At 36.1% G+C, this 72089-nt stretch overlaps 4 protein-coding genes across 15 annotated transcripts; all 4 read left to right on the top strand.

Moving 5' to 3' along the window:
* The first annotated feature begins 26424 nt into the window (after positions 1 to 26424).
* LOC140830570 (copper-transporting ATPase HMA4-like) lies at positions 26425 to 34194 on the top strand. 7 transcript variants are annotated; one of them, XM_073193979.1, is made up of 10 exons: positions 27843 to 27910; positions 28000 to 28063; positions 28185 to 28449; positions 28816 to 29561; positions 29677 to 30148; positions 30288 to 30455; positions 31325 to 31579; positions 32219 to 32341; positions 32656 to 33141; positions 33624 to 34193. In XM_073193979.1, the coding sequence occupies exons 3-10, from the start codon at positions 28195 to 28197 to the stop codon at positions 34014 to 34016; spliced, it is 2898 nt and encodes a 965-aa protein (XP_073050080.1). In that variant the 5' UTR covers positions 27843 to 27910; positions 28000 to 28063; positions 28185 to 28194; the 3' UTR covers positions 34017 to 34193. The 7 variants fall into 7 exon arrangements, with proteins under 7 accessions (XP_073050072.1, XP_073050054.1, XP_073050104.1 ...); XM_073193962.1 differs by having other exon boundaries at positions 28163 to 28449; XM_073193971.1 differs by lacking the exons at positions 27843 to 27910; positions 28000 to 28063 and adding an exon at positions 26425 to 26657.
* Positions 27856 to 58468, top strand: LOC140830608 (ADP,ATP carrier protein, mitochondrial-like). Of its 3 annotated transcripts, none has more exons than XM_073194022.1 (4): positions 27856 to 27910; positions 56581 to 57104; positions 57204 to 57575; positions 57936 to 58468. In XM_073194022.1, the coding sequence occupies exons 2-4, from the start codon at positions 56601 to 56603 to the stop codon at positions 58230 to 58232; spliced, it is 1173 nt and encodes a 390-aa protein (XP_073050123.1). In that variant the 5' UTR covers positions 27856 to 27910; positions 56581 to 56600; the 3' UTR covers positions 58233 to 58468. The 3 variants fall into 3 exon arrangements, with proteins under 3 accessions (XP_073050123.1, XP_073050116.1, XP_073050130.1); XM_073194015.1 differs by lacking the exon at positions 27856 to 27910 and adding an exon at positions 55154 to 55298; XM_073194029.1 differs by lacking the exon at positions 27856 to 27910 and adding an exon at positions 55619 to 55641.
* Positions 34582 to 38223, top strand: LOC140812369 (uncharacterized). 4 transcript variants are annotated; one of them, XM_073170622.1, is made up of 5 exons: positions 34659 to 34714; positions 34818 to 35883; positions 36027 to 36252; positions 36370 to 37420; positions 37493 to 38223. In XM_073170622.1, exons 4-5 carry the CDS (start codon positions 37061 to 37063, stop codon positions 38057 to 38059), a joined length of 927 nt encoding a protein of 308 aa, XP_073026723.1. In that variant the 5' UTR covers positions 34659 to 34714; positions 34818 to 35883; positions 36027 to 36252; positions 36370 to 37060; the 3' UTR covers positions 38060 to 38223. The 4 variants fall into 4 exon arrangements, with proteins under 4 accessions (XP_073026719.1, XP_073026730.1, XP_073026723.1 ...); XM_073170618.1 differs by having other exon boundaries at positions 34582 to 35883; XM_073170636.1 differs by lacking the exon at positions 36027 to 36252 and having other exon boundaries at positions 34818 to 34925; positions 37034 to 37420.
* LOC140807917 (uncharacterized) lies at positions 36018 to 36806 on the top strand. The gene is made up of 2 exons (XM_073164876.1): positions 36018 to 36252; positions 36370 to 36806. Exons 1-2 carry the CDS (start codon positions 36018 to 36020, stop codon positions 36804 to 36806), a joined length of 672 nt encoding a protein of 223 aa, XP_073020977.1.
* Positions 58469 to 72089: the final 13621 nt, after the last annotated feature.

The following is a 72089-nucleotide window of genomic DNA, read 5'->3' as shown; positions in this document are numbered from 1 at the left end:
GCATTCATAACATAAGCTCATCCCACGGTAGGCGCTTTCCTATTCGGGCAATCAGCAACCTTGTGCCCATTCTCCTTGCAATAGAAACACTTGAATGTCCCCCATTAACATTTGTCAAGATGTAAGCGATTGCACTTCTTGCATGGTTTCCTCTCAGCAGGCTATGGTGCTCCAGGATTTTGTGGCCTTTTCTGTCCTTGCTTCTTGACTTGACCTTGGGGCTTTTGAGGCCCTTGAGATCTAGGAGGACCCATAAATGGTTTCTTGTTTGGCTGATTGTTATTTTTGTGTTGTTTCCTCTTACGCTGTATCTCAAACTCTATATCCTTTAAAAAGTGCTCAGACTGGAATGCATAAGTAGTAGCAGTGGAAAAATCTAAAGGGCGCATCATCATAACATTATTTCGTATGGTGGGTCTTAGACCATACATGAAGTGTCTAACCTTATCTGCAGGATCCCTCCAAATAAGGGGTACAAAGTGACAACCCCTATTAAATTTCTTCACAAACTCAGCAACAGTCAAGTCTCCCTGACAGAGGCTCATAAACTCCCTCTTCAGTCGCCCTCTTACATCAGCAGTAAAATATTTTTCATAGAATATCTCCTTGAAACGAGCCCAAGTAAGACTATGCTCAGCTCCTTCCCACCATAAAGAAGCATCATCCCTAAACATGTAGGTGGTACACCTCACATGGTCAGCAACCCCATGTTCAGATAACAGAAGTGTATCTCGAGTGCGCGAATCCAAGCCTCAGCAACAAAAAGATCGGTGGTGCCAGTAAATTCCTTCGGCCCTAGTATCCGAAACTGATAATATATGTCATGATGTGTCCTAGGTGCTTGCTGTAACTGCTGTAACTGTTGCTGCTGTAGTTGTTGCTCGAAGAAACGGGCCATCCACTCTAACGCACGAGTAGCAGCATCCCCTGGAGGCGGGGGTGCATTAACATTACCTTGATGGTTCACACTGTTCTCTTCTTGATTCTCATAACAGAGGCACGTCTAGGAGGCATTTTATCTGAACGTTTTCCAAATTCTAACGTAACCAACGTGCATTTTTAAATCTAAATTGTCTAATCATGTGACATATCCTTATTCATTTAGCAATTTAAGCATGCAAAGCATAAATCCTCAAAAAGCTAGTTATCATAGTTATCAGGTGACGTAAAAATATTATTCATATCGTCATACATGTAATATCATCTTTATCCATATAAAGCATGTAAAACTTACAAATTGAGGCCTGATGACTGATCTTTCTGTCGTTGATGGTGGCGCAACCCTTTACAGAACATTTGCTCTGATACCAACTGAAACGCCCCAGATTCGACGACAATCCTTACTATATCAAGACGAGTCTTTCCAACGTGCTTATGTCCTCACTCACACGCACCTTAGGAAACTTCCCAAGGGGACACCCATCCCAGAATTTCCCAAGTCAAACACGCTTAACTATGGAGTTCTAATGTGATGAGCTACCGAAAAGAAGATACACCTTCTTGATATGAGTAGTACCTATAAAATTTTTTGAGTCCTCTTCAACTGCACAATATCATACCTGAATAGTTTTAGAATCCCTCTCCTTCCGGTGCAAGATCGTTTTATCCATGTTCCCTCAGCCTAGAAGCCTGCTAGGAGCCGCTCATTGTCCGTGCAACCTCATGCCACCGATAATCACCCCCCCCCCCGCCCTCTTCGGCCACGGGTCTCACATGCCCACCAACTTCCGCTTGGTTCGTCCCCGAACCACAATGTACTTGGAGAGGTCAGCTCTGATACCAACTGAAATGTCTGTTATTCTTTTTGCTTAAAAAGTACGAATTTTTTTAACCTAACCATGAACTCGGCCGAACCCTCACATACACATAAAAATATTTTTATAAAATATTTTGCACCATTTTAAAATTATAAATCAACCAACTAGTATTTGAAAAAAAGGAAATATCTCAAGATATAAAATCGTCAAATGTTTATCAACCTAAAAAGCAATAAACTTGAAAAGTATCATCCTCTCAAAAACCACTCTAAAACATAAATAAATAGTCTTAAAAATCTTTTAACATAAATCGTAACCATAAATCATAAGTGCGGAAAGTAGAAGCGCTGGTCTTCGGGTTATGTCTACCGATATTCCAGCAAGGTCAACCATCAAGACCTCCATTAACATTAACATCATAATCACCTGCATCTATCACACTTAGTGGGTCTAAAAACTCAACACACCTTAATCTTGATAAAAGTAATATATATAAAATCACATGCAACATTGAAAGATACTTTTTACGTAAAAATAACATTTTCATGACATTCATAACATAAACTTCAACATTTTTCTTTTCCTCATTTCATAACATATATCATTTCATCATGATCATAAGCATTTTCCTTTTTATTGAATTTAGATCGTTAATTGTGACTTTTCTTATCCTCATAAAGTCGATGGATCCATCTACATGTAACAACAGTACTGGGCGGCGGGAACATCAGCGACACTCTCTCGTCAACTGAGCTTTGGCCTATCCTCATTGAATGGAAATACGGTCGTCGGGCTCCCTCTGGGCTTTTTCCTCACGATATCCCCATTATTATCCTCATATACTCAGTAGTTCCAATTACCTCACTTCCTTCAACGTTTTACATTTTCATCACTTTATAAAACTCATGCAGTCAATATCATTTTTCCTTTTAAAAACAAGCATGCAACATGTCCTTTTAACTTTTTCGTTTCATCATAAATTCCATAAACCTTTAGCATAAACATTTTAGCATATAAAAATCCTTAAACATTTTAATTAATCATAATAGCATATAAAACATCATTCATAGCACACCCCATGACGTTTAATAATTTTCGGGTGTAAAATTACGGTTTTACCCTAGACGTAAAATTTCACGTTTTTTTACATTTTCTTAATTTCATTGACTCTAACATGTCCCAAATAATTATTTAGGGATAAATTAATTTTCTCATAATTTTATTTAGCTTAATTACTAGACTTTTAATTAATCTTTAATTATTCATTTTTAATGTGTTTTAATCCTGAATAAAAATAAAATTCCTAAATTTAAAACTTAGACTTTTAATAATTATTTGGCCCTCGTGAACGATGACTCGTCCCCCGTGAGCCATGTATCAATTATTTTTCACAAAGAAAACCCTAAACCCCTTGAACCTTTCACCCTCTATCCATCTTGCTAAATCATCGAGCCAAGCTCGAGCCGGCCTGAGCCAACACCCAGCCAACCCTTACCTAGACCCTATTGGACCCTAAGAACCAAAGGAACGTGTCCCTAAGTTACAAACCAAAGCTCCCCACCCCGCACAAGCATGGCCGAGAACTTCTCAGGTTAGAGGACTCCCAGTTTGTGCGCCTAGGACTTAACCAACGAGCCCAGCCCCTGAACCAGCCTCTCAAGCCTCCTCCTAGGACCCTAGCCCATTGACCTAGCCCAACCAAAACCCTCTGGCGGTGCCCTTTAGTCCCTTGTGCGGCTGCTGTCATGAAGCGCACATGTGCTGCCCGCTTGGGTTAGAATCCTAGCTTGCTAGGACTCCTTCCCAACCTTGGCGGTCGAGTCCTAGGATGGCTAGGACCCCTTACCTGACCCCTCACGTGACTCTAGACTCCCCTGGTCCCAGCCTTGCCCAGAAATTCCTCCAAAAGAACTCAACCCGAGCCCTTCATTTATGCAGCCACGGATGGTTCCAGCTTGGTTCAGTTCTCGTTGCATCATTTGTGTGCATTTTCTATGGCCCTAACACTTGTATAAAACTCCCTTATCATGTCCTAATCATGGCAGCCTCTAGAACAACAATAAAAACATGAATTTGAATCATAGAATGATGAGTTTACCTCATGTGCATGCCATAATCCGAAAATATTAATAAGAACACCATGCTTTCCATACAAACGTGATTAAAAACAATACTACAATATGATAGACGAGAAAATGAGATGTATGGCGTGCCTTTGCATTTTAAACACACGATTTTTCGTTGACGACAAATAACGACGAAGAGGGCCAAGGCCTAGGCTTGAATATCCTTAGCAACTTTCGAATTTTTCTCCTCACAATTCAGATGTGTGTGCCGTGTGTTTGGGGTGGAATTCTGAAAAGTGGGCGTGAAGCGTGTAACAATGAGGGTTTGGGGGGGGATTTAATATATTATATACTAATTAAATCACTAACAAGGCTTAGGCCTATTAAGCATACAAATTAGACCCGTTAGTGCTTAATTAAAATATTAAAAATATTTTGTTTAATAAAATTTGTGAATTTATTAGTAGGGTTGCCAAAACGTTTATATTTTTGTTGAAAACCCAACACCAATAAAATATACGTCCCGACGTATAAAATCACCTTAAAACCCCCCTTATTTTCAAAAATATGAAAAATCATCAACCTTATTTAAATAATTAAAAACAATTATTTAATAAAAATATTTTATATTTTTCAGCCATTGGTCTCCGTTCCTCGATTATAACTCGAATAATCCTTAAAATACAGTTTTATGCATACTGACAATAAAATCATATTTAACATATAATCATGCATGTCACATAATCAATTAAGCAATTAAAATAACTTAATTAACCATTTTTCATATTTCTATATTTGCATGCAGTTGAATTACGTCGTCTTAATTTTTGGACCTTACAGTTTGGACTTAAACACTTATAACTAAAACTCTTAGTTTTTCTTACACTCATCAGTTTATAACTGAATAGCTCAAATGGTAGCCTGATTACTATGAATAAATCGGTGAAGTGTGAGCTTGAGATTGGGATTTGCAAACTTGACATGAGCTCCAAAATGAATCGTAATTGACTTGATAACTGATTGTTTTTTGAGTATTCGTGCAACTGATATTCGCGTGAAATCATCTATTGTTGTTATTTATGTTTCCACAACTGAATCCTTAGCTATCTTAGCTATATATAGTATTCTATTCCAAAGATAAAAATGAATGCATTTATTAATGATTTACGTTGAGTCGTCTTTTAGTCCATGTATAAATCCTTCTGACAATAGTACGAGGTATCAGAATGTTATGTGTTGAATGATCTGCTCAGATACGGAATGTCAATTTGTCTACTGAAATTCAAAACAGCAACTGATGATGTGGCCAACTGATCAGGAGTCAAACTGGTTCACTAATCAATTAAACTGGTCTAGTTTTTGTAATTAGTTCTAACTGATGCCCTTTCATTTTGAACACTTTGTTAGCTTCACTTTAAGTTTATCTATATCAGTTCTGTGAATATCATGTTTGGTTCTGATATTTAATTTTGATATCCAATCATTTTATCAATATTTGAATCATCCGTTTTGAGACTTATTTATATTTTTGAGAACTTTAGTTTATTTACTTTAGTTCTACTTAGTCTAATTCAGTCCGATAAGTCTTCTTTAGTTGTAAGACGAGTTATGTGCTATCAGTCGGTCACTGTTCAGTTATGGTCTTCAGTTTGGTTACTGATTGGTTTGTCAAACTCCGAAATTTATAATTTCCCAAAATTTTCCCCTTTTTTGGTGTTTGAAAAAACGTCAAATTTCTGAACTAATTATTTGACACTTAAATTTTTCTAAACTGGTATGTCGATAAAATATATCTTCTGAAATGTATAGATTCGTACATTAATAGGAAATAAATTTTTCATAAATATTGAAAGAGGTATGTACAGATTCGTACACACCTTTCAAAACATAGAAAAGTTACAAGATACTCAGACTGCTAACTGATATCAGAAACTTTTTCACTTTTTGGCTTTCTTGCCAGCTGGTCATTTATCAGTTTGTTATCTGGTTCACTTCTATTTTTGTTGATTTCAGTTTTCTTCTGCTCTTCCCATTTTTTCAACACCCGCCATTTTGGAAAATAGGAAGAATGTTGAAGTAACTTGTGAGACCCCGGGCCGAAGAGGGCGGGGAGTGATCGCTGGTGCCATGAGGTTGCACGGACAATGAGCGGCTCCGACAAACTTCCAGGCAAAGAGAACATGAATGAACCGATCTCACACCAGAATGAAAGGGATTTCAAAACTGTTAAGGTATGAGACTGTACAGTTGAGGAGGGCTTAAAAGATTTGATATGTACTACTTATATCAAGAATGCTTGTCTTATTTTCGAGAGCTCATAACACAAGAACTTCATAGTTAATCTTGCTTGACTTGAGGCAATTTTGTTATCAGAGCTACTGTCAAGGAGCTAATGATATCACGCTTGCGAGAAGGGCCTCAGTCCATGAGCATGGCGTGATGATTATTGGGCTTATTGAAAAGATAGTGTGCTTGGACCTTGTTATCCCCAATGAATTATCCACATACATTCTATTGTTGTCACTGGTATCGTAGTTTCATGGGTTTTTGGTGAACTTCAAGATGAACAATTTGGAGGCTAGCCTTGAAGAACTGGTCAACATGCTGACTAGTTATGAAGCCACGCCTCTTTGTCTGGGACAAAGAAATGGCCAAAAGAGAAGGGTAAGAAGCGTTCTCGTCCTTTCAAGAAAAACATACCTGGTAAGAAGCATGCTGCAAAAGCTTCTAAAGGGATCTAAAATCCTGAGAAGGTAGAAAACGTTTGCTTCCACTACAAGAATCCTGGACACTGGAAGTGCAATTGCAAGTAGTATCTTGCCCAGAAAGGTTCTGGCAATTATATGTTTTGTATTGAAATATATGTCTCAGTTAATTCAAGTTCTTGGGTATTAGACACCAGAGGTGGATCTCATATATGAAATAATTTGTAGATGATGACAAGAAGTAGAAGGTTGCGGGAAGGTCATACCTTCTTGAGGATGATAATGGAGCAAGGGTTGCTGCACTGGCTATTGGAGACGCTTATTTAATATTAAACAATAATTTTAAGTTATTTTTAAGAGATGTTTTTTTTGTTCCAAACTTGGTTAAAAATATTATTTTCGTTTCTATGCTTGATAAAGATTGATTTTCTTGTTTATTTAGCAAAAGTACTTGCAATATTTATAAGAATGAATTTTGATTGGAATGGGTGAAACACAAAACAATCTCTATAACTTAAAAATAAAAGATATTCCAAACAACCATGTCCAAGTAAACACGATAACAAAAATGACAAACAAAATAAAATGGGATATTCTAAATCAAGCACACTTGTGCAAGCTAGACTATGACATATTCCCAGAGAATGATGCATAAGCTAGTGAGAGAGGGAATATTTGACTCATCAGACATTAATTCTCTATAGACATGTGAGTCATGTCTGAAGAGAAAAATAACCAAAGCCCCTTTCGTAAAGAAAATGGAATGTGCACATGATCTGTTGGATTTGATCCATGCATATGTGTGGCCCTACTAAGCGTTAGTACCAAATATGACCAATCATAATTCATTATCTTTACTGATGACCATTCAAGGTATGGCTATGTATATTTAATAAAATACAAGTCTGAAGCCTTTGAAAGGTTCAAAGAATTCAGAGCAGAAGTAAAGAAACAATTAGAAAAGATGATTAAAACACTTCAATCAAATCGAGGTAGGAAAATACTTAAGTATTGAGTTTCAAGACTACCTTAAAGAGAATGTGATTCTCTCACAGTGGGCTCCTCCTGCCACACCCTAGCTGAATATTTTGTTAGAATGTCTTAATCAGAAATTGATGGACATAGTTCGACCTATGACGGGATTCACTGAATTATCGCCACCCCTTTGAGGATTTGTGCTTGAAACAACGACAAAGTTGTTGAATCAAGTCCATACAAAGGCAGTGGATAAAAATCCATATAAGACACGGATGGGTAAGCCACCCAAATATGCTTACTTAAGAATAAGTGGATGTTCTACTTGCGTTAAGCAGGGAGTGAGATACAAATTGGATAGTAGAGTCAATTTGTACTACTTTGTAGGATATCCAAAAAATTCCGTTGGATATTATTTCTATGATTCCAATGAGACAAAGCTATTTGTTTCGAGGAATGTCACATTCTTAGAGAAAGAGTTTCTATTGGAAAGAAAATGCAGAATGATAGAACTCGATGAGATTCAGGAATCACCCACTACCGCACCTCAATAGCCAGTCGTAGAAACACAAGCTCCTAGGAGATCTGAAAGGGTCTCAAGGCCGCCTAATAGGATAAGCCAGCTTCTTGAAGAGGGCCAAGGTGAGCCCATTCCTAGATGTAATCCAAGAAATTTTAAGGAAGCACTATCTGATACCGATTCATCTAAATGGCTTGAAGCCATACAGTCCGAGAACGACTCCGTGTATTCAAACCAAATATGGTCCTTAGTAGATTTATCTGAAGGAATTGTTCCCATATGATGCAAATAGATTTACAAAATGAAACTTGGAGCGGATGGGAAGGTAGTGACCTTCAAAGCAAGATTGGTAGCGAAAGAGTATACTCAAAGGCAATGTGCTAACTATTGCGATGTTCAAGTCCATTAGGATGCTGCTAGACATAGCAGCATGATATGACTATGAAATATGACAGATAGATATGAAGACAGCGTTACTTAATGGCAACATTGAGGAAGAGATTTACATGTCTCAATCTAAAGGATTCACATCGGTAGGAAATAAGAATAAAATATGTAAACTTCAGAGATCCATCTATGGACTCAAATAGATATCAAGGAGCTGGAACCTCATATTTGAAAACACTGTCAAATAGTTTGATTTTGTCAAGAATCCTGAAGAATATTATGTATGCAAAAAAATAAGTGGGAGTGCATTGACATTCTTGGCATTTTACATTGATGACATACTACTCATTGGGAATGATGTAGCGATATTGCAATAAACTAAAGTATGGTAAATTTTCCTTGAAGAATATGGAAGATGCATCATATGTATTAGGAATACAGATCTATAGGATAGATTGAAGAGGATGTTAGGGCTCATCCAATCCACATATATCGATATCATACTGAGGATATCTATACGGAGGAGTCCAAGAGAGGATATCTCACAATGTCTCATGGTGTAACTCTATCCAAATCTTTGTGCCCTAAGACTGATGGAGAGATAAAAAATCATGAGCCGCATTTCATATGCGTCTGCTATATGCAATATTATGTATGATATGATATCTACTCAACTTGATATTGCATATGCACTAAGTTTTGCAAGCAGATATCAGTCGTATCCCGATCCATTGCATTGGAAAGCCATAAAGACATTCTTAAATACTTAAGAAGAACTAAGAATTTGTTCTTGGTTTACGGGAATTGAGAATTAAAATTGGGAGACTGTACTAATTCTAACTTCCAATCAAATGTGGATGATTCGAAATCAACCTTTGGATTGGTATTCAAGCTCAATGATGGTGTTGTCTCTTGGAAGAGTTTTAAAAAAGACACCACTATGGATTCAACCACTAAGACCAAATACATAGTTGTATCGACTGCAGCAAATGAGGGAGTTTGGATGATGAATTTTGTTCAAGAGTTGGTGTCATTCCTCAAACAGTTGATCTAGTCCCAATCTACGATGACAATACTGGTGTCTTTGTGCAAACAAAGAAACCGAGGTCTCATCAACGATCCAAACATATACTGAGAAAGTTCTACAAAACCCAGGAGAACATGGGAAGAAGAGACATATCGGTATAGAGAGTTGCCTCTGCGGAAACGTTGTTGATCCACTAACAAATACCCCTGCCAAGACCATTGTTTGAGAAGCACTGTGAAGCAATCAGTCTAAGATCTATGTGTAGTTGGCTATAAGGCAAGTGAGAGATTGTTAGAGTAGATGCCCAGTGAGCCAACTTGTGACTTGGACTTTATTAAATCTAATATAAAAAAATATATCTTTATTTTAATAATATTTTACGGTTTTATTCAATAATGACATTATTCTTTATCTGTATACCCATGAAAGCTGCATAGATAAAATTCTTGAATATATGATAGGTACCATGAGATCTGTCTCGTAACATAAAATCATAAAACTTACTAGGAAGTGTACCGTATATTTTAAACAAGTTCCTAGCCGAATTAGCCATCTAAAATAATTATAAAGGTTGCCGAAGCTCGAGACTAACATATGTGATGAAAACGCCATGTTTCATCAGTAAGGACATGGAGATGTCCAATCATATAAATGAGTTATCTTATGATAATGAATTGAATAATCCTCCATCGGATTGTCCAAGTGGTTCTCACTTATCGAGTGGGATGGCCTGCGGTTATGGTTGTACACCAATAGTACTTTGACACAGGACAATCTAGGGGCTTTGCATACTAGCATGCACTTTGATCCGTTTACCGACTCCATTAAGGTTCATGAGGAGACGAGGTTGATAGTTTTGAAATACGTAGAAGAAAATGAAATTTAGTTGGGATTCACCGTTTGCCTATGGGTGAAGATATGCTATGTGATCTAATGAGTTAATAATGCAAATAATATCTGGCCAGAGTAAGATGTGTTCATTTCGGAAAGGTGTTTTCTCAGTCGCGCATACCATGTCACTATTATTACTCAAGATATATCACATCATTATTGAATTCATATGCAATTATCGATATACCAATGGTTGTAGATTTGATCGGATATATGAGATGAAGGGACCATATTATACGTAACCAGGACTTAATGTTCTTACATGGACTATCAGCGATACATAGGGGATCATGGGGTGATGCTACTAGAAGCTCTTACCATGATCGATGGGTGCAATAAAAAATGAATTCTGAAATTCTTGATCAAGGAGTAGATGAAAAGAATGTGGCTAACTAGGGTAAGCTCGGATAAGAATAAATGTTATTCTGAATCACAATAAAATTGTGAAACCACAGGCTAGTTGTATCCCCAAACCATTGAGGGTCATACAAGTATCAAATTTTGTGTTCATGTTGAGATAGTCAAGTTCAAGGAGTTCAAATTTGACGACTATAGTTTGATGGATATCAAACATAATACTTATAAAAGTTTTATAAGTTAATTCCATAAGATGGAAGAAATTGAAATTAATTTAACAACTAATTGAGGAAGGAGAGTGGAACTGTCTGTTTTGGTAAAGGAGTTCACTATACTGGTAGCTGTCCAATATGGTAAGTGAAAATTTTGATCTTTGAAATTTTAAATTTTCATTATATGAACAAGACTTGTATCCTTGACACATCGTTGCTTGTCGGATCTTCGATCGGGTTATAATGAGTTCAAAATAATTTATTTAGTGAATTTAGAATTTACTAAATGATAGTACTAGTAATGGATGGCTGGAATAAATCCTCGGAACAATTGTAACAACCACAACAACGATGATATAAATCCACCACCGTCACTATTGGTATTTAATCTTAACCACACACATTTGATGGATATAGCCACTATCATGACAACAACGCTCCAATGGTTGGTAAACCAAAATTCCAACCAATCGCCGCCCACTTGCTCAAAAATTTGGAAACCCAACTCAAATTACTAGAGGTCCCCGATGAACTTAAGGTGGTTGTGTTAAACCTTTTCTTGGAAGAAAATCGAGCAAATGGTGGGAAACAGTCTCATCAGCCATGACAGCTACTAGAGCAATCACGTGGCAAATATTTTGATAAGATTTCGTGAAGCAGTATTAATTGATTGAGACTCGGGTACAGATAGTTGAGAGACTCTGAAAACCTCACTCAAGCTTTGGGTATGTTGATAATAGACTACACTTCAAAATTCGACGACCTCGTAACCTATGCGCTCACTATGATGGCAATGTCAACATGAAGACGAATCGCTTCAAAAAAGGTCTGAACAGTCGAATCAAATGGCCATGGCTGTGTACAAGCATACAAGATTCGAAGATATGATGGCAGAAGCAATGCGAGCCAACAATGATATCCAACGTAGGGAGGAGTAAAACTGAATGAGTCAGGCGGCTCATCCAAAGGACCATCATCTGCCTCGATCTACCAAGAGATTAATATGTGCCTAACCTGTCATTTATGACAAATTGGGGAGTTTTTTAGAGCAAGTGGCTCTTGATTCGGTTGTGGGAAACTAGAACACCATATTGCAGATTGTCCTGAAGCCGTCAAAAAAGAAGCTAGACCCACCAAGGGAACTGGGACAGACACTAAAGAAAACCCTAGAAAACCAAATGTAGAACAAGTTGAATGTTTGTGTGTTTTCCATTGTGAGAATGAGGCAAATGACCCAAACGTTGTCGTGTCAGGTACTGTCCTAATCCACAAAGTGCTTGCTTATGTTTTTTTATTGTGTTGCTACACATTATTTGTATCAAAGAGTTTTTCTAAGAAATTAAAACGTAAACCCGAGAAATTAGTTGAACGAATCAAAGTGATCACACATGCGAGTAAGGCTATTGAAACCTATGTGATTCATAGGGATTGTCGAATCAGTATAAACAATCAAACTTTCAGTACTGACATGATACGACTCGTTATGCTCAACTTCGATGTCATGCTAGACATGGATTGGTTTGAAAGACATAATGTGATAGTAGACTGTAAGGGTAAGAATGTCATACTCCGAACCCCGAATCAAAAGGAGATCGTGTACCATGGCAAATCCAAGGAATTGAAGTCCCTCCTAGGAATGGAAGTCCCTCCTTTCCGCTTCCCAAACATGGAAAACCATAAATTTGGTGAAGAAATATACCTAGAAATGGTCAGTAAATTGAATAAGGAAGTTGAGCTCAATCTGGCAGATATCCAATAATACGAGAATTCCCAGAGTTTTTTCTGGAAGAATTACACTGGATAAGTCTCATACTGCCAGATAGAGTTTGAAATTAATCTAGTTCCTGGTGTTGCACCAATTTCAAAGTCATCATACCTAATGGCGCTAGTTGAACTCAAGGAGCTTAAGAAACAACTCAAATAGTTGCTAGAAAGGAAGTAAATCTGACCAAGAACGTCTTTGTGAGGAGCCCCGGTACTGTTTGTGAAGAAAAATTACTAAAGTGTGAACTTGTGAATCGGCTATAAAGAACGAAACAAGATTACAAACAATAATGATTACCTCTTTTTGAGGAGGAACGGAAAGACCTTTCCTTAAGAGAGCTTCAGTCTTTTCAAAACTTGAACTGAGGACAGATTACCATCAACTGAAGGTTAAGATTGAAGATTTTCCCGAAACAACCTTCTGAACAAGGTACACACATTATGAGTTTATCGGGATGACTTTTGGCTTGACAAGCGCGCCAGTAGCATTCATGGATCTAATAAACAGAGTGTTCAAGTCATTCCTTGAAAATTCATAGTGGTATTCATTAATGATAACTTTGTATATTCTCCAAGTCATCAGGACCACAAAGAGCACCTCCACCTTGCTTTGTAAACATTAAGGGAAAAGAACTTTACGCAAAGTTCAAGAAATGTGAATCATGTCTAAGAGGTATAACTTTCTTAAGTCATCTGATCTCAGAAGCGGGAGTATAAGTGGATCCAAAGTAAATATACGAAATTCTAGATTGGTCGAGACCTAAGAATCAAACATAAATCATAAGCTTTCTAGTATTAGCAGGCTACTATTAGAAGTTCATTGAAAGTTTCTCTTCGATAACCATACCCCTGACAAAACTCACACAAAAGGATTACAAATTCAACTGGAGTGAGGAGTGTGAAAAGCTTTCAAAGATTGAAGAAGAAACTGGCATGCACATCGATGTTTGTATTGCCTACCAAGGATCATAATTTTACCATCTACAGTGACATATCAAAAGAAGGTCTAGGAAGATTACTCATGCAAGAAGGAAGATTCATTGCTTATTCATCAAGAAAATTGAACCTGTATGAGCAGAATTACCTTACTCACGATATCGAGTGAGCGGGCAATGGTTTTTGCTTAGAAAATCTGGAGACACTATCTCCAGTATTTGTTCATCCAAAAAGAATTAAATGTGAAGTAGAGACAGTGGATGGAGTTACTCAAAGACTGTGACTTGACAATAGGAGTACAAAGTGACAACACCTATCAAACTTTTTCATAAAATCAGCAATATTAACGTCTCCCTGACGGAGAGTCATAAATTCCCTCTTTATTCGCCCTTTGACATCAACAGTAAAATATTTCTCATATAATTTTGTCTTGAATTGAGCCCAAGTAAGTGTATCAAGGTCAACACCATTCTCGGTTCCTTCCCACCATAAAGAAGCGCCATCCCTAAGCAGATAAGTGGTACACCTCACACGGTTACCATCTCACATGTCCAGATAGCGAAAGTGTACATCAAGTGAATGAATCCAGCCCTCAGCAGCAAAAAGATCGGTAGTGCCAGAAAATTCTTTCGGCCTTAGCCTCCGGAACTGGTCATATATACCATGTTGTTGCTGTAATGCCCGAGATTTATCTTGCTGTTAATATGTGATTATTGATTTTAAATTGATATGATTATGAAAGGACCCCTCCGAGACTTGATTTGAGTTTACATGTGATATCGTATGTGCGAGGACAGAATACCTCGCGCATATGCACGACGCCGATGCGCGCATATGCGCGAGGCAGGCAGAGAACCTCGCGTGCATATGCGCAAGCATGTGCCGAGAAGACAAGTGCCGAGACCAGAAGGTCTCGCGCATATGCGCCGAAGGAGGTCACGCATATGCGCGAGACGTGCAGTGCAAAGAACAAGCCACTTGGCCTCACCATGCGTGATATATATATATATATCAAGTATTCATTTCCCTCAAAATCAAGAAGAAAACGAGGGAGGTTCTGAGGAAAAGCTTTAAATACCTTCGAAGCTTATAATTCTTATTTTACAAGATCCGACCGTTCGAATTTGAATCTGAGCTCAGTACTGTGTTCCTCTCATTACAAACTTCGACAAGACGTAAGTTTTATTGATTTTTTTTATGGTTCAAAATTCATGTGCTTCAGAAATCATGACTTGATCTATATATGGTGTTCTTGATATATTAGACATCGTATAATCAAAACCATATCGAAGAAAAGACATTGTATGAAATTGTTATGATTTTTCATATTTGATTTTATTGAGATTATACAAATTTGGCATCAGATTATGTTTGTTGATTGAGTATGAGATATTGAGATTGGTATATACTGATTTTGTAGTACCGGTATTTCAAGATTGCGATGTTATGCCGTCGAAACAGAATTAGACTGAGTTCTGATTATATCTGGTATTGATTGGGGTATATGTTGGTATTGTATTCCTCAAATATGTTATGCCAGATTTGTATCGAATATTTCGAAAACAGAACAGAGCCGAAACCCAACGAAAGAAAGGTATAAATCAATGTTGAACCGGGAGATGCGACTTGAGTTGGATTTGACTTGAGTTTCCCAAAGCCACATACTTATTTTTATTGTTTAATACCTTTGAATTCATTGATTATGTATGCTTACTCTATTGATTTATAGAAAAGCAAAGAATAGAAGATATATATCGAGAAAGAGTTATGGGCGGATGTGCCTAGTCTTTGGGCAGATGTGCCTAGTCTTTGACGGAGATGCCAAGACACTGGATGCTCGGTTTATATCGATGTTGCTTAGAAGTGGATCAACTTCTATTGATGAGATTCGATATAGTATGCCAACATCCAGGAACCGAGATCCCTAGACTAGACTAGATCAGAGTCGAGTCAGAGATTTAGAGTTATCGAGTTTGATTTACAGTTTATCTTCATTTATGTTTCACAGATTGTGACACATGTTATTTGATAACTGTTTATGCTTTCTATATGTTTTTATATGATTACATGTACACATAGTTTATACTGGGAATATTATTCTCACCGGAGTTATCCGACTGTTATTGTGTTTGTATGTGTGCATGAAAACAGGTTGGATAGGATCAGGGTCGAGAAAAGGATGAGAGATTACAATTTAACGTGGAGATTCGGACCCAGAAGTAGAGTAGTTTTCATTATCTGATATGTAATGAACGAACAATAGTTTGTTATGACATATTGTAGTACCAGACTTGTACTTTTACTTTTGACATGTATATCAGATTGATTATCTTATGTTCCGCACTTACGTATTTTTTTAAAAAAAATTAGACCCAGTTATTTGAATTGATCCAATTATTCCCAAAGATGATTAAGAAATGAATTAGCGCCCGGGTCCCCACAGTGGCCTAGGTGGTGATGTATCTGCTGCTGCTGCATCTGCTGTAAATGTTGCTGCTGTATCTGTTGCTCGAAGAGACTAGCCATCCCCTCTAATGCACGAGTAGCAGGATTCCCTGGAGAAGGGGGTGGTGGTGCATTCCCTCGACGGTTTACAATGTTCTCGGCTTGATTTTCAATAATGGGGGCATGTCTAGGAGGCATTTTATCTTAACGTTTTCCAAATTCTAACGTAACCAACATGCACTTAAATCTAAGTTTTCTAACCATATGACATATCCTTAATCATTTAGCAATTTAAGCATGCAAAGCATAAATACGCAAAAAGATAGTAAACATGTAACGTAAACATATTATTCATGTCATCATGCAGGTAAAAACATATTAAATCATATAAAACATGTAAAACTTACAAATATGAGGCTTGACGACTGATCTTCTCGGCGCTGATGGTGACACAACCCTTTACAGGACATTTGCTCTTATACCAACTGAAACGTCTGCTTATTCGTTTTCTTAAAAAGTACTAGATTTTTTTTCAAAATCTCAAACTTTCGGCCTATACATATACATAAAAATTTTTAAAATAAACCATCCAACTAGTATTTGAAAATCCAAGGGAATAGTCAAAATCAGAAATCGTAAAACGTTTTACCAAACCTTAAAAGCAATAAATGTTGAAAAGTGTAGCACATACTAAACCTCTCAAAAGTCTCTCAAAAGCATAAATCAAATGTCGTAAAACTCTTTAATGTAAAATCATAAACTTTAAATGCAGAAAATAGAAGCGCTGGTCCTCGGGTTATGTGCACCGACAGCTCAGCAAGGTCACCCATCAAGTCCTCCAACATCATAATTATTAACATCACGTGCATCATACATACCTAGTGAGTCTAAAGACTAAACACATCATATCCTTGATAACAATTAATACATAATACAGTTCACATGCAACAGTGAAAAATACTTGTACTTAAAATATCATTTTCATAATAATGCATAAAATTTAAACTTAAACATTATCATAAACATATTCATATCCATATCTATATTCATATTCATGTTCGTGTTTGTTCAATTCAGAAGTTGAATTCAGATCGTGATTGTTATTCGTATTCTGAATCGTATTGGGCGATGGATTCATTTAGAGAAAACCACAGTACTGGGTAGCGGGGGACACCAGCGACACTCTCACCGGTAAACTGAGCCCTGGCCAACATATTAACATATTCGTATTCGTATTTGTATCCGTATCCAAGGCAATACGATCGTCGGGCTTCCACTGGGACCATAACCCTCACGACATTTCCAACATATCATATATTTAGTGACAATCCCTTCACGTCCTTCAACATGTCGTATTTCCATCACTTAATAAAAACATGCATATAATATCATTTTATTTTGAAACCAAGCATGCAACATATCTTTTAAATGTCCAATTTAAACCTTAATAATTCACGAGCATTTAAAAATCATATTTCATCGTATAAAATTTCATAAACATGTCAAACAATCATATTAGAATATAAAACAGGAATTAGAGCATTGTCATGACGTTTACTAATTTAGATGTAAAAAGATCGTTTTACCCCTAGACGTAAAATTTCACGTTTTGACACTTTCTTGATTTATTTACTCTGACATATCCCAAATAATTATTTAATCTTAGATTAAAATTCCCATAATTTTATTCAATTTAAAAAAACTAGGTTTTTAATTAATTCGTAATTAGGACGTTTTGTAGGCGTTTTAATCCCGAAAAATCCCAAACTTTAATATAAAATTCCTAAATTCAAAATTTAGTCTTTTATATTATTTTAGCCCTCGTGAACACGACTCTACCCCCGGAGCCGTTTTTCACTTATTTATGTTTAGAAAACCATAACTTGACCCTAATTGGTTAGCACCGAGCCATCTTTCGATTTTCTCGAGCATGCCACAAACCATTTTGAACCAAACTCTGACCAACACATTAGATCACCCTACTGGAACCTTGGATCCCCTAGAAACTTTCTCCAACTCAAAACCGAAGCCCCCAACCCCTAACATAAGCTGGCCGAGACTCCCTTATGGACAAGGACTCTTGTTTATGTGCCTAGGACTCTAACCAATGACCTGGCTCTCTAACCAGCCTCTACAGAACTCACCTAGAACCCTTAGGATACACTCTAGCCCAGCCCTTGAACCCCAGGCCAAGCCCCACATCCCTGCGCAAGTTTGCAACCTGTGTGCAACTTGACTCACTTCTTGGGTAGGAGTCCTCGATGGATATGACTCCTCCTAGCCCACTTGTTTCGACTCCTAGCATGGCTAAGTCCCTACCCTTGACACCCCACGTCCTTGTCTAGCCCTGTAACCAAGCCAAGATCAAGCCTAGCCGTGGAGTACAAAACCCAATCCCTTGACCTCACATGACAGCAGCTTGCTTCTCAGATTATTCTCATGATCGTGTGGTTGTTTAGGTGATGTTCTAGGGCTCTAATTTCATGTAAAACAATGCTTGATCATTACCTATATCATGGCAGCCTTTAATGTATAGAGACCTAAAAGAAAGCTTTTGGTGGGGTGGAATGAAAAGAGATGTCGCATAATTTGTCTCAAGTAGCAAAATCTGCAAACAGGTTAAAGCCAAGAACCATTTTACCTGGAGGGCTACTGCAACTATTAGAAATCCTCGAATGTGAATTGGAACATATTTCTATGGATTTTGGGGGTAGGACTACTAGAAACAAGGCAAAGCTACGATAAGATATGGGTATTTGTGGATAAACTCACAAATTCTGCGCATTTTTTACCAATTTGAATGAGTTACAACCTTGAAGAATTATCCACCCTGTACATGGACAACATTGTATAATTAAACGGAGTTCTGACAAGAATAATGTCTGATAGAGATCCATTATTTTTCTCACATTTTTGGAAGAGCTTTCAAGAGTCCATGAGAACTAAGGTTACCCCAGTACGGCATGTCACCCACAGACCAATGGCCAAACTTAGAAAACAATAAAAATCATAAAGTATATGTTACGATCATGTGCACTATTTTAGTGGAAACTGGAGCGAGCGCCTACCAGTGATCAAATTCTCCTATTATAACAGCTATCATAGTAATATTGGGATGACTCTTTATGAGGCTTTGTTAGAACGTAAATTTCGATCACCCTTATATTGGGATGAAGTGGGAGAAAAAGCTATTGTCGAACCCGATCTCATTCAAGTGACAATGCACAAGATAGCAATCATTACAGAAAGACTCAAAACTGCTCAAGACCGACATAAATGTTGGGTTGATTTGAAAAGAAGTCTCATGGGATTCAACAACGGTGAAAAGACCTATGTGCAAGTCTCACCAATGAAATGGGTTGTTCGATTTAACAAATCTGGAAATCTAAACCCTCAATATACAGGATCTTTCGTAACTCTGGATAAAGTGGGCACACTGGAATACAGATTGGCATTTCCACCAGACATGTCTAAGATTAACAATATCTTCCACCTGTCTCAGCTAAGGAAGCACATCTGGACCCAAACCATGTTTTGGAAGTTGGACTGCTCATGAACGAGGATAATGTGGGGAAGAGTTGAAGTATGAAGAAGTCTCTATTCGGATAGTGGAAACAAAGGTTTAAGTACTAAGGCGACGCACTATTTCCTTACGTCAATGTACAATGGTCTAACCACACAGAACAAGAGGATAAATGGGAGCTTGAAGAGAAAATATGCAAGCAATATTAATTTCTCGAAGAGCAATCCAACTCGAGTTTCGAGGATGAAACTTTCGATAAGGAGATAGGGATGAGAGAGCAACAAAATTTTAAACTCTTTAGGGCATGCATTTTCGAAATTATTGTAAGAATCATTTTTTCATATATTTCCAAAATTTTAAATAATAATGCATTTGAATTTATCTTGCTTAATAAAAGCATGAAATTTGAAAATCAAGTGCAAATACATGAAAGAATTTGAAGTATGGGGCTACTGTATCAATCAATTTCAAAAAAAAAATACATGTAAACCAACTCTTGTCCAATAAGGAAGCAAGAAAATTCATGGGAGCTTGAAGAGAAAATATGAAAGCAATATTACTTTCTCGAAGAGCAATCCAACTCAAGTTTCGATGATGAAACTTTTGATAAGGAGGGAGGGATGAGAGAGCAATAAAATTTTTAACTCTTGAGGACATGAATTTTTGAAATTATTGTAAGAATCATTTTTCCATATATTTCCAAAATTTTAAATAATAATGCATGTTGGAACTTTTCAAGTTCGCAATCTTGATTTTGATGTTAAAAAAAATTTGTTATTGTGTTTCTAACATATTTACTCAAGTGTGAAGTTATTAACACAAGAACCAAACTGAAATCGAATTTTGCACAAACTGAATTTCTGGCGAGCTTCGGTGTTTTGATGATATCTCCCAGCTGGATGATTCAAATGACAATCCGTCAATTGGATTGATCAGAAAACTCAATTTGGAACAAGTCTTACTTCACGTCAGTTGGGAAAAATCGGATGTTATCATGGTCTAACTGATCGCTCAATTACCGAACTGATCACACGAAAACAACAATCAGTTGGGTTTGAGCAGCTGCGGTATTTTGGTCATATCTCTCGCTCGGTTATTGAAATGAAGTGATTCAGTATGCGTTGGAAAGATAAGACAAATATCTACAAATCATCTTGAAAATTCAAAGTCTGAATCGAAGCTTACAATGCTGATAAATGACGATGAAGATACTGGTTCTGCACAAACTGAAATCAGCTAGGCTGATTTCAGCACACCAGCTGAAACTGAACCAACTGAACCAGCTGCTGACCAGCTGACCAACCAACTGAATTGAACCAGCTGCTGACCAACTGAACTGAACTGAAATGAACTAAACTGAACTGAACCAGCTGCTGACCAGTTGAACTGAACGACCAGTTGAATTGACCAGTTGACTAGAGTTGACCAGTCGGGAAAATGCCCAGCAAGCTGAATTTGATCGTTGCCATTTTAGAAACAGTACAGAAACTTTCCAAACGGTCATATTCTTGTGTCTAACATATATATCATTGTTGGGGCTTCTAAATACAACATATTGAAGATCAAACAAGGGCTTTTGAAGAAGATTTAAAGCATGAGCAGTTAGCATGAAGAAATCAGCTAGTTGAGAGCACAAGCTCTTGTGTGAGGATACATTTGAGATGTACACTGTAACTGATAAATTCCTCACACACGATCACTCACACATATACAAGAGAGTTGAAGTTCAAATATTAGTTGAGTGAGTCTTGCACAAAGACGTAAAACTTGTGTATGTAGTCTTTGCATATGAGACATTAAACAATATGCTGATTGTGAGGTACTGCCTACAATCTTGAGTGCTAGGAGTTCAGTTTAGGCAGTGGGTAAGTCCTAGCTGAATGGGTTTGTACAAAGAGTTGTATAAACCAAAGTCTTCTAGTGAATCCTTCCCAAGGGGAAGAAGAGGTGACGTAGGAGTATTTAAATCTCCGAACATCCATAAAAAAATTCGTGTCTATTTGTTTATTGCATTTACTTATCATTTTCATATTTTTAAAGATGCATTGTTGAAGCATTTTATGTGTTATTCAAATACCAAAATATTGCATACCAAGTGTTTGATAAAATGCTTCAACTAAAATATTTCTACTCATTCAACTTGCATATATTTTAAATGGTTTACAAAATATTTAATCGGTTTCTACGAAGGATTATTTCGAGTATCTTCCGATTGGTTTGAACATCAAACTCGATTTAATTCATCGGTGTTCAATATTTCAAGAATCGAGCTATTGTAGCTCAACGATTACCCCTTAGTCGATCCCAACAAGCATTTGAATTTATCTAGCCTAATAAATGCATGAAATTTGAAAATCAAATGCAAATACATGAAAGAATTTGAAGCATGGGGCTACTGTATCAATCAATTTCAGGAAAAAAAAAATACATGTAAGGCAACTCTTGTCCAATAAGGAAGCAAGAAAATTCAAAATTCGGCCTTATTACAATATGAATCTGGACAAGAAAAATAGTCTACATCCAGCCGCTAAACAAGAAAATTCAAAAATCTCAAGTTTTATCACCAAGTTTTTGAAAATATTGCAAGACAATATTTATGGAATAATTATTTTTTCCATATCAACATTATGGAAGGATATCAACCTAATTATGATAAGATTTGCACCACACAACGTATAAATATCGCCAACCCCTCTTCACAAAAATCACACCTCTCCATCACTTTAAAGTTCAAGAATTTCTCTCCAAGTTTTGTCAAATTTTCGAGCCAAGGTTCTGTCGAGTTATCAAAGTTCTTTCCATGCGATTTCCGAATACAAGCAGCAATTCTTCAAGATTTTCGAGCCAAGCAATCTTTCTTCCCATTTTTTATTCAAGATTAAGTAAGTGGGCTTGTTTTAAAATGTTTGTTTCGATTATGTTTTTTGAAAGTTTCATGTGAGCATGCTTCATTCGTTTTGTGTTACAACCAATCTATCATATGTTTTAGCATTGTAATGATTCAATTGGATATAAGCGATAATTAAAAAACGATAAGTTTATGGCCTTGATATGGTGAGATACAACCATCGTTATGACATCGTCCCCCTCGAGGTTTAAAAATTAAGGACTGATATTAGTAAACCATGACAAGTAGATGAATTTCAGCGCTTATGTTATACATTGTACATTATTATTATAAACAAATATGTTATGGTATTTTTCGAAAACCAATGTATATGCTCGAGCGACCCCACTGTATTTCCCAAACTCTCACTCCTTACTCTCTCATCTCAAGATAAGTCCGAAGAACAAGTAGAATATGAAGAAAAATATCAATTCTGGGGCTAGTTATAGAGAACCCTTGAAGATTATTTATTTCCGATCTTTTAAATTTTTAATTCAAGTTTTAAGATGCTTCCGCATGTGGTTATATCTTATCATTTGTAAAGATAAGGTTGATTATGATTTAAACTGGTTGAATAGATTTTTTAAAACTACGAGGTTGCTTTTTTTAGATTGTATGGTTGTTGAATGAAGTCGATGTCTATAAGTCTCGGGCTCGGGGAATGACACGAAGAAATTTACCTTAAAAGTTAATTATAGACGGGTTAAATATTTCTTCAAAAATTGAATTCAATTTAATTCTGAGAAGGCTAGATTATTAATATGAAAAGCTTCAAAATTATATTTTTGATATCGTTATTATCAAATCTCCTGAAAATATTCTTACAGATTTTAACAAGAGAGACAAAGTGGATGTGATGCCATCATGAATATGCAAAGACATTTAAGGCAATACCTAGAAATGCGTCAAAACGAGTTCAACAATATTACCCTAAATGGAGAAGTTGTAGGTGAGTACAAAAAGTTGAACAAAGCATTGTCTCTGATCGAATTACATTTTGGTTACATGTTTTTATCAGTTTGGTCTGTATTACAAAAGCTTATCATCCAAGCTATTGAGAAACTATTGGCTTCTCAAAGGGAGAGTTTTTTATTACATGGATATATATCTGGAGCAAGGGATTCAAGTATCTATAATACAACTGCTAAGTCGAGATCATTTTTAGATGAGTCTGCTCAAGAAAAAATTGAGGCTCTAGATCCTTATCTCGAGCCATCAATTCGACCCTTCACCTCGGGAATTGAAGATGGAGATATTAATTTTAGACCTCAAACATACAAGTGAAAATCTAATATTGATATTAATGAGTTTATAGTTCCTCCCTTCTAGGTATATCAGTAGAACTCTGAGAAATTTAAAACTAAAGCGGAAATTAACATGGCTACATGTTGAGTTGAGATAGCATGAAAATATCCAATGATGTAAATGAAACCTAATACCCATTCTAAGTAGGTCAAATCATGGTATGAATTTCAGGTTTGTGCCTCGGTATTTACCACAACACTCAGTTTCTTAGAAATATCTGCACTACCAAAATAGATCTAGGAAGTTGTTCATGAAACATGGACAAATGCCAACTATTCTGGAGTTATACTTATTTAGAGCAGCACCAGAACCAATTAGGAAAGGCTCACATGAGACTTTCCATTTCATCAAGCTCCAGAGGCCAGATACAAATGTCCAGAAATTCATCAAGGATCATCAAATAAATGTAACAATTCTTATTGCTTCTCTTACTGAAGATAACATCTCCACCAGAAGAGCATGAGGATTATGAGTTTGTCTCACAGAAATAGACAAAGTCAAGTTCTTTTTAAATTTTATCAAAATTAAGTTAGTGGATATTTGATGTTAAATACAATGACATGAAAAATTACTTGATTTGCACAAGAAATATTTGAAAAGAAAAAAAAAGCTTCTTTTCAATAGTAAGCTGCCAAGGAGAAAAGAAACTCACCGGAAATTTTGTAGCATGGCTCACATTGGAAGATATTTAGAAGGGATCTGCTCAGAATGCCCAAACCAGAAAGAGATAGAATTCGGGAAATGTTTTATATCAAGATCTGACCGAAAGTATATTGAGAGATAAATCCAAGTGGTAAAGAACTACACAAGACATATTTTCCTCGGAGGCCACTAAAAAGTAACATACTTCCCGACAAACTTAAAAAGGCGTGATTCAACCAGTCAATCAGTGGAAGATATAACCATTCAACTACACCAAGAGTGGGAGACAAAAATAAAAGTAAAAGGAGCCACTTCACAAGTAGTTGTCACCAATAACTCGCAACAATTGGCAATCAATAATGTAAAGTTATCAATCAAGTCGGAATTCCAGATTTAAATACACAAATGATCTCTATATATATCAAGATAGAAGAAATTTTAAAACATCGATCATTCTCTTCAATTTTCTTTCAAATAAATATTAGAATATTCTCTTTAAGTTTGTGTATTGTATTTTCAGCTAAATTAATATCTAAACAAATTATGTCATCCTCTACAAAAAGTTACGAATGTAATAATATATATGTCGGAATAAAATTACCAAGATTTTGTCATCTCATGTTATGCTTATTTCAATAAATCTATTACTCTGGGCCTTGAGTTAAAAAAATGAAACAAGGCTGTGTGAGGTGTTTTCAAATAAATATGTTACATAAACTATTGGTGTGATGTTATGGTTAGTTTGTGAGGAGCAGACTATAAAATCCAACAGACACTACTCGACGACATTTTGGTCAAAATGTACAAGGTTTAATTTAGTTTATGGAAACCAGATTAGATTATAAAAAATTTAAAAAAGTAAATAAAAAATAACTGAAGAGTAAAAAGGGAATTCACACCAAATTGAGTCAGATGTCTAAAACAAAAGGGACTATTTCAGGATATTACAAAAACACTTGATTAAGAATTGTCTAAAATATTGAATACCAAATTGAGAATTATTATCCCCATAGATTGTGTTCCATTATCTCATGAAAATCAATCAATTACTTCAACTTCTCTTTCCCACTTCACGATTTATTTATACTTTTCCGACAACTTCCCCATAATCTAACGTCTACTCTGGGTTATTTTAAAGTCATTCCACCAGCTATCACTACTTGGATGAGGTGATATAATCCATTCAAATTGAAACCCATGTAAAAAAAAAAACCTCATCCCAACATTGAAATAAAAAAATTCCTTTTTAAAGATGTAAAACAACCAAAACGGTTCACGAGTTTTTTCGAGCTAATTCAAAAATATATGATTCGTATTCGAGACAAACTTAACATGTTCGAACTTTTCAAGTCTAAATTATATATTTCAATAATTCACAAGTATTGATATTTTCTTATTCTCAAAAACTTGTGTGAGACCGTCTCACAGGTCGTATTTTGTGAGACGGATATTTTATCTGGGTCATCAATGAAAAATTATTATTTTTTATGCTAAGAGTATTTTTTTATTATGAATATTGATAGGGTTGACATGTCTCAAATATAAAAATTCATGAAACCGTCTCACAAGAGACCTACTATTTATTAGTATAAAATAAATATATATTAATAAAAAGATTTTGAGCTTTTCGAATATTTATTTTCTAGAAATAGATCGAATAGCTCGTGAAAATATTCGAACTTTTCAAACCGAACTCGAATACGAGCCCTGATTCGAACTGAACTCAAACAAAAAATTTTAAATTTTCAAGTTTCGAATCGAGCTTCAACTCAAATAAATACGAACCTTAAATTTTTAACCTTATTCAAATCAATTTGATTTGTTTACCACCTTGATTCACTGTCCTTCCCGCCACTCCTCATTATTACTTAAATAAATAAATTAGATCAATTTATATTAATAATTAATTAATTAATAGATTTTGGTTTTGTATATCGAGTTTTTCTTAAAGCGTGTGGTCCATTACAATGGACCCACAACACAACCATGAGCCGGCCTCGCCGACGCAGGACTCCACTTTAAACTTCAAAATCTCCATAGCGAACCAGAATCCCCACTTTTCCACTCTCGACTTAACCGTTTCCCGAATACCCTAATCTTTGATTTTGTTTCGCATAATTTTTCAGTTTCTCTTTGTCGTTCGAATCTATTGCCTCAATTTGTTGTGTGGGGAAAGTCTTGATTACCTTTTTATTGGACGAATGAAGGGGAAATAAATAATCACGTGCAGGCACCTCTTTCTGTCCATTATTCTTGAGGTACAGATAATCCATTTGTTATTAGGCGCGCAGATATTTTATGAGACCCATTCCCTATTGTATTACTTTTTAAAATTTATTCTGCTTATCTTTTTCATTTCTATAGGTCGGCATATTCATCTGGTTAAACTCTAAGCACACTATTTCCTTTATTTAGAAGCAAGGAAAGGCCATAGCTATTTGTTAACTATATTGGATTGGGTCCTTTTAGTGCGCAAGAATATGTATGCGGTTGTCTGTTATGTCTGTAAATTCATACTTATTTTTGGGTCATACAAATGAAACTGATGGGTTGTTGAAAAAATTTAAAGGGTAGCTTCTAGTTTCTTGCATGAGCTGAGTGGTGATTATTGCTTGTATGTAAAGTAATATGCGTGGATTTTTTGTGAAGCTGAAATCCTTGGTGTGTGCAGCTGTTTTGCTATCTTAAATTTTTTGTATTCTGTTGGATAATTTAGACCTGAAATTAGGGGTACTGGTCGATAATTTTTTTTTTCAGGAATAGCTTATTATCTCATTATTTTATTATTAATATTACTATTATTATTAAGTGTACCGTCTCTTCTCATGAATTTTTATCTGTGAGACGGATCAACCCTATTGATATTCACAATAAAAAGTAATATTCTTAGAATAAAAAATAATATTTTTTCATGGATGATAAGATATCTGTCTAATAAAATACGACCCGTAAGACCTTCTCACACAAGTTTTTGACTTATATTAAAATAAATTAAAAAACAAGTTGATGAATACACATATACATTTTTTCGAAAACTAAACCAATACATATTTAAATAAATAAATTTGTTTAAAACAAAAAAGTTAATTTCTTTTAAAGATGAAATAATTAATATTTTATAAATAAAGATTTTTTTTAAAAAAAAAATTGGTTAACTTACTCACAATTTAAAGTGATATATTTTTCAATTTATTAAACTCGAGTTTCAACAATCACACTGTCACTTGGTATAAAATATACATAATATTAAATTTTGTTGTTGTTTTATATTTTTTGTATATACTAAAAATCTGTGAAGTTTCTTTGAACATATGTAAATTTAATTTTTCTTTGAATAAAAAATTTAATTTTTGACATACAAAATATTGGGGACATTGCTAAAATTATGGAAAAATATGAGGGCCCAGTTTAAATTTCCCAAAATAAATTACTCACTGGAATAGGGCAAGTCAGCCGTCCTCTTCTCCATTTTTCATTTCCGGTCCCGCATCCCCCGGCGAGTCCAGCGGAGGTAAAACCGCTTCTCCAATTGTTTTCAATTCGTTGTGATTGTTATTATGTTTCCAAGGCAATTTTCCAATGACACTTATACTAATGCAGGATTATAGTATCCTATCACTTGTCAAGGGTCCGAGAAACTGTCATTGATTTCTGCAGAGGAGAAGTTTGTCTTTTGTTTGATTTGAATTTTCAAGACCACAAGCACAAAGAAACTCAGTTTGACCATATGTTGTAAAATATCTTGTCTTCTGACGTAATGTAGGTTGTTGATACTAAATTTCCAGAGGCAAAAATATGGAAAAAGATGGGTATGACTTGAAGTCATCACTACTACGACATACCAATGATTTGGCTATCACCGTTGTATCCCCTAACAAGAACATTGATAAAAGACTTAGGACTGTTGTCTTCAGAGTAAGGGGTGTGACATGCTCCTCTTGTGTCGCGTCAATAGAAACAGCAGTTGAAAGGCTGGATGGTGTGGAAAATGTGGCAGTGTCTGTGCTTCAAGGTCAAGCTGTGGTAAAGTACTTGCCAGATACGGTCAGCGTGAGTCAAATTAAAATTCCTTATCCATAATAGTTAAACGTGTGACAATTTTTGGTTTGATTTATGATTAGCAATCAACTGCCGGTATGCACATCCATATATATTCGTCTTAGAGCCCTTTTTCTAACCAAAAAGTAGATCAATCTGTTGTCCGTGGTATCTTGGGCTGGGGGCATCTGGAGCATTTTGGGGTTTAGCATCATTATGCTTTGCATTATGATGATACATCGAAGCTGCTTTATATTTTCCTATTCTCGTGATTTTTAATGACAAACTGTGAAGCTTTTTAGTTAATGAAAAATTATCAAATACGATGCTCAATTGGAACAACCAATATCTATTTGCTTTAATGATATTATCTTTCAGGCAAAAGAGATTAAAGAAGCAGTGGAAGACACAGGTTTTGAAGTTGAGGAGTTTCCATATCAAGAAATCGCCATCTGCCGGCTGGGAATCAAGGGAATGGCATGCACGAGCTGTTCAGAGTCTACAGAACGTGCTTTGCTGATGTTGGATGGAGTAAAAAAAGCAGTGGTTGGTTTAGCTATTGGAGAAGCAAAAATCCATTTTGATCCAAATGTAACAAACACTGATCGAATCATTGAAGCAGTAGAGGATGCCGGCTTTGTATGCAATCTCATAAGCTCTGGTAGTGACTCGAATAAATTGTATTTGAAACTAGAAGGAATCACAACTTCAGATGATTTTACTATCATTCAAAGCTCACTGGAGTCTTTGGTAGGCGTAAATAATGTTGAAATAGATATGGAAGAGCATAAAGCAACTATAAGTTATGAACCAAACATAGTTGGTCCACGATCTCTAGTACAGTGCATTCAAGAAGCTGGCCATGGACTTAAGACTTACCATGCAACATTGTATACCCCATCAAGGGGAAAAGAGACGGAGAGACAGCATGAAATCCTGACATATAGAAATCAATTTTTATGGAGTTGTCTATTTTCCGTTCCGGTGTTTGTTTTCTCTATGGTACTCCCAATGCTTCCTCCATATGGAAATTGGCTTCAGTACAAGGTCATTAATATGCTTGATATTGGAATGATTTTAAGATGGATACTTTGCACTCCAGTACAGTTCATCATTGGCAAAAGGTATTTGTTTAATTGTTCTCTTAAAAACTTGTTTGCCAAGTTTTGCATTATTGTGGCTGTCAGTGCCCGGGATTGTCCTAGAAACTGCAATACATGCCTAATTCACTTTTGCCAGGTTCTATACCGGATCATATCATGCTCTGAAACGTAAATCTGCAAATATGGACGTATTGGTTGCTTTGGGTACTAATGCTGCTTACTTCTATTCAATATACATTATGATAAAAGCCTTGACATCAGCTTCATTTGAGGGAAATGATTTTTTCGAGACTAGTTCCATGTTGATATCTTTCATTCTTCTGGGGAAATACTTGGAAGTTATGGCAAAGGGGAAGATGTCAGATGCTTTAGCTAAGCTAACAGATCTATCTCCTGACACAGCTTATCTTGTAACTTTGGATGCTGATGGAATTGTTATCTCAGAAATTGAAATGAACACGCAACTTATACAAAAGAATGACATGCTCAAAATTGTTCCTGGGGCGAAAGTTCCTGTTGATGGTCTTGTTATTGACGGTCAAAGTCACGTAAATGAAAGCATGATTACAGGAGAAGCTGTGCCAGTTGCTAAAAAGCCAGGTGATAAGGTTCGATAAAACAGTTCATGCTTAACTCTGTGTTTCCCTGCACTTTATCTAAGTTGTGATTGTTGTGACAGCTACCTGCTTCTCCTCAATTGATAGAAATTTAACCTCTGTGTTTTAATGCGTAATAGTTCATTTACAGGTGATTGGTGGGACAGTGAATGAAAATGGGTGTGTAATTATCCAGGCAACTCATATCGGTTCAGACACAGCGCTTTCACAGATAGTCCAACTGGTTGAAGCTGCTCAGCTTGCCAAAGCACCTGTTCAGAAGTTGGCTGACCAAATTTCAAAGTTTTTTGTTCCTACTGTAAGTTTCGTTCGCTGTTCTTATAAGTTTTTCTATTAGATGTGTTTGCCAAGCAAACTTGTAAATTTTTTTGTTGAATGAACAATGTGGAGTTTTGATTGATAGCTTTTTATGCTTTATAGTAATAGGAACCTTTTGACTCCTAGTGTTTTCTTCTCATTTACACGACTGTCTAGTTTCACACAATACCAGTTTTTTGTTTTTATTATGTGTGAGATGAAGAAATGAGAGGATATTTAGAATAGGGTTGTCCTCTCCATGGAAGAGACATACTGTACAAACAGAAAATTCATGGGCTTACAAATATCAAGCCTAAAGCTAACAGCCCATAACACAAAATAAATTTATTTTTAACAAATATATTCTCCAATAGAAATTAAGTACAATTTAAAAATTTACTTTCATACCAACGATGTATTGGCATAGCATGTTTTTTTATACCTGTCTTAATAAGCATATGAAGAACAAACTCGTACCCTTATGTGGAGTGAAAGTGATTGTACATTTAAGTGGTATCGTCATTCTACCATGGTGGAGTTCTATTAGATGAAGACTTGATTGTGCCATTGTTACCTATTTCACTACAGTTAATCAATACCAAGAGCTGGTTTCACATTTTGTTTTTATCACAACATGATCTTTTAATTACCGTGGTAGATAGAAAGCAAAATTTTGACTTTTTCCCCTGAAATAAAGAATATTGTTGAATACAAATGTGTGTCAACGTAGTTTTGGTCTTGGTTACTGGTTAATATATCATGTGAACTCATAGATGCTTATTCAGGGTAGTAGCGCTGCGTGAAAGTTCCAAAATTCCAACATGATCCCATATGATATCAAATAACCTTGATATTATTTCTCCACACTAGGTTGTTCTAGCAGCTTTTGTGACGTGGCTGGGATGGTTTATCCCTGGAGAAATTGGGATTTATCCTAGAATTTGGATACCCACTGCTATGGATGCTTTTGAATTTGCTCTGCAATTTGGTATTTCTGTGTTGGTGGTTGCATGCCCTTGTGCCCTAGGATTAGCAACTCCTACTGCTGTTATGGTTGCCACTGGAAAGGGTGCTTCGCAGGGTGTGCTAATTAAAGGTGGTAATGCCCTTGAAAATGCACACAAGGTACAATGTCAACTAATTTTTGGACCAGCCTATTTCACATATTCATCACACTTGAGAATCGCTATCTTTCATGATCTATGTATAATCATGTTGAACAGTTCCACAACACCTATTGGGTATTTCTTAATTAAAAATAAGGAATATAAAACATTGTCTTTCTTTTCACTTTACCTAAATCGGTGGACGTAACAAGGTGTACTGTTGATTCCCTTGGTCTTATGGATCAATTGACTTTTCTTGATAGTATTTGCTGCCATTGGTTCTGCGAAATAGTTATCTTTCTGTTCACTTAAATTTTTAAAAGATTATTACTTGCTGTCTCCAAAAGTTACATCCTTTATTGATTCATGTTTTTCATATTAGCATCTCTACTTTGTGTCACTGCCCCATCTTGACCACTGCACCTTGCCACGTGAGAACCCAAGATGAGGTGTATATGGTATCAATATCAAGTATATGAGAAATATTTTCGACTTTATCTGCTTCAAATTTTTGCAAGCACGGAAAAGAAACACATTATTCAATGACTATGCGTGTAAATCTCACCAGGAATCACATTTACTGCCATATTGTTTTGTTGAATGAACTCATCACCTTGGAATCAGTCTGTTACAATATATTTTAACTTCCATCTTTCAGGTGAAAACTGTTGTTTTTGACAAAACTGGAACACTAACAGTTGGAAAACCAGCAGTAGTTAGTTCGGTGCTCTTCTCTGAAATTTCATTGGAAGATTTTTGCGATGTGACTATTGCTGCAGAGGTGAATTACGTTCCCTATGTACGTCTGTGTGGTTGACTGGTTGTTTTGGAGTTTGACATACAAATTGTATTCAAACTAAGCTACGGGCTAGGGCACATATAATAATTGCAATTTTCCATGATCAAAATATATTATTAGTGCAAACTGATTGCACTATTGCAGTACAAGCAACATCTGTTCATTTGGTTGGAATGCATGATATAGTTAAGAATATAAGTTTAGAGGATTATTTCAAAATTTCTCTCTGCTGACTACGTGCTTTCAAATATGTCAGATATAGCAAATTCTGACTTGTATATTCCCATCTCTTTCAGGCAAATAGTGAGCACCCATTGGCCAAAGCAGTTGTGGATCATGCTAAAAAACTATCTCAGAAGTTTGGGCACCTGAATGAACATATTATTGAGGCGAAAGGCTTTGAGGTGCATCCTGGTGCTGGAGTGAGCGTAAAAAATGGAGAGAGAACAATATTGGTTGGAAACAAGAGGCTTATGCACCTTTTCAATGTAACACTGACCTCTGAGGTCAATAAATACATTTCTGAGAACGAGCAACTGGCTCGTACTTGTGTGCTTGTCGCCATTGATGGAAGAGCTGCGGGAGCTTATGCAGTAACTGACCCAGTGAAGCCAGAGGCAGCTGTTGTCATATCTTATCTTCACTCAATGAGTATCTCAAGTGTCATGGTTACAGGCGATAACTGGGCAACAGCAAATGCAATAGCCCTTGAGGTGGGCATTCAGAACGTGTTTGCTGAGACAGATCCACTTGGGAAAGCTGATAAAATAAAGGAGTTGCAGGTAACATTAATTTATGCAGCTTCCATTGCTCAACTTCTATCCTCATATCACCAGTGAGTTACATTTTCTTGACAGTTGCCCAATTTGACTTAATATATGTGTTTAAATAATCATATGCTAATATGATTGAATTGATTGAACCAACCTATTCTTGTTGCACCGCATAAATGTACAAATTATCCTGGCAACAAAGCTGATTGATGCAAGCAATTATGCTTTCTTCCTTCATTTTTTTCACGTGAATCATATGTAGAACTTAAGGTTGTGTGTACTGCTGTATCATTAGCTTATGTGGTGAAATACGAATAGCAAAAGCGGCAAACTAAATATATCTAGATATAAACACATGCCAGGATATTTTATATATATATATACATATATATATATATATATATATATATATATATATATATATGTATATATATCTTCTGCTTTGATGTCTGCCACGTTCCTGTTAATTTATCTAGCCTAATATGATACAGTTGAGAGGTGTTACTGTGGCAATGGTAGGAGATGGGATAAATGACTCACCTGCCTTAGCCGCAGCTGATGTTGGCATGGCAATTGGAGCAGGTACTGATGTAGCAATAGAAGCTGCTGATGTCGTGCTAATGAAGAGCAACTTAGAGGACGTTGTTACCGCCATTGATCTCTCGCGAAAGACAATGTCCCGGATCCAAATCAATTATGTATGGGCACTTGGATACAACATCCTTGGAATGCCTATTGCTGCTGGAATTTTATACCCGTTCACTGGAATTCGTCTGCCCCCATGGCTTGCTGGTGCTTGCATGGCCGCTTCATCAGTAAGTGTGGTTTGTTCATCTCTTTTACTGCAATACTATAAGAAGCCCTTGCACGTCAAAGCTGCCTGAGACATGTTTACTACTCGATAAATTTGGTGACTCGTTCAATAATCTCTCAAGAGACTTGGGTTCAAGTGTATATCAGTGTTTGTGACATGAGTTGAGAATTGTAATATTTTGCCTTGTATAATGTGAAGTTTTTACTCTAATTATTTGCGGTCGATTCTTTGAAAACTAACCATTACATTTGGTGTTATATTTGAAAATGAAAGTTTAATAGAATGCACGCATTCGTCTCCGCAAACAATATAGAAGCTTGTTGTGCTATTAATGCATATCCAAGGGATTGTCTTAAATTGAATTGTGATTATTAAATCATTTGTTATGTTTTTGAGAAAGATTGTCAAGTCATTTTGATGCAACCAAAATCCAATCATGGATTTTAAATTTTTGTCTAAATTGATCGATGAACAAATATTTAAAATTGACGACAAGATTTCAATGGTATCACGATAATTTTTGAACTCTTAAACAAATAAATTAGAAATATCAGTAGTCAAATTTCAACCAGCAAAGAAGATTCCATGTGTGATTAGGTTCACACTAAGGGTTAGTTTGGTAGGTATGATTAGAGTTGGATTGTTTAGTTGTACAATGTTTGGTTAGTTTTTTCCAAGATGGATTGACTACATGCTTGACTCTATGTACTGTTGTTGTAGGAGAATTAATCAACGTACATTTGGAAGGAATAATTTAGTCCAACTACAGTAATCTGCTTTCCTACTTTTATATGACGAAATTACCCCTTTGAAGACACGTAGTAATATGAGAATTGAACATTTGCCTAACCTAAATCACTCCTCACTACAGACACGATGGAGGCGACGGGCGATTGAAGAAATGTTTTCGCAATTAGACGAAGCAAACCAAACACTATAATCTCTCTTCCGATCTGCTTTACCAGAAGGATCTTCGGAGGTAAAAGAAAAAAACCCTTTCTTTTTCATTCAAATTTGTTCCTTTGTTGGTTAAAAGCCTCATAACGTTTGAATTATTTGTTGTGCTTTCGATTTTAATTTTCTGGCCCATAGTTTTCTGCATCGTTCCCTGAATTGTAAAGCCAAAATGTATACGCAAGCGGACTATAGCTTCTTTTACCATGCTCTGAGATTTTTGTGGTAATTTGTCCGAGAAGCTTTACATTGTTCTTTTTCAAAAAATTCCAAACTCGTACTCATATGTGTTAGCTGGTGTCGTCTCAGAAATTAATTGGTTTTCTCACATCCATTTAATCTCAGTAAATTCGTTTGCCAAATTTCAGCATGTATTTCTCCATTTGAGCTGCACTGAATTTAATCGCTTGCCGTATGTCTAACTTTGTTTCTGTATTTGCTAAGTAAAAGTGTGCGAAATGGACAGTAGACGTCGTAACATTATAATCTTTCTGCTGCTGCACCAAATGATGATACGTAACTTCTTGATGTTATGCCTTTTAATACGACACCGCAAGAGATTACTATGCAAACGGAGGCGATCAGCCCGTACAGGTTCCGCTTCGTACAGCATGACACCACGACTCACTGCACAAATGAACCATTTAAGAAGTATTATTGAAGAAGGAGATGTACAATGTGTCGTTAATTTGAGGATGAATAGAAATACATTTTCACACTTATGTTAATTACTAACTTATGTCGGTGGGCTTGAGCATTCTAGATATGTTAGGATTGAGGAGAAAGTGTCTATGTTTCTGTCTATCCTAGCGCATCATAAGAAAAATCGAATTATTGGTCATGATTATGTACGAAGTGGTCAAACAATCAGTGCACATTTCCACGAAGTTCTTGGCTCACTCCTGAAATTGCATACTATTCTGCTTGTGAAACCTTCTCCGGTGGATGACAGCTGCACGGACGATACATGGAAATGGTTCAAGGTGAAATCTTGCTTTTGTAATTAAGATATTAATGATTTTTAATTTATAATTTATTGTTCACTAAACTGTTTATTTTACAGATTAAGGTTTGATTCAACGGCCAAAAATTATTAATCACAAGTGTCTATTACTTTATGGTACAGGGTTGTGTTGGTGCATTAGATGGAACATATATAAATGTTAATGTACCAATCTCTGATAAGGGAAAGTACCGAACTAGAAAAGGAACCATTGCAATTAATGTTTTGGGAGTGTGCAACCGAGATATGAACTTCATTTACGCTCTTTGTGGCTGGAAAGGATCGGCCGCAGATGCCAGAGTTCTTCGTGATGCATTAACACGTTCCGACGGACTAAAAGTTGACAGAGGTCTAGCTAATGCTTATTTTTTTTATGTCATTCAACTGTACTCTTTTAATGCAATGAAGTTGATATGATTCTTTAAGCATAACAAATTTTTAACAAGATCTATTGCTTTAATGGTAGGCTCTTACTATTTGTGCGACAACGGATATGCAAACGTCCAAGGATTCTTGACTCCATATAGAAGAGTGCCATACCATAGAGATGCTTGGGGCAATCGCACTACTGCTCCACAGAATTATAAAGAACTCTTCAATTGGCGACACAGCAAAGCTAGGAATGTCATCGAAAGAGCATTCGGTCTTCTTAAGCAAAGATGGGCCATCCTACGAAGCCCTTCATTCTATCCATTGAAAACTCAGAATAGAATAATTATGGCGTGTATTTTGTTACATAACTTCATCCGTTCTCAGATGCCCGCTAATGTTGTTGACGATATTGAAGAGGAAACATTTAGCCCAACTCCACATCATGATACAGACTATATTGAGGATTTTAACTCTTCCGATGAATGGGATAGTTGGAGAGAGAACTTTGCAATGTCGATGTACCACAACTGAGTGAACTGTGATGTGTCATTGTACCTAGATTGTGAACTTTATTTCCTTTGTTATTTACCAAGTACTTATGTTTGTGTGCACAATTCAGAAATTTTTCTATTATGAAATATGTACTGGATGGTGTGTTAAATTTGAAAATGTTGTGTTGAAAATATGTTTTCTCATTTCTGATGTTAGAAATCAATGTTCCATATATTATTCTTACTTTTAGATTTCATTTGTAACAGGCGACCATAGCACAGAGTCTGCTAGCAATGGATAGCGCAGCGACATCCACAAGTATTACAGCGAAAGGTAAAACAGATAAGTTAAGGCGTAGTTGGACAGCCCCAGAGGAACAAGTTCTAATTCTCGCATTGAAAGACGTAATTAGCAAAGGCTATAAATCTGAAAATGGATTTCGAAATGGTTATTTACCTTTATTGGAATCAGCCATTAAAAGTGCATTCAAAGATTCTGATTTACGTGGCCATCCTCATATAACTTCGAAAATCCACGTGTGGAAGAAACATTATGGTTGTTTAGCATCGATGCTTGCGAAGAGTGGTGTGGGTTGGAATGACACAGAAAATATGATTGAGGCTAGTACTGAGGCATGGGATGCTGTAATCAAGGTAACCATTAATATATTGTTATCACAATTTCATTTTTACCGTAGAATTGTATTCTGAAATTTTGTCTCGCAGGTGGACAATAGCGTTCGTGTTCTGCGTTACAAACGATGGCCACACTATAGAGATTGGTGTGAGATCTTTGGCAATGATCGGGCAACAGGAGATCGAGTGGAGACCTTTTCAGCTGCTGTTAACGATGTGTTAAATATGGCGGATAATGAAACCACTGAAATGGGATTTGGGTTTGATGACTTCTACCGCCCATTGGAAGGAGACGGTGAGTCAGTTTCTGTAACTCATACACCACGCACAAACCCAACCTCTGTTTCGAATGCCAAGTCCAAAAAACGCAAGCAGTTAGATGAAGGTGACGAGCAGATAGTTGCTGCAATCAATAATCTAGCTGCCATCACAAAGGAGACTATGTCAAGTCTGATTAAAGAGATGTCCTCAGACTCGAAAATTGGAGATGCTATGGACAATGTGTTGGATACTTTAGGAACACTGTCAGAGCTAACTTCCGATGAGAAGGTGCGTGTTGCTGAGATCTTAGTGGAGAACCCCAACAAATTAAGTCTGTTCTTGCGGCTTGATGAAGGCGGGAAGCTCAGTTTAAGCAAACGGCTACTGAATCCATAGATTATGTTGTGATATAGTTTGAAGTAAAATTTTTTTGGCAAAGACACTACATCGTTTTGGGTCTACCTCGGTCATTCCTTTTGCTGAGACCTGCTGTTGAAGCCAATAGGTGTTAGTATGCAGCTTCTATTGTATCTTTTGCAATTTGAACAGATCGTTGGTGTGTGGGTTTATGCAAATCTGTTAATATAACGTTGGCAGTTTTTGTTGTGTAAGGATTTGTGTTTTGTTAATATAACGTTTATGCAAATATGTTAATATGCAAATCTGTTATGCAAATCTGTTAATATAACTAGCTTCTCGAATATATTATATATTTATGTTTTGTTTTCAACTTCGCAAGAATGGGTTAGTGCTCTCTGTAAGGATTTGTGTAAGATTATTGTTTCTCAACAATTTTTGGTCTATTTGCACGTCCCTTTTGTGAATTGCATTACAAATCCACCAGATTGTAGTGACAGCGATTTATTTTCAATAATTATGTTCGGTTTTGACTGTGTTTTGGACATAGCCTTTTGACTTGGGTTACATTCACAATCTCTCGGCATGGGCAACTGAACCTTATCGATCGAACCATTTCTTTTCAAGGATCAAAAATATGGTACTCGTAGTAAACATTAGATAAACATTGGTTCTGCTAGTACATACAAAACCCATGATAACATGAACAAACATGATGCTGGTACGTACGATAAAAAGAACAAACACTGACAACTACAATCTTAAACCATTCAATAGGTTGCCACATGATGCTAGTACATACAAAACCAAAAGTTGCACATTCCACGCATCGGAATTTGTAGTGCAAACCACATACGAAAAAGTAACGACCTACCAAAAACAAAAAAAAGGCCGCATACACCGGTTAATTCATATCGGAAGATCAAAAAAGGCAACCTACTAATGAAATACGACGATCATCTTGCCGAATCAGCCCACTGATTCGTCACCGCTTTCGAGGATTACGTACCCATCTTTGGCAGGAAGGAAATAAGGACGTTTGCAACGCCTGGCACCTGTATGTTCACGCTTAGTAGCTCGAACATTTCGAGGGAGGCTTCTACGTTTCCCATTGCTGCCCACTTGCATCATCTCAGTGTTGTGTCCATCTGGAAACAGCCTGCGTACGGTGTGCTTTTTTTCCCCTGGCTTTACGTTGAACAATGACCTTCTAACGTGGCCTTCTTCCTTCTGGCAACAAAATTTCTCACCTTCTGAATATAACTCTTCATCATCAGAGCTTATAACCACATCCACTTTCAATTTGCTTGTCACACTTTCGTCTGAAAATCCTTTGTATGTGACAGACATGTTTGGTTCAAGAAAGTATTTTGAGAACAAGTATGTGGTGCAACGTACAATGAGGTTATATAAATAGATACATATGTGAGCTCTTTTCAAGGACAAAAGAGCATTAAACTTACCTTACCAACTGAAGAGTAAATGTAGTAGCCCGAATTCCAAATTGGGTAATTAACGGAGTAATGGTGATTAAGAAGGTTTAAGGTGTAATTTTGGCTATGGTCATGATCGGACGGACCGAAGAGGGTTCGGAAGCACCAAAGAGTTCGGACGATCCGAAGTGTAGTTCGGTGAATCCGATCATAGGTGTCAAGTGTTGATCGACACGTCATTTTTCCATGCATGTTCGGACGGTCCGAAGTGTATGATCGGAGGATCCGATCATGAGCTGTCAAGAGCCAATGGACACGTAGCGTTCGGACGTTCCGAAGTGTTGTTCGGAGGATCCGAACATGGCCTATAAATAGTGCTCGGATTTCTCATTTGTGACTTGCCAATTCATGATTTTGCCTCATAGTTGAGAGGATTTGGAAGGTTTCTAGGGTTAGTTGTTGGTCGAGCGATAGCCAAGAGCTGCCAGGAGTAGTAGCGTAGCGGCGCCTGAGTTTCAAGGCAATCGACATCAAAGGGCTGTCGACGGACGAAGGTAAACCCTAAACCTTTGGTAGTACTAGGGAGTACTGGTTTTGATAGTCGAGCATGGTAGTATTGATTGAGTATGCTTTTGATGCGTAGGCTTGTGCTAGACCTGATTAGCGGTGTTGCGTAAGGCTAGGCTTGCTGTGATAGAGGTACGAAAGTACTATCCGAGATATCCTGGTTGAGTATACATTCATATATGTGTTGCATGAGTATTTGCTGCATTGTTATATGTCATATGATGCATGCTATTATGTCACGAGTTATGATGCATATTGCATATCATGTTGAGCCGTATCTCCTTCGAGATAGCCTTTACTGTTGAGCTGTATCTCTTTCGAGATAAGCTATATCTTGGGGCCGCTCAGCCCTGTCTTGTGGACGCATGGACACCGAGAGTACACAGTGGCCGACGGGTCGGGAGGGCTTCGGTGGTCCGGGACATTTTAGGTCCACGTCTGTCTTGTAGTGGATGCAGTGACCCAGAGGTTGGACCGCGCGGCACTATCCACTTGGCGCCTCTAGACTGAGCATTTTGAGATCCTTTGTGATTCCTGTTTCTTGACTACCCTGGTATCATATCATAGCATGTGCATTTCATATAGGTTTGTATACTCATACTTTTGTACTGGGCGTTCTTATCGCTCACGTCCTCGGTTTTGTTTATTTCTTGGACACCCCATTCCCACGGGGCAGGCCTCAGGTTGGATGGCTCAGGAGGAGCAGGAGGAGGACGTTGAGTAGCTGGTTGGTTTAGTTTTCAGTGTTTTCCATTTGATTCGATATGGTTGTACTGGATATTTCATTTTGAGTTAGTCTAGACTTCGATTTCGATTGGGTTGTATAACTATTGTTGTTGGCCATATTTCCGCTGTTATCTCTGATTATAATTAATTAGGTTAATTGCATGCTTAGTTTTTGATTAGTAGGTGATTCTGGAACGGGTCACTACATTTATGGTATCAGAGCATGCGTATGATTTTGGGATATAGATTCTGTTTTGGGATTTCCGTTGACCATTTTACCATTTTCCCTATTCTATCTTGTAGCGATGGCTGACCATTTTGATGACGGGAGTAGTCAGGGGAGTGTAGGTCGATGGGGTGACCAGGACGATCATAGACGTCATCGTGAGCATCGTCATCGTCGGGATGGTCCTAGGCGTTTCGATATGCATCGTTTCATGCAGATGGGGCCTAAGCCTTTAGTTGGCGGTGAGACTCCCGATGATGCGGAGGATTGGTTAGAGCGCATGGAGAGTTGTTTCCGCGCATTCCAGTGCACCGATGAGCAGAAGATGGAGACCCTTAGTTTTCTTCTCGAGGGCCGTGCTCGCAGGTGGTGGCGATCAACTTCTGCGCCGATAGTTCAGTCGCAGGGTAGGGTGACTTGGGCCGATTTTCCGTGCAGCTTTCATGCAGCTGTACTTTCCTCCAGCCCTTCGCCAGGCCAAGACGATTGAGCTCCTGAACCTTTAGCAGGGGAGTATGTCTGTTGATGAGTATCAGCAGAAATTCTTTGAGTTGTTACCCTTCGCTCCTCATATCAGTGGCAGTTCTGAGGCCAAGTATGATCATTTCCTCCAGGGCCTTAATCAGGAGATCTTTGATCGAGTCACTGTCTGTGATAATCCTACTTCTTATGATGGGTTAGTGAACCGGTGTCGCCAGGCAGAGATCAGTCTCCAGCGTGGTAGGGCTATTCTTTCTTCTTCTAGACCTCCGAGTACTTTGAGGCCTCGATCTCAGTCATTCAAGAAATCTGGTTCATCTTCTTCTGGATCTGGATCTCGATCTAGTGGTGTTTTCCGCTTTGGTAAGAAGAAGGAGTCTTGTGCGCATTGTGGGAAGAACCATCCATCGGAGCAATGCCGAGTAGCCGCAGGAGCTTGTTATCAGTGCGGAGAGATGGGGCATATTAAGAAGAATTGTCCTCAGTTGCGAGGTGGAGCAGGATCCGGTTCTGGATCTCAGACGACTGTTCAGCAGAGGAGGCAGGGTCAGGCAGTGGGTAGTTCGAATCTTCGACCTCGTGCCCAAGGTCAGGTTTTTGCGCTGAACCAGGATCAGGCTGCAGATGAGACGGAGAGAGTCATAGCAGGTACTTTTCATTTATGCGGTATTCCTGCTTTTGTTCTTATTGATACAGGAGCCTCTCATTCCTTCATTTCTGCACGATTTGTTAAGCGTCATAGGTTACCCTATGTTTCTCTAGACGTCATTCTTTCTGTTTCTACTCCGATGGGTCATTCGGTGTTAGCGAAGCGTCTAGTGATGGGTTGTCCCTTAGATTTTGAGGGTAACGAGTTGACTGCGAATCTTATGATCCTAGAGATGGAAGATTTTGATTGTATCTTGGGTATAGACTTATTGACTACCTACCGAGCTACTGTAGATTGTTACCAGAAGCTTGTTCAGTTTCGTACGACTGAAAGCTCTAGTTGGTTTTTCTATGGTGAGGGAGCGCGACCTCCGATGCCAGTGGTATCTGCTCTGAAAGCCTGTCGTGCTTTAGAGTCGGGCGGGGAAGGCTACCTCATCTATGCGATTGATTCATCCACAGGTAGTGTTGGTCTAGAGGATATTTCAGTGGTTTGTGAATTTCCTGATGTTTTCCCAGATGAGATTCCTGGTTTTCCTCCGGTTAGAGAGGTGGAATTTGGCATAGATTTAATGCCAGGGACTGCACCGATTTCTCGTGCCCCCTATCGTCTTGCTCCGTCAGAGATGAGAGAGCTGAAGCAGCAATTGCAGGATCTTCTTGATAAGGGTTATATTCGCCCAAGTGTTTCGCCTTGGGGAGCTCCAGTCTTGTTTGTCAAGAAGAAGGATGGATCGATGCGGTTGTGCATTGATTATCGCCAGCTGAATCGGGTGACGATCAAAAACAAGTACCCTTTACCCCGTATTGATGACTTGTTCGATCAGCTTCAGGGTACTTCTGTTTACTCCAAGATCGACTTGCGATCGGGTTATCATCAGATGAGAGTCAGAGATGATGATATTTCCAAGACTGCATTTCGTACTCGTTATGGGCATTACGAGTTTCTAGTTATGCCATTCGGATTGACGAATGCGCCAGCGGTGTTCATGGATCTGATGAACCGAGTCTTCCGAGATTTTCTGGATCAGTTTGTGGTGGTTTTCATTGACGATATCTTGATCTATTCCCACAGTGTGGAAGAGCATGCCCAACACTTGAGGATTGTGTTGCAGATTCTTCGCGAGAAGCAATTGTATGCTAAGCTGAGTAAGTGCGAGTTCTGGATTGATCGTGTGGTATTCCTTGGTCATGTGATTTCCAAGGAAGGAGTTTCTGTGGATCCCAGCAAGATTGAAGCAGTGCTGAATTGGTCACGTCCGACGACGGTGGCTGAGATCCGTAGTTTTCTAGGTCTGGCAGGGTATTATCGTCGCTTCATCGTGAATTTCTCTCAGATAGCCAGACCATTGACGCAACTTACTCGGAGGGATGTTCCATTTGAGTGGTCATCCGAGTGCGAAGATAGTTTCAGAGAGCTTCGTCGACTTCTGACTTCCGCACCTGTTTTGGCGTTACCGTCAGGATCTGATGGTTTCAGTGTTTACACCGATGCCTCCACTCAAGGCTTAGGGTGTGTGTTGACGCAAAACGGTCATGTGATTGCTTATGCTTCCAGACAGCTGAAATCTCACGAGGAGAAGTATCCCACTCATGATTTGGAATTGGCAGCTATTGTGTTTGCGCTGAAGATTTGGCGTCATTATTTGTACGGTGTTCAGTTTGAAATCTTTACTGATCATAAGAGTCTGAAATATCTGTTCACTCAGGCTGAGTTGAACATGAGGCAACGTCGTTGGATGGATTTGCTGAAGGATTATGATTGCGAGATCAAGTACCATCCAGGTTCTGCGAATCTCACAGCTGATGCGCTTAGTCGCAAGGTGAGAGCCTCTGCACTTCAGACTTGTGCTATGACTAGTGCCATCCAGGATAGTTGCTCGTTGGGGTTTAACTTCAAGCATCGGAAAGGTATGGAGAGCATTCGTGTTGCTACCATTTTATCTGAGCCCAATTTGTTCACTCGGATTCGAGAAGCTCAGATGTCTGATCTCAAGACTCAGAGATTAGCTCGGTTAGTTGGTGGTGATAGCAATTTCCATTATCAGTCCAATGGTCTTCTGTGCTTATCTAATCGGGTTGTAGTACCAGAGGATGACACTTTGAGGGACGAGATATTGTCTCAGGCGCATCGAAGCAAGTTAAGTGTTCATCCAGGAAGCAACAAGATGTATAGAGACTTGAGGATGCGGTTTTGGTGGAAAGGGATGAAGCGCAGCGTGTATCAGTTTGTCTCCAAGTGTCTAGTTTGCCAGCAGGTTAAGGCAGAGCACCGTCGACCGGGAGGATTGTTGTTGAACTTACCTATTCCAGAATGGAAGTGGGAGCATATTACGATGGATTTCATTACTCACTTGCCATTATCTTCGAGGAACAGCGATGCTATCTGGGTAGTGGTGGATCGACTCACCAAGTCTGCTCATTTTCTGCCGTATAATCGTGATTTCACTTTCGATCGTATGGCTCGATTGTACATTCAGGAGATTGTACGTTTGCATGGAGTGCCTGTCAGTATTGTTAGTGACAGAAATCCTCGTTTTACCTCACGGTTTTGGGGTAGTTTCCAGTCAGCTTTGGGTACTACACTGAGTCTGAGTACTGCTTATCATCCGGAGACTGACGGTCAATCAGAGAGGACTATCCGTACGCTTGAGGATATGTTGCGAGCCTGTGTTATGGATTTCGGACCCGCTTGGCAGGATCATTTGCCTTTGATTGAGTTCGCGTACAACAACAGCTATCATCGTAGTATTGGTATGGCACCATTTGAGGCGTTGTACGGGCGACGTTGTCGTACTCCATTATTCTGGGATGAAGTCGGGGAACGACAGGTAGAGGGACCGGAGTTAGTCCAGCAGACTATAGATAAGGTTGCAGTAATCAAGAAGCGGATTAAGACTGCTCAGGATCGACAGGCTAGTTATGCGAACACAAAGCGTCGACCTCTTCATTTTCAGCCAGGTGAGAAGGTGTTTCTCCGAGTTTCGCCTTTTCGCAGGATTTTGAGATTTGGTCTCAAGGGTAAGCTGTCTCCGAGATTTATTGGTCCATTCGAGATACTGGAATGTGTGGGAGATTTAGCTTACAGACTTGCGTTGCCGCCGTACCTATCAAGTATTCATGATGTGTTCCACGTATCCTTGTTGAGACGTTATGTAGCAGATGAGTCGCACATCTTACATCCATCTGAAGTTCAACTTGATACGGATTTGTCTTACGTGGAGCGACCAGTTCAGATTCTAGATCGCAAAGATAAGGTGTTGCGGAATAAGATCATTCCTCTTGTCTTAGTGCAGTGGCAGCGTCGAGGCACTGAAGAAGCCACTTGGGAGTTAGAGAGTCGTATGCGTTCGGAGCATCCAGAGCTCTTTTGAGTTGTGCTTTGTATAAGTTTGTGTTTTCAGTTGTAATCATAGTATCAGTTGTATTCAACAACAATTGAGATGTATTAATGATGTTGTTATTTCGTTTTGTTCATTCTCTAAGCCTGATTTCGAGGACGAAATCTTTTAAGGGGGGGAGAATGTAGTAGCCCGAATTCCAAATTGGGTAATTAACGGAGTAATGGTGATTAAGAAGGTTTAAGGTGTAATTTTGGCTATGGTCATGATCGGACGGACCGAAGAGGGTTCGGAAGCACCAAAGAGTTCGGACGATCCGAAGTGTAGTTCGGTGAATCCGATCATAGGTGTCAAGTGTTGATCGACACGTCATTTTTCCATGCATGTTCGGACGGTCCGAAGTGTATGATCGGAGGATCCGATCATGAGCTGTCAAGAGCCAATGGACACGTAGCGTTCGGACGTTCCGAAGTGTTGTTCGGAGGATCCGAACATGGCCTATAAATAGTGCTCGGATTTCTCATTTGTGACTTGCCAATTCATGATTTTGCCTCATAGTTGAGAGGATTTGGAAGGTTTCTAGGGTTAGTTGTTGGTCGAGCGATAGCCAAGAGCTGCCAGGAGTAGTAGCGTAGCGGCGCCTGAGTTTCAAGGCAATCGACATCAAAGGGCTGTCGACGGACGAAGGTAAACCCTAAACCTTTGGTAGTACTAGGGAGTACTGGTTTTGATAGTCGAGCATGGTAGTATTGATTGAGTATGCTTTTGATGCGTAGGCTTGTGCTAGACCTGATTAGCGGTGTTGCGTAAGGCTAGGCTTGCTGTGATAGAGGTACGAAAGTACTATCCGAGATATCCTGGTTGAGTATACATTCATATATGTGTTGCATGAGTATTTGCTGCATTGTTATATGTCATATGATGCATGCTATTATGTCACGAGTTATGATGCATATTGCATATCATGTTGAGCCGTATCTCCTTCGAGATAGCATTTACTGTTGAGCTGTATCTCTTTCGAGATAAGCTATATCTTGGGGCCGCTCAGCCCTGTCTTGTGGACGCATGGACACCGAGAGTACACAGTGGCCGACGGGTCGGGAGGGCTTCGGTGGTCCGGGACATTTTAGGTCCACGTCTGTCTTGTAGTGGATGCAGTGACCCAGAGGTTGGACCGCGCGGCACTATCCACTTGGCGCCTCTAGACTGAGCATTTTGAGATCCTTTGTGATTCCTGTTTCTTGACTACCCTGGTATCATATCATAGCATGTGCATTTCATATAGGTTTGTATACTCATACTTTTGTACTGGGCGTTCTTATCGCTCACGTCCTCGGTTTTGTTTATTTCTTGGACACCCCATTCCCACGGGGCAGGCCTCAGGTTGGATGGCTCAGGAGGAGCAGGAGGAGGACGTTGAGTAGCTGGTTGGTTTAGTTTTCAGTGTTTTCCATTTGATTCGATATGGTTGTACTGGATATTTCATTTTGAGTTAGTCTAGACTTCGATTTCGATTGGGTTGTATAACTATTGTTGTTGGCCATATTTCCGCTGTTATCTCTGATTATAATTAATTAGGTTAATTGCATGCTTAGTTTTTGATTAGTAGGTGATTCTGGAACGGGTCACTACAGTAAATGCTAGTCCATCACAGAAGATACCAGATCTCATCGATTTGATGTCCAAGTTGACACATAATTACATTCACATATTTAGGAAATTAGATAGAAACAAGAGATAAATAGGCATGTCTTGCAAAATACACTGTTGGACTACACCAAGATATCGTATCAACCTTGCATTTATAATTGGAAGATGAAGGCTATCATAAAGAATTGTGAGTTGTTCAGCAGACAATAATAAAAATAGGAAAGGAATATTTATCATAAACAGCCCAAATTTCGAAGAGTGATTGAAGAGATTAATGCTTACAAGATTTACATTACGCATTCGGTCATCCAAGCATTACGACTGACGAACGAGTACAATTCAGTACAACACTAGTTCCTGTCACTAGCAAACAACACATGCTTGTCAAAATACAAAAGATATGGATGATCATGCCTCATATATTCCTATTTCATACAGCAAAACAAACACGTACATCAATAGCAGAGTAATGTATCAGAATTTCCAGACCAACACTAAAACAAGGAAGAAAATTACGCAAACCAACGCGCATATGAACCCAAAACAACAACAAAGGTGATCACGTTTATAAGGTTGGATCTTCATTCCCCGACTTGGTAAGTCATAGCTTCGACTTGACATGCCATAGTCCATGTCAGTCCCATAGTTCGTGCCAGAAGGGGGAGCTTGCTTCGAAGGAGAAGCATGTTGCCTATGGAATGAGTGCATTGACTGGTTCGTAAAACTTTGACACGAACGACCACCGACATGGGTTGAGTTGCTATCAGATTTGTACGTCTGCTCCTCCGAAGTTTTTTTACTTGTACCATGGAACTCATCGTACCAAATAAATTTGTTTCGATGTTTCAGCTCAGCTGGACATACGTAGTAATAGTGTCCAGGACGGGTAGCGTAATCACCAGCTTTTCGTAAGATCATGAACCCATTACCACATTCGCACTCAGGTGGTGTTTTCAACTCCATCATGCAATTCAACAGCTGTTCAAGACAAAATTCAACTCAAAACAATAAGGTATCGCAAATAAACCATATCTTTGAAATTAATCTGACAATCCATAACGGACGGAATCTCAGGAAATTAAATTTTAAAAACAGAAGGCTAAAATGGCGGATGAAGATCTAAATGCGAGACAAGTTTCTGATTAACAAATCACAGAAACAGAAACTTCTTACATTACCCACATCAAAATGCCTAAGTCAATTGCAGAATTTGTTTGAAACCATTTCAATTAAATCATGAATTAAGAGATTAGACGAGTCACAATGTTGAAATATCCTAAAAAAACCGTGTTGCCAGGTAATTGTTCTTTCTCACAAACTTCCGAAAGCAACGTTGACATCTCAGATATGATGCGACGAAAAAACTCACACATAACATGAAATTATCGTATAACACGAAAAAACTCACACATAACACGAGTAAGTAATCTACAGATCGAAGGTTTCACCTAAGGAGCCTTGTTTTCTCAGAAAAACTTACCTGTAATTTCCGCCCAGATCTAATTTTCTGAGGTGAGGAAAAAGTTCAGATCTTGGGGTAGGCGAGGGGGAAGGAGAAATAAAAATAAGAAAAACGTAAGTTGAAGGGTATTTTGGGAATAGAAATTCTGACAATCGTGTAGTCCTAAATTTAAAAATCACACCAAACATCATATTATATATCACACAACATACATATCCTCCTCTATCATACATTTATCAATCTAATTAATAATCATGCAATTATCCTATCACACGAACCAAGCACACCCTAAGCAGAAAAGTAATAAATGACTTTTCATAGTTCGTCATTTTCATCGTTTCATTGAACAAATCAATGGTTTGCCCTTTGCATCCTCCCCACCGTTGGATCATCCAATGGGCAACGATAAAAGTTGGAAACTTCCACTTGCCCCCAATATCTATGCAAAATAACATTTTAGGCTCACTTGTTTTTCTTTGCTACATTATCACCACAAAAATTTTTTAAGCATGGTCACGAATAATGAGATTCAATAGTTTTATATCTTCTCATATTTAACTTAACTCATGTGTTTATAATAATTTGAGATGACAAAATACTATGTTATCCCTAGTTTTTAATTTATCACACAATATATGTTAATTTCATTTCGCGAGCTAAATAATATCTTAGTATAATGATATATAAGTAGATCGAATAATTTGGACGCCTCCGATCCAAGAGGGTGTATAAGTTGGTGAGTAGGATGAGCTCTTAACAGATGATCTTGAATTTAATTCTCTCCACAATACTATTTCGGAGAGGTTGTCACGTAGGGTTTGTCCAGTGTTGTTTACCTGACTAGCGTAGTATGCATGTTATTACATTAGTCTAGAATTTACTTAAAGCGCACCAAAAGATTACAATTACGTGTTCTCGTATCAAAATCATTTTGGACTCTCCGTGCTCTACAATCCATTCCTCGAATCGAAAATTTCAAATTTTTTGTTCTTGCTAAAATATAAAAAGTTATGTGTGAACTTGATATTAATTTATTGGAAATGATAAATTTTAAAACTCTTCGTTCCATCCTCTGATATTTTGAATTTAAAATTTAGAAAAAAAAATATCATTATTAGTATATTAATTAGGATACACATCTTGATATCCATACTAGGGAAAATTCGACCCTGCCCCTGCAGTCACTACCTGCAGGGGCAGATCCAAGGGCCAGAATTTTCTGGCCCTTGGTTTTTTTTTTTTTTTTTTTAAGTTTTATACTCAAAAATGACAATGATACACTTTGATTGATTGTATTTATTTTTGGTATATTCATTTGTAGTCACAATTATTATAGTTAATTTTTTTTAATCCCATTAATATAGAAAGATACACAAAATATGATAAAAACTAACTATTACTTTTAGAGTAGGTCTCATGTGAGACCGTCTCACGGATCTTAATCCGTGAGACGGGTCAATCCTACCCATATTCACAATAAAAAGTAATACTCTTAGCATAAAAAGTAATACTTATTCGTGGATGACCCAAATAAGAGATCCGTCTCATAAATATGACCCGTGAGACCGTCTCACACAAGTTTTTGCCTTACTTTGAGTTATTTCATCTTAATTTATATTTTAATTCACATTTCTCGTTCTTATGTTTAATTTTTTTTATTACATATTTTCTTAAGTTTTTGTTAAAAATCAATTCTTTTTTAATTAACCATAATATCTTATAAAAGAGGCATATCTACTAACAAAATTTTTATTTTAAAATATTTATAAAATTTATAATTAATATATTTGAATATTAAAATTATTCAAAATAAAATAGACATAAATTAATTTAATATTCAGTGTTTATCTACATAATATAAATAGATTCAAATGAAATCTTTATACTGTAGTCATCATGTTAATAATCACTCGATATATACAAAATATAATACAAACTAACAAAAAAATCTTAATTATTAATATATTTTGTATTTTATCCCAAACTTAATAAAATTTTGGTATATCAAAATTTTTTTCATCCCAATAATCTATATATTTTTGTAAAAATATTTACATTCTAAAACTTGGAGTTTTTAAAATTAATTATTTTAAAATAAAATAGATAGTGGGATTCCAAAAAATTAAGGCAAAATACAATCATATATGGTAGTTTGGACGCTGCAATATATTTTGCAGTGTCTGCCACTATTGGAATCTATTTTGCGGCGTCTACCAATAATAACAGCGAACGCTGCAAAAAATTGCAGCATCACACGGCACTCCGTTTCTTTTTTTTTTTTTTTTTTTTTGTTTTTTCATTATTATTGTTATTATTTAATTGAATTTGGACACATATCTTTTTGATAAAATGAGAAGACTAGATGCAAAAAAGAGAGTTGAAATTCAAGTTCAATTATTTGAAAAAATAGATAACTTTAAATGGTAAGTAAGTCAACAATTTTTTTTAAAATATTCTTTATTTGTAAAATTTTAATTACTTTAACTTTAAAAAAATTGAATTTTTTATTTAAAAAAATTATGGCAAAAACTTGTGTGAGACGGTCTCACGGGTATTATTTGTGAGACGGATCTCTTATTTGGGTCACCCATGAAAATATATCACTTTTTATGCAAAGAGTATTACTTTTTATTGTGAATATGGGTAGGGTTGACCCATCTCACAGATTATAATCCGTGAGACGGTCTCACATGAGACTCACTCTAAAATTATTTATTTATTTAAATATGTGTTGATTTTGTTTTGAATATATATATATATATATATATATATATATATATATATATATATATATATATATATATATATGATTAATAGAAAATATAATAATAGTTGGAATATGAATTTTTGAATTTTCCTATGTAAATTTTTTAATTTGTACTTTTTTATTATTTTGAACAAAATCTTTTATTTATTTGTCGATTTATTTATTTTTTATATTTGAAAATTAACGAATTTGAGTCGATCAATTATTTATAAAATTCTTAATTTTTAAAATATGAAGAAATTTATCTTTCGAAAATTTTGTATAGAATCAAAATTTTTTGTCTACAGAGAAAATAAAAAGTGATTTATCTTTCAAATTAGTATATATATATATATATATATATATATATATATATATATAAGAATGCAAATTCAAAATTTTGCGTACAAAAATTCACGAATTTTCCTTCATAACTATTATTATTATTATTATATTATTATTTTATTAATCATATTACTATCAATATTAAGAGCAGGTCTCTTGTAAGACGGTCTCACGAATCTTTATCTGTAAGACGGGTTAACCATATCGATATTCACAATAAAAAATAATACTCTTAGAATAAAAAATAATATTTTTCCATGGATCACCCAAATAAGAGATCTGTCTCATAAAATACGACCCATTAAATCTTCTCACACAAGTTTTATAAATAATTAGAGATGAAATAATTAATATTTTATAAATAAAGATTTTTTTAAAAAAAAAATTGGTTAATTTACTCACCATTTAAAAAGTGATCTATTTTTCAAATTATTAAACTCGAGTTTCAACAATCACTCTGCCACTTGGTATAAAATATATATACATAATATTAAATTTTGTTGTTGTTTTATATTTTTTTGTATATACTAAAAATCTGTGAATTTTTTTTAACATATATAAATTTAATTTTTCTTTGCATAAAAAATTTAATTTTTGACATAAAAAATATTGGATTTGAGTTTTTTATGGTAAATTTTAAATTTTATTATATAAACAAAGATATTGTAAGAATAATAAATTAGTTAGATAAGGTGGAGTGCAGCATTCGATAATGCAAGAAAATGGGTTTTTTTAAAAACTAATTTAAATTTTAATTTTTTTCCCAAAAATAATGTAAAAAAAAAGTTTGCAAATTTACGGAAAACCGTGTTTTGTAAGCACGGACGCCGCATGACCGACGATTTCGGTTGGGAATAAATCTAGCAAGCGGACTAGGTCAAGTTATAGTATATAGATGATGAGTCCAAGTATCGATCCCACAGAGACTAATATTTAATTACTAGAATTTATATCACTTGACTTAAGCTAGACAAAATAAATAAAAAGATGATATGTGGATTATTAGTCTAAACTTTAAATAAAATAATTGCAATTAAAAATGAGGGATTCAAATATCAAGGAGAGATTCAAATTCAAATAAATAACTAAGACACACAACGGTACCAAATTCTACTATGTTGACACGTGTTAAAATCCAATTAATTATTTAATTCTTGACAATCACGGTGAAATCCCAAATTTTATTTACTAAACGATTCCTCGAGTTAATAAACCTATTTAAATCTAACAGTCCAATAATTTCTAATTGAATTTAATTAGATCTAAATGCATTAAATCTTCGTGGAATTTCAGTTTTCACCTAAAATCGCACACTGAAACCGAATACTATTTCTAATCAGTTTAACCATGTGTTGATGACGTCTTTGTTGCTATATTTAATCAATCATCTTCCGATTCGTGATTAATCAACATACATGTAAATAGTTGATCAAGCTATTAACAAGAAATATTAAACTAACATCAATCAATAATTAAAATCTAGAAAAATAATATACTGAAAATAAAACAAATATCAAATAAAATATTGTTTGGCCCTATTGTGATCTTAGTCTAAAGAAAATTATTCCATGAATTCGAAATAGAAGTGAAAAGTCATATTTAAGTTCATAGAAAAAAACAAAAAAAAGAAATAAATAAGATGAATTCTGTGTGATTTAGGTGTGTGTGAGGAATTCCTCCAGCTTTTGTCTTCTGTCTTCCTCCATTCTTTTCCTTTCTTCCGTGGTCTTCTGCGCTTCTTTCTTCCTGTACGTTCTGTTCTTTTCATTCCCTCTCCTTCTGCGATGCCTTCTTCTGTCTCTTCCCTCTATACACTTCTCTCTTCTCTCCCTTCCGCGCTGGTTTTTTTTCTTTTGTTTTGCGCCTCTCTTTCACGTCTCCGACTCTTCTCCTTTTTATTCTTACTCAATGGGCCTCCTTCTTTCTTTCCTTCTAAGCCCATGTCAAGTAAAGAAAGTATATATAAGATATTTATCAAGATTTACATAGATTTTTCAAGATTTCAATATCATCAAGGAATAAAAATATTTTATTTCTCTTCTTTTGGTATTTTGTTTCCTTTGAAATCTAGTAAATTTATTTTATATCTCAATTTAAACACTTTTTCACTTTTATTGAAAATCTAAAATTATTAATTCAAATAATCACATAATTAGGGATAAAAATTCTAAATAAGGACAAATATTATAAAATTAAATTCCTAAAATATTTGCAAGATTTGGCCTTATCACTGCACACGTAGAGCAGCGTCCGTACTTACGAAGCACTGAGCATGCTCCACGTTGGAGCCGTAGGAGCCACCAACGTCTGGAAGTAGCGACGGTTTTTAAAACTCTGTCGCATTTTGCGACGGTTTTATATATATCGTCGCCAATTGCGACGGTTTTATTACAACCGTCGCAAATACGCGCCCGATCGGTATTATTTTTTTGATATTTTATTAAATTCTTTTAAAATATGAAATGCATGTTTATTTTATTAATTTGTGTTTAATTGTATTCATGCATTTTATGCATAATTATTGCATGATAAGGGATTTATTTCATGAATTTTATCAGTTAATGCACTATGATTTTTAAGATGTATTTCACACTCGAACGAAGAACGGGGCCGGAGAATTTTCAGGATATTTATTTTAATACATGATTAATTTTTATAAATTAATATATGATGTTTTAAGTGGATTTTTCAAATAATGGGATTTTACCGGGTATTCTTACCCACATGACTTTATTTTTAACGGTACGCGAATTTTATCGAACCAAAAGACTTTTTAATAGTTCGGCTAATATTTTCAAAATTTTTCAACACGAAATATTTTTCGGGAGTGCGTTTTGATTTAGTAGACCTACTTTTAATCTTGTTGGACTTAAAACTTTTTTCAAACCATTAATTATCATATTAGGCCCATTAATTATTTGATTAACTACCTAATTATTATAAAGTAAACCCTTAAACTCCCGTAACCCCCCCACAGCCGATATACATCCCTTTTCCTTTCAGAATTCCCACGGTTTCAGAGAAAAAAAATCAGCTGAAGGCCACGGCTTAGCATTTCGCGTTCTCACTTATTCCCCACAGCCGGTTCTCTCTTCGTGCCACCAATACCAGGTTCGCACCCCTCTTATTTCACCAGAACATACCGCGCCCGAGCGGTGAAATAATACCGATCGGTGCGCATTTGCGACGGTTGTTAAAAAAACCGTCGCAATTGGCGACGGTATATATAAAACCGTCGCTACTTCCAGACGTGGGAGAATCCAACGGCTCCGCGCGGACGCTCCAAAGCACGGAGCATGCTCCACGTGTGTAGCGTCCGTGCTTACAAAGCACGGTTTGCCGTAAATTTGCAAACTTTTTTTTTACATTATTTTCGGAAAAAATTTAAAAGTTAAATTAGTTTTAAAAAAAACCCCAAGAAAATCTTTCTAAAGTTCCATTTTATGAATCGTGTCGATATTTTGGGAACATTGCTAAAATTATGGACAAATATGAGGGCCTAATTGTAATTTTCCAAAATAAATTAGTCACTGGAATAGGGCAAGTCAGCCGTCAGCCTATATATAAACTAAAAAACATCTCTTGCACTTGGTCCTCTTCTGCTCTTCTCCATTTTTCATTTCCGTTCCCGCATCCCCGGCGAGTCGAGCGGAGGTAAAACCGCTTCTCCCATTGTTTTCAATTCGCTGTGATTGTTATTTTTTGAGGATCCATCGAAATTTTCGCTGTTGGGTACTGTAATTTTTTTTTTTTTGTATTTAGAATTAGAATTTTTAGATGAATTTAGTAGGCGTTTTATATTTTTCTAGTACTCGAATTACTTTAGATCTGTGTTTGGATACCGAGAGTACTCGACGTTAATTACTGAGAAGGAAAGGTCTGTATGCAGTTAGCTTATTTAGATCTGAATGCGTTTCTTGAAGTTTATGTTGTGTAGATCTTATTTCTATGACGCATAAGATTGGATGTAGATGTATGGAAATGATTGTGATCTGCGGTTAGTCTTTCTTGTTGACGCTGATTTTGTTCTCTGATATCTATCTTGTTACTTATTGGTACACAAATTATTTTGACTGCGGTATTTTATTTTTATCTGGATTATATGTTTTGCTTTAGCTCCATCTCTGTTTTCTCTGCTCATGTGTAACTTGAGTTGGGATCTTGTATTTTTTTGTTTTACCTTTTAATACATCGTCTAGAAGTTAGATTTTGGAGGTTCTGTTTAATGTTTGATTTTTTTATTGGCTATAACTGTTTCTCGATTCAAAAGGCCTTTTATAATTACAAGTTTGTTCATGAATGCTCAGATTCATATGTAAAGTCAACCTATGGAATGTGCTGCCAAATGTTGGCGTTCAGTTTGTTAAAATAATTTTGGCTGCAATACTCTATCAAGAAAGTCTTGGTCTTAGCAACTCTTTCTTGCAATGCCAACTCATGACAATATTTTAGTTGTTGGTTATTGTGATTAATCTTGTCGACTTGTTTATTTGACTCGATTTTTCCACGTTCTCCCTTATCTAGTTTCTCTAGCATTTGACTTTTTTTTTATATCAGTTGCGATTTTTAATTATGCCAATGTTGTCTCAATTTGCTCAATGTGCATGCCATTCATCATTCGATATCAGATTTTAAGTGAGGCATCCAAATATGTAATATAAACCAAGTGGTATTATAGGATTAATTTGGAAACTTGATCATATATTATGCATGCCATTCTCATCTCAAGTAGTGTGTGCTTCTCACTGATGTGATTTTCATGAATGCATTGACGAGCTCTTGAATTTTGTGATGTATTCTGTTTTCTCATAAACTGCTAAAATGCCCTTGGCAGTAGCGTTGTCTTGGAAGTGAAGTCCTTGCCTTTAGTTGAACATCTATTTTGTGGAAATGTAATCCTTGCCTTTAGTTGAAAATCTATTTTGCGTCCCTGCAGAAGTTTAATTTGCAGCTATAATGGCCGATAATCATCAACACCCAACTATCATCCAGAAGGTGGCTAACCAACTACATCTTAGTTCCAGTATTTCCCAGGATGTTCAAGCTCGATACGGGGGATTCCAAAGGCCTGTCATGTATCAAAGGCGATTTTTCAATGACACTTATACTAATGCAGGATTAAAGTATCCTATCACTTGTCAAGGGTCCGAGAAGCTGTCATTGATTTCTGCAAATGCTTCACCAGTGTTTGTTCAGGCTCCTTCAGAGAAAGGCTTAGCTGGCTTTGCTATTGACTTTCTCATGGGTGGAGTTTCGGCCGCTGTGTCTAAAACTGCTGCCGCCCCCATCGAGCGTGTGAAGCTTTTGATCCAGAATCAAGATGAAATGATCAAGTCAGGCAGGCTATCGGAACCATACAAGGGTATTGGAGACTGTTTCAAAAGAACCATGCAGGATGAAGGAGCTGTAGCATTGTGGAGAGGAAACACTGCTAATGTTATTCGTTACTTCCCCACTCAGGTTACCGCATGATTTCCTGCTGTCACGAAGATTGATTGCATTACGTTTTCGTATTATGCTTGCTTGTTTATAATAATGATTAGATTACATGTTCCACAGGCTTTGAACTTTGCTTTCAAGGACTACTTTAAGAGACTATTCAACTTCAAGAAAGATCGAGATGGCTACTGGAAATGGTTTGCGGGCAACCTTGCATCTGGTGGTGCCGCTGGTGCTTCCTCACTGCTCTTTGTCTACTCCTTGGATTATGCTCGAACTCGTCTCGCCAATGATGCCAAGGCTGCAAAGAAGGGAGGCGAAAGGCAATTTAATGGTTTGGTTGATGTTTATAGAAAGACCCTGAAATCTGATGGTGTTGCTGGTCTTTACCGTGGATTCAATATCTCCTGTGTCGGCATTATTGTGTATCGCGGTCTGTATTTTGGAATGTACGATTCTTTGAAGCCAGTTGTCCTGACTGGATCCTTGCAGGTTCGTATGTCTCCACCGACTTGTGATAGTTTTAGTATGGTATATCATTCACCAGGCTTACATTAAAGAAGTTATATTTTGTTCGTATTGAAGAATTTGGGTGAAGAATGTGTAACTCATTCTATATAATCGATGAATTTGTTGGAGAATTTTAAATCCTATGGGTTTCAACATCTGTAGCTACCTATTTTAACCAAATCTATTTCATACTTCTCAGAATAATTATAAATACGTAACAGCATCCGATTCTTAAAACCGGTGAAACCCAACCTAACGAAATTGGAAATGCTTCTGTGAGTTTTTATTGATATTTCGCTCCTTCAGAATTTTGCTGAGGTTTGCTTGTTTACGTGATTACAGGATAGTTTCTTTGCCAGCTTTGCACTTGGTTGGCTCATCACAAATGGTGCTGGACTTGCCTCTTACCCTATCGACACCGTTCGTAGAAGAATGATGATGACGTCCGGCGAAGCCGTGAAATACAAGAGCTCTATGGATGCGTTTGCTCAAATTCTTAAGAACGAGGGCGCTAAATCTTTATTCAAGGGTGCTGGTGCAAACATCCTTCGTGCTGTAGCTGGTGCTGGTGTGCTTGCAGGTTATGACAAGCTTCAGATGATTGTCTTTGGAAAGAAATATGGCTCTGGTGGAGCTTAATTTCATAACACCGCATATGAAATAGATGGTGATGAAAATCTTTTGTTAGTCTCTGAGAATTCATTTTTAAGGTGAAAATTTACGTGATTTGAATAATTTTAGAAGAGAGGGGTTTGAACCCAAAACTTTGATGATATTTTTCTCTGAGGGATGTTTTGTTGATGTGGCCTTGTAAGGGAAGAGGTCGACTTATGATGAGTTCTTGATTTTGATTTATGAAAGGTGATTCAAGATAATTACGCATCAATTTGATCTTTTCCAGAGTACTTTTACAACATATTAATGTTTTAACATTTTATTTTTGTGAAATTTCATGTACATATGCAAAAAAAAATAATTTTAATTTCAAATTTTTATGTGAAAGAATTTGTGCCTTTTCTCTATTTTGCAATGTTAAATTGTTTGATTTTTCTATATATTTCTGCTCTCCTAAAAAATGCATTTTCAAATATATATTTGTATTATTAAAAGAAATAATGGCTAAAACAACAGTCTGTTGCATTGCGATTTCTGATAAGAAATAAGACGACTGATGATATCAAGGAAAATGTGGATTTTAACGAAATCGTAGTTAGCCATAAGACAACTTACTTTTGTCATATGGGTTTTTGACATTTATTGTATTGAGAAATATTTAATAAATATCTTTCTATAATATACATATCTTTGATCACATATTTTTTGCACTAATAAATCATCATATCACAAAGAATACCTTCACCCATAAATGAGTGGCGAATCTTCTATTACAATACATCGACTTCTACGTATTTCGAAATTACACCAAACCTCACCACCTGATGACCCTCAATAGAATTGGTAAACAGATTAAAGTGTATGCTAGTATGCAGAGCCTCCACATTGTCTCGGGTCTAAAGACTAATGGTGTACAATCATAACAGCGGACTGATCCACTCGATAAATGATAATCACTTGGAAAGTCTGATGGATGGTTTCCAGTACCTCATCAAATGAGCACTCTTCTGTATGAATTGTCATCTCAATATTACCAGTGAAACACGACGTTTATATCACAAATGCTAGTCTTGAGCTCAAGCGACCTTTTTCTTTATTTTAGACGGTTGAATCGACTACAAACCAATTTAGAATATATAATATACTTCATAATAAGTTTCATGATCTTCCCACCCGGAATCGGCTAAGGTATCAGGGCCTAGTAAGATTATATTTCCATATATTTATTTGAGCTAAATTAGATTGATTAGGTGAATTTTAATTGTTTAAATTGATTTTATAGATTCTAATCATGTTTTAAATGCACATAGGCGAAAGAGATGAAATCGAGTTAAAATGACGAAAGAAGAAATGAAATCGAACAAGTTCGGCATGCCACCTACGATACTAAAATTAACACCGCAAGAAAAAAAGAAAGAACAAGACGCATGCCTCTTTAAAGAATAGCGCGACTCTTGAAATTTGATGTAAATCATCGTACTTGAAGGTAAAGAAATCAAAAAAGAAAGTCAAGGAGCCATGTACAAGGAAATTTTGGGTCCCAGATATGATATCTTCATAAACAAATATGAAAATAAAAGATAAAATTAGATACCGAGATTTTACGAGTAAAACTCCTAAAAGTTATTAGAGCAAAAAATCATTGACAAGATGAAAAGATTTTACTATAATATTTTGTAGGTTCCAACCTTTATTGTGTTTTCAAAGAAAACACGCTCTATTAATACATGATAACAAAATACATCCCAAATATTATAGAATTACATACTCAAAGGAGAAGAGATGCTCGAGAGAAGAGCTGAATGAATTTTGAGATAATTAGAATGAAGTGACTAAAGCTCCCTCAACAAACCACCAACCATAGATATTAATTTACTGACATTTCTCTCATTTGGAGATTTGAATGAAATCTAACACATCTCCACATATCTTTTCAATCTTGTCATTCCTTGTTTGTTATGTTTCCTCTAGGCTACTTGAGGATCAAAACCACTCAAGCTTATCTGTATTCACTAAATTTGTCAAGAAAACAGATACATAGGGCCAGTTTGGTAGGTAGTATAAAAGTTGGATTGATTAATAATATTTTGTTTGCTTTGATTTTTAGATATGAGATTGACTATTTGTTTGACAATTTTACTGTTTTTGTGGGAGAATAAATCCATGCAACATGAGATTGATAGAAACAATCCGGCTACCCCAAAAATTTTAATCACGAAAATACCCCTGATTGTAATAAATATCCAACTTGCAAGTGGTCTTCTGTACGTCATTGTACCAAAATTCTTACGAAGAGTGGTGCTTTTGACCTCTAGTGAAGAAGTTCGAAATCGAAAGGTAACAACCAAATCCCCATTTCTAGCATAGATATGAAGTAAATTCAAGCTTTCTCTAAGGTAAAGCTTGATAAATTTTTGCTTCGAAGCTATGTGTAGTTATGGAGGTTGAAACTATTGCATAACACCTTGTGTCGTATATGTATGAACAACCTATTGTTTTTTGTTTTCGCTTTCTTCTGCAAATGTATTGTACAAACTGATTATTTTAATGTGGTCTCTTGTTCGGTGTGTTCTTGTATTGTGCTAAGAAATTTTTTTTTTTTTAAAATAAACCCAAAAATTGGAGCTCGTCTTACAATGTAGTAGAAATTGGTTGGCTTTTTTTCTTGGGCTGTGGTGCAACAAATATCTTTTTTTGTAAATTGTAGCATTTTTTTTTTGTAATGGTACTGATGTCTTTGATATAGAAGAGTTAGAATTTATTTTAAAAAAATTTCGGAGATTTGTGAATTCATATATTGGCTTGATCTAACTTTTTTTTATATTTGGTAAGTAAGAGTGCAAAATGGACCGTAAATGTCATAACATTAGAATTATCCTACTGCTACACCAATAGTGACCAGGACGAGTAGAGTAATCCCCAGCTTTGCGTAATATCATTTCCCCGTTTCCACAATCGCACTGTGGTGGTGTCTTCAGTTCCATGATACCTACAAATCAGTACCTCAGATTTGAAATATTCGTATGCAGATTCACAAATTCTATTTGTGTTGGGTGAGTAATTCAAGTTACGTATTTGTAGATCTTTCTTGTAAAGTATGTTTCCAAATATTTTTTGATCCGAAAACATAGTAGGAAAAAATTATGATTCAAAACACATTCTTTTAGCTCTTTTCATAATAGCATTTAAATACTACAAATTTAGATGACTCAAAAATCATGAGAGAAGAACAATAACAAGATGCAAAACTAATAAATTTTAACAAAGACATACATAAAAAAAATGCTTCCGTTGCGACTAAAGTGTTCAAATTGGTTTTTGTTAAACTCGGAAGTACAATATTACTTGAATAACAATTTCGAAAATTACTTACAATACCTTCTTCTCACACGTAAATCTTGCTTTATACGAATGGATCGAACGACGTTTGTGCAAATAAGTTCAAATCTCACCTGTAAGAGAGAAAATTTAAACTCACAAAAACATGCTCGAGCTTTCTGTTACCTCTTCGGTTCACATCTTTCACGGATCTCAACTCATCTTTAAATCCTCACGGACGACCGAAAGGAATAGGGTTTCCAATTGGCGTCTGATTTTTGGGAGAAGAAGCCGTAGGTTTGAGGACGAACAACGGTATTGGAAAATAAAATAAATATTAACATCAAGGGTATTTTGGTCCTTAGTACACTTATCATGAATTTATTTATCTCTTAAATTTCACACCACACGTGATATTACATAACTCTTAAATTAAATATTTTATCATATCAAACATTTATCAATTAAATTATTAATCATTCAATTATCACATCTTACAAACCAAGCGGACCCATAGTCTTTTATATGAATTTTCTTAATATATACTTTCTTGTTCTACTACTTCAAGCACAAATTGAACTCTAATATGATTAATCCTGGAATGAAAAGCTGGATTTCTTGCAATCCAAATTCGATATTTCTTGGTCATTGTACAAAATGTATACATGATTTCCAAACATCTATTTGACACTTCCATCCCACTTGAGAATTCTTCTCCTTCCCGTTAAATTTGTCTTGATGATGGGATCCATCTTCAGATTTCTCCTCCCCATGCACTTGCATTTTTTAGGGGGTAATTTCCATGTCATTGTCTCCTATGCAGTCGTTGCTATCCACTGGACCAGTTCTTCCAGAGCGATATTGATGGTTTTGCTGAGAGCATTAGGGGGAGGATTCCAGTGGGAGACCCTCGAGTCCAAGATCTCCCTTCTACAGGGATCCCTCTCATCTGATTTTTGGGTGGAAGCTATATCTACGTCTATAGATCATGATTTCCCACAAATAGTGATAATGATGCTGCTCCAAAAAATTGGGTGAGCTGGGTAGACAATTTCTCGGACAGAGTTGTGTCCTTTCCCTATATATTTTGATGATCAGGCAAGATGAACCCAAGCTAGATAGTCTGTCTAATTGAGAACAAAAAACATTAGTGGGGTACCAGAAGGGTTTCCGACGTGACCATTTCGATATTTTAATCAGTCAAACATACACACAAAGGAAAAAGAGTGCGTTTAAGTAAATACGTAAAGAGTGCTTCAAGATTCTCGGGTCGTGGCCATTTGACTTAGTCCTATGGTATTTTCCGGCTAAGACCATGGGCCTGGCATGTCTAAGTCTGTAGTGGACTTGAAATGTTTCTCGGGTTCTGGTTTTTCTTCCTTCACCCGGATACTTCTTGACGAGACCCACCTTCGGGTTCAAGGAGGATCCAGTTCCTTTTCGGGGCATCACTAAGTAATATATTAGAAGTCATATATGACTTGGCATGAGCTATATTAGTAGTAATTAGTTTCTTACTTTTTTTCGTATTCTTGATATTTTCGGTAATGTTATAAGCAATAAATCTTTTTAAAATATACTTGTGAAATATCATTAAATTATATTTGGATGAAATGATCTGATTTAGATATTCGAAAAATGAATTTGAAATCAAACATTTCTTGAGTATATTTATTTGAAATTCATCCAAAAATTTCGAACACGTCCCTGATGCCTTTTTACATATTCAAACAAAATTTTAAAAAAATTGTATTTGCATTCAATTTTTGTAAATTTGTCTTAGTTTAAGTAGTATTATATTTGATTTTATATATTTCATTTGAAATGAAATATATATGATATATAAAACCCGTTACAATGTATGCCGAAAAAGTTTCATATAATACTCAAAAGTTTCATATTGTACTTGCTTGCATAAATCCAGAAAATAACGTAAAAGATTTAATATTTCTCTCCATATTTTAAAGATTCAAATAATTAGGGAAATATGATATTTTTTTTTTCACGCTACAATATGAAATTTTCATAATTAAAACAAATTGGAGAATCCTCCCTTAAATATATATAATACTCTAAAAAATGGTTTTTATGTGTTTTTTCTAATCAATGGGTTTTCTGTGTTTTTTTTTTATATATATGAAAAAATAAATGGTTTTCTAAGTTATAATAAAAGGAATTTGAGAGTGGCATCTGGCTTTTGGCAGGCAAGTTCAGTCACCGACTTAGAAACACTAAATAATGAGAGATCGTGCTACTTAATGCCAATCACATCTCTTTAAAAAAAGTCTGCAGAATTATACAAATATTTTTCAATTCTTAATGAATTCAAGATCCATTCATGCTTGCCGTCTTCCATTTATTTCTTATTGATAATTAATTACATCCTTAACAAAAAATGTTGATTATTCGTTATAATAACTTGTAATGCATATATTTTGCATTAGTCATTTTTCTGTTTTTTTCTTATAACGAAATATTAATGAAAATTATTTAATATCTACTAAAAATTCTCTTGATTTCACAGGTATTGCTCGCTCTCTTTTTTCACTCCAAATTCAGTGAAACAAAAAAAAAAAAAAGAAGAAGCAGCAGCATTTTTTGTGCATCAAATCATATTAAATTAATAGATTACCACTCGAATGCTACTACTATATATGTATATAAGATACATGTATAAGTTGAGGGAGGACATATAGGGGTGTCTTATTTTCTTCCCATTAAAATAAAGCAATTGGGACAGATTGAACAGTATAAAAGGTGCAGGCTACGTCTTCATTCTTCATAACAAAAAGCAGAGACTTTTAGATAAACACTCCTTACTGAAGTTGGAGCTTCTAAACATGGAAGCTCTCCAAAGATTTGGGCACTTGCCCTTGCTAATATGTGCTTTAGCAATCGGCATTGCTGCCACCGCTCGAGTGGCGGCTAGCACACAAGCCTTATGTTTATGCCTCACCGCCACCTCCTGGAGCATGTCGAGTACCCACATTATCAGTACAAGTCACCCCTTTCACCACTAAAAAAATACCACTACAAGTTGCTTCCACCATCCGAGCATGCTGAGCTCCCTCATTATCACTACAAATCGCCACCTCTCCCACCGAAGCACGTTAAGCACCCGCATTATCGCCACAAGTTTCCTCATGTTAAACACACACATTATCATTATAAGTCACCGCTTCCACCACCAAAGAAGTACTATTATAAGTCACCACCTCCTCCGAAGCACATTGAGCACCCACAATATCACTACAAGTCGCCACCTCCACCACCAAAGAAGTACTATTACAAGTCGCCTCCACCTCCAAAGAATGTAGAACACCCACAATATCATTACAAGTCACCACCTCCACCACCAAAGAAGTACTATTACAAGTCGCCGCCTCCTCCAGCATATCATTACAAGTCTCCACCACCTCCGAAACATGTAGAACACCCAAAATATCATTACAAATCACCCCCTCCACCACAAAAGAAGTATTACTACAAGTCACCCCCACCTCCAGCATACCGCTACAAGTCTCCACCACCTCCGAAGCATGTAGAACACCCGAAATATCATTACAAGTCACCGCCTCCACCACCAAAGAAGTACCACTACAAGTCGCCCCCACCTCCAACATACCGCTACAAGTCTCCACCACCTCCGAAGCATGTAGAACACCCAAAATATCATTACAAGTCACCGCCTCCACCGCCAAAGAAGTACCACTACAAGTCGCCCCCACCTCCAGCATACCGCTACAAGTCTCCACCACCTCCGAAACATGCAGAACACCCAAAATATCATTACAAGTCACCGCCTCCACCACCAAAGAAGTACCACTACAAGTCGCCCCCACCTCCAGCATACCGCTACAAGTCTCCACCACCTCCGAAACATGCAGAACACCCAAAATATCATTACAAGTCACCGCCTCCACCACCAAAGAAGTACCACTACAAGTCGCCCCCACCTCCGGACATACCGCTACAACTCTCCACCACCTCCGAAGCATGTAGAACACCCAAAATATCATTACAAGTCACCGCCTCCACCACCAAAGAAGTACCACTACAAGTCGCCCCCACCTCCAACATACCGATACAAGTCTCCACCACCTCCGAAGCACGTAGAACATCCAAAATATCATTACAAGTCACCGCCTCCACCACCAAAGAAGTACCACTATAAATCACCTCCACCTCCATCGTACCACTACAAATCTCCACCACCTCCGAAGCATGTAGAACACCCAAAATATCATTACAAGTCACCGCCTCCACCACCAAAGAAGTACCACTACAAGTCACCCCCACCTCCGAAACATGTAGAACTTCCACAATCTCACTACAAGTCACCACCACCACCATATCATTACTCATCACCTCCACCCCCAACACCATCTCCACCACCGCCTTACTTATATAAGTCGCCACCTCCTCCATCACCATCTCCACCACCACCCTACATCTACAAATCACCACCTCCTCCTTCACCACCACCACCACCATATCACTACACATCATCTCCTCCTCCCAAGAAATATTAAGACATCTTTCTACTTTCGACATATCGTTTGAGATAACAAACATCAATTCATGTGGACACGTTCACTTTCTTTGTCTTTGATTTGTTAATCCAATGGGAATGTATTTTGTAATAAGCGGGGAGTTGCTTAAATCCTTGCTTTGTTTGTTTTTTTTTTATTAATTTTTTTCTTTATTTTGTTGTTGTTAAGTGTTATTGTATTTTTTCCTCTTCTTGTTATTATCATTACAATGAAATTTTTGTCTTTATTTTGTTGTCAAATACACAAATCTCACTTAGTTATTTTGTTGTCAAATACACAAATCTCACTTAGTTATTTGTTAAATAAAATCCTTCTTAATCGTTCATGAGACATTTAATAATTGATGTTAATTAAATTATGAATGATAATTAAAGCATAACATCTGCTTAAAAAAATATTTATACGTAATGATCTTACTCCCCTCGATTGATTAGAGTGATGGAGAGTGTCCCAATTCATAAATGAGCGAATCTCATGTGAGACCGTCTCACGGATACTAATCTGTGAGACGGGTCAACCCTACCCATATTCACAATAAAAAATAATACTCTTAGCATAAAAGTTTATACTTTTTCATGGATGACCCAAATAAGAGACCCGTCTCACAAATTCGACACGTGAGACAGTCTTATACAAGTTTTTAACTTCATAAATAGGACACGTGGAGTCATATTGAACCCAAAATTTCTTTCTAAATTTAAGATATTAATGTCCATATATCTTCTATATATCAAAGGTTGAATTGGGATACTTAATTAAGAGCCAAAGGAGTCAATAATACCCTAATGAGTCGATCAATTTACTCAAAGAGTAGAAAGAAACTATATTTTTTTACCCTTAATTTCGACAATAAATTCATTCAATGTTCCAATTTGGGTAATAATATTGAGAGTCGCCAAAAAGTAGTTTGCAAAGCAATGAAACAAGTTAAAATTTTACCGAGAGATAATCAGTAAAAACTAATTTACAAAGCAATATCACACGCTGCAGAAACCACACAGTTTCCCCATTCCATTTCGGTATAGGAAATTTACAAAAGAATAGCATATTACTTGGGAGTTGGATAAACAAATAAATTGAAGCGTCAAGGGATCCGGCTGTTGTACCTTTGGAGGATCAGAAAATTCCGACTCTGCATGAGGATCGTAATTAGGGCCAACAATACCGCACAAGCAGCAACTTCTGCCCATGAGAATGGACACCATTGAAAAATTGTTACTGTGGTAAAAATGAGGATGCATGACCAGAAGATGGCCACCCGAGTAAATTGAGGTATTTTAGTATAAAATTTTAAAGCAGCAAGTGAAATCATTTGCACATTGGTTGGACATGTAGAAACATTTTCTTTACAAGTAAAGATTTCTTTACGCGTATATTCTCACCAAACGTGTCTTTGGCAACATGTCATTCCAATAAAGAATCCTCGTTTATGAGATACTTTCACTATCAATTTAGGAGAAAGCAGGGTAAATATTTTATTAAATGCTCATAAATATTTTCAGCATATGTGCTGAATTATTTAACATGTTTTCAATATAGTTCGTTGGTGATTGTTTTTCAGTTTGAGTTAGTAATTGAGCTTTTTTGAACATATTTTTTTAAAAATTTGTGTGCCTTTAGTTAACGGTGTCTTAAGATTTAAAATACTAAAGGAAACAAATTATCAAGTTAAAAAACTAATAAGGAAATTCAAGAATATGTTATCACTCAATTATTTTGATTGATACTGTAGCGCTCGAAAAATCAGTCCATGTGAACCGCATTTATGCAAATCATTTAAATTAATTATTTGTTTTATTTAATTGATTTTAAAGACTTGCATGATGCATATTATAAGATTAAAGGTATCATTGCATGATTAAATAGCATTATTTCATAAGAATTGAAGATTTTATCCGATTCAATAATAGGCTGGGGAAAAGAAACCGAGGACGACCAAGATAAAATAAATATTTTTCTATAAATATTTCAAAGCTTCTTAATATGATTAAAAATGATTAAATTTTTCGGGTAAATAGTAGAATTCAAATTATTTTACGAGACGAACACGATTTTATCTGAGAAGCCGAACGAGGGACTTTTAAAATATCAAAAAATGCATAATTTTTAAAAACTAATTTTTATAAACTTTTATTTTATAATTAAACAGGTGTTACTGTGCCTAATTTACCCAATATAAGTAGGCCCAAATACTCCTAAACTTAAAAGCCCAAAACCTAAGCTCATTAACATATAAATTAAAATAACAAATAATAGAAACCTAGGGCTTTTGAAAGGATGGCTGCCGGAAATACACACACCAGACACACACACAATTTTCATAAATAAGGAGGAGGAGAAAACAAGGAGTCTTCGTCGCACGTTCGTTCTTCTTCGCATCCCACGTCGACGATCGTATATTCGAGCTTTCTAAAATGCAAATGCACATTTATAAACTCCTTTGACGTAACATTCAAATCATAATATGCATGTTTTATGTATTTTGCATGAAAAATATTGAAGTTCAAAAGCTGTGAAATTTTTACTGTTAAAAAGCTATTTTTGGAAAGTCATTATATTTTACGATTTAAAAAGGGAAAAAGAAAAATATTTTAAGGGATGTAAATTGACCGTGACAAAGAGAATAAATGATTTTTGGGAATATCGTGTGGGGAGGGAGTCCAACGATCGTATTCTCATTTTTACTTTCGGTGCCTAGTGCCCGTCCCCATGCGCAATGGTGAGCTAAGAGTGATCAGTCGACCAGAGGATAAAAGGCTATAGTCAATTTCAACGATCAAACTTCACTCAAAATGATAAAGGATTGAAAGCTATATGATTTTATGATTTTACGATTTATAATTTATTTACACTAAAGTTATTTTAAACAAAAGTACGATTTTTATTCATGTGCTTATAAATTTATTACTTGTTACTAATGTTTAGGATGTGTTGAGTCATTAGAATCACTAGGTTTGAATGCTACATGTGATGATGATATTGAGGGAGATGTTGACGCTTGAGTGGATCGAGTGCGGCAGTACACTCCCGAGGGACGTTATTTTTCGCTTTAGCTTGATAGTTAATTTTTTTTAAAGAAGTTGTTAAAGATTTTATTAGAGATTTTATGCTTTATTTTGAAGTTAGTTGATCTTGTTAAAGACGAGAGTTGAATTTTGTTAATTGACGATTTAGAGATTTTTATGCACTTGAGATTTAAATATTAAATTATTTTGATTTATGGAAACGTTAAGTTATTTAAATTATTGATTTTCGATTTTATGCTTTATAAAAAATATTTAATTGAATTTTAAAGTTAAAAAGTGGGAAGCATTTCAGATACACTCTCTAGTTTATTGATTTAATAGATTTTATATCCACATTAACTGAGTTTGACAAGATTTCTTGTAGAATAAAACACAATTACAATAAAATAATGTACTTGTAATGAAATTTTTTATATTTCACATATATTTGATTTATTTTATTTATAAGGTTGAAATTTTATATATTATGATATAAGATTTGTTATGCATCTTAATATCGATAAATTCACTAAAAAAAATATTGATTTATATTTTAATTATCTTTATCGCATAATTATGTTTTTGCCCCAGACTTTGTGTATTCGTTTGCTTGAAATTATTGTTCCTCATTTTCCAAGACCCCATAACATGTCAAACATGAAAGTGAATATTAATTTAAAGATATGATAACATTTGTATATAGCAATAAACATGTTTACCCCTCATGATACTGATAAAAATAACTTAAAAAAATAATTTGTTAACGAACATACAGTCAGGAATTAAAAAAAAAAAATTCAAATGTCAACTTTGGCTCAATTTTCAGTGACTATCAAAATATCTCAACAACCCACATTTTGTGAACAAGATAGTGCGATCAAATTTCAAAATCAAGATGATATTCTCCACTTTATATGAGGAATTCATGAATGAAAATCGATGATAACCAATTTTTTTAAACAAAAGATGACTGGGATATGGAGTTCATAATTAGTTTTTGATACATAAATTTTTTTTACAGTAATATGTGTGTGTGTATACGACTATACATATAGGGCTCATTTAGGCCACCACTAAAAGAGTTAATAAAATTTCAACCCAACTCACTTGTGTTTGACGGTATGAACCAAACCGACAGACCCAACCCAAATTGATGGTTATAATCACAAAGATCTTTTTCTAGTGTTTTATTCAAATAATTTATAAATATAAACAAAAAAAAAATGTTTGTTACTAATTTTTTTTTTATTTAAACACATAAATTCAAGCCAACAGTCACAAGTGAAGAGATTTAAAAATTAGAAATTTTTTTGTATAAAAAAATTATATCATAATATAGCATATTATAATGTGGGTATGCATAAAAAAGACAAAAAATAATTTATATAATGAAAAGGTGAATAAAAATCTAAATTATTGGATAAAAAATAACATATTATAATATGAGTAGATATAAAAAAATTAAATATTAATAATAATAAGACATATTTAAAACATGAATAAGGAGAAAAATAGACACATTTAAAACAAACCATTAATAAGAAGATAGAAGGAAATTCACATATAAAGTCACATATTTATAAAAATAAATATAGATAATAGATAATATCAAGAGGCTTGTAACAAAAAAATTGACGGGCATTTGTTGTCGGATAGACTTTAGAGGAGATGGCAGAATGGAACCCGAAGAGCCTAGATCAAATATTTGTATTTGGATTGATGTATTTCAAATGTATTTTATTGTTTAAAAAAATCTTTATATTTTTATATAGTATTTCATGTTAAGTAAGATGAATTTTAAGTTCATATATGAAATACATTATACTTATATTATTGATATGTAAATTTATGATTTGATATATATATATATATATATATATATATATATAAGGCCCGAGATTTTATTACTGTAATCTGAGATTAATCTGAAATGATTTATTCATTAATCGAGATGATTATAAACGAAACGGATCACATCGGGAGAGCCGAAAGAAGAAATCACATTATGTGTGAAGAATAGGATTGGCGCACATGCGCGACATGTATCGGCGCACATGCGCGAAAATTACAGAAGCATCGGCGCACATGCGCGAGATAAGGCGCGCATATGCGCGACCCGTCCAGAATGATCGGCGCATATACGCGACATAAATGGCGCACATGCGCGGGTTGGGCAAAATGATCGGAGCATATGCACGACGAAGATGGACGCATATGCGCGAGCAGGCAAAATGCTGGTGCGAGCTACCGGCGCATATGCACGCAACGTGCAGAACATGCACAATGCCACTTGCCCTTGTATTATGAAACATGTATATATATATATATATATATATATATAAGAGACAAGCCTTATTCAGAAAAAAAAAAGAGAGGAAATAAGGAAACTTTGGGAAAGATTAGTCCGTGAATCTTAGGATCGCGATTGTGAAAAATCCATCCGTCTGTTTTTGAATCCGACTTCAGTACTGTGTTCCTATCGACACAGGCTTACAACTGGACGTAAGTTTTATTACGTTTAGACAAGATTTGAATTTATGATATTGTCAGAATTGAATATGAATCAGATATGATGTTTCTGCTACCGTAGATATTGTACAACTGAAGTCAGATTAAAGAATAGACTGTTTATACAATTGTTATGATTTTTGGTGTTGATTTGACTGAGATTCGATATCAGATTTGTGTTATCGTTGAGATTATGAGTTATACCAGTATTGTGTATGAGTTCTATTATTATATCTGTGATGTGGAGATTGACGGGGTTATTCAGATTGTATTATTATACCGTCGAAACATCAGTTGATTAGATTGATCAGATTCAGTAATGATTTCGATTGTATCGTGATATCGTTGATATGAATTAGATGGTACCTTGTTCAGATATGGATCATATATATATACTGATTTGAGTATTGATCAGAACATGTTTTGAATTGAGTTATATACTGATATTGTAATTATACGATTGTCATTGCCAGATTGGGTATGGACAGATCAGAATA

The sequence above is a fragment of the Primulina eburnea genome, chromosome 1 (genome assembly GCF_022965805.1).
Source record: "Primulina eburnea isolate SZY01 chromosome 1, ASM2296580v1, whole genome shotgun sequence".
Taxonomy (NCBI): Eukaryota; Viridiplantae; Streptophyta; class Magnoliopsida; order Lamiales; family Gesneriaceae; genus Primulina; species Primulina eburnea.
This window is presented reverse-complemented; position numbering and strand designations above follow the sequence as displayed.

Coding starts and splice junctions, on each gene's coding strand:
- LOC140830570 (XM_073193971.1), top strand. CDS start 28,195: ATGGAAAAAGATGGGTATGACTTGAAGTCATCACTACTACGACATACC. Junction 30,149..30,287: donor CTAAAAAGCCAGGTGATAAG/GTTCGATAAAAC, acceptor GTTCATTTACAG/GTGATTGGTGGGACAGTGAA. Junction 31,580..32,218: donor CCCTTGAAAATGCACACAAG/GTACAATGTCAA, acceptor TCCATCTTTCAG/GTGAAAACTGTTGTTTTTGA.
- LOC140807917 (XM_073164876.1), top strand. CDS start 36,018: ATGGTACAGGGTTGTGTTGGTGCATTAGATGGAACATATATAAATGTT. Junction 36,253..36,369: donor CGGACTAAAAGTTGACAGAG/GTCTAGCTAATG, acceptor CTTTAATGGTAG/GCTCTTACTATTTGTGCGAC.
- LOC140812369 (XM_073170629.1), top strand. CDS start 37,061: ATGGATAGCGCAGCGACATCCACAAGTATTACAGCGAAAGGTAAAACA. Junction 37,421..37,492: donor CATGGGATGCTGTAATCAAG/GTAACCATTAAT, acceptor TTTGTCTCGCAG/GTGGACAATAGCGTTCGTGT.
- LOC140830608 (XM_073194022.1), top strand. CDS start 56,601: ATGGCCGATAATCATCAACACCCAACTATCATCCAGAAGGTGGCTAAC. Junction 57,105..57,203: donor TTCGTTACTTCCCCACTCAG/GTTACCGCATGA, acceptor CATGTTCCACAG/GCTTTGAACTTTGCTTTCAA. Junction 57,576..57,935: donor TCCTGACTGGATCCTTGCAG/GTTCGTATGTCT, acceptor ACGTGATTACAG/GATAGTTTCTTTGCCAGCTT.